Consider the following 72,089-nt stretch of genomic DNA (forward strand, 5'->3'; position numbering starts at 1 on the left):
ACATTCCAAGTAATTACTGATAGATATGTGTTTATTGTCACTGTATTTTTTTGTGTGTGGTTGTTTCTGACGATTTTCTCTGATTTTTTGTCTTTCATGGTTTGCTGATTTTCTTTAATGATATATTTAGATTTCTTCTCTTCATTGCATATTTATTAGTGGTTTTTGATATATGGTTACCATTAGGTTTGTATATAAACTCTTTTGCATATAGCAGTCAATATGTTAAGTTAATGGTTGTTTAAGTGAACCCATTCTTTACTCCTCCCACGTTTTAGGTATATGTTGTCATGTTTTACATCCTTTTGTGAGTTCCTTTACAGATGTTTTAGAGAAATATTCATTTTAACTGCTTTTGTGTTTCCTACCTTTATACTGTCATTTTTGGTCTCTCCTTTCCGCTCAGAAGAGTCCCCTTTAATATTTCTTGCAGGGCTGGTTTAGTCATCATGAACTCCTTTAGTCTTTGTTGTCTGGGAAACTATCTGTCCTTCTATTCTGAATGATAGCCTTGCTTGATTAAATATTTTTGGCTGCAGATTTTTCCCATTCAGCACTTTAAATAGTTCATGCCACTCCCTTTTTGCTTGTTAAGTTTCTGCTGAAAAAGCCCTTGATAGACTTATGGAGTTTTCCTTGTAAGTTACTGTCTTATTTTGTGTTGCTACTTTAAAAGGTTTTTCTTTGTCACTATATTTTACTAACTTAATTACAATATGTCTTTGTGTGGATCTGCTTTTGTTGATTTTTTTGGGGGGGGGTCCTCTGTGTCTCCTAGATCTAGGTGTTTCCTTTGCCAGATGAGGTAAGTTTTCAGCTATTATTTCTTCAAATAATTTTTTCCTCCTTTTCTCTCTTTCTTCTGGGACTCCTATAACATGAGTCTTATTACATTTGATGGAATCACGGAGTTCCCTAAGTCTACTGTCATTCTGCATAACTCTTTTTTCTCTTTTGTTCAGCTTGATTACTTTCCATTACTCTGTCTTCTGGCTTATTAATTTATTCATCTTCTTCCAGCCTGCTGCTCATTCTATCAAGCAGATTTGTCATTTTGTTTCTTAAGCCCTTTATCTGTGCTATATTATTCCTTATCTGTGTTAACGGTCTAACTGATGCCTTCCACTCTTGAGTCCAGTATCTTTATGAACATTACTTTAAATTCTCTATCAGACATGTTACTTACATCTTTCGCTTGGATTTCTGCCCATTGCCTGTCCTGTTCTTTCACTTGGGACAAGTAACTCTGTCTTCTCATTTTTTCCTAAGTCTCTGTGCCCATTCGTGTGTGTCAGGAAAGTCAACTGCATCTCCTGTTCTTGAGGGCGATGGCCTCAGGAGGAGGTCCAGTAATGCCGTGCCAGGTGGTGTCCTGTTCCCAGGGCCTGGCGCTTCTGGGAGTATCTCCAGTGTGTGCTGTGTGCGCTCAGCTGTTGTGCTCTGGCTGCTTTGCCCTTCAGGCCACTCATCTGCAGTGTCTGCCTTTGCCTGTTGTGGGAGCTGTTTGGCTCCTGGCCTGAATATGGCGTGTTTTAACTAGGTGTGCTCTGGTCTGTTTGTGAAATGAGACCAGTCACCACCACCGTCAGAAGCGAGGCTCCACAGAACTCCCATATAGGTAGACACAGTGTGAGCAGGAGTTTGGGCAAGTCTTTTGGTGGAGGGGGCTGGCTGTGCTGGGACTGAAGTAAGCGCAGCTGGGAAGGGTGGTTGCCCGATAGCATTTGGTGGTAAGGCTTGGGGTAAGTAATTTAGGTAGGGAGAGTGGATGCTGCGCTGGTTCCCACGGGAGGTCCTGTGGTTAGGCTGAGCGGTGGCAGAGAGAAATGGCAGTTCCTTTGTTACCAGAAAGGTCTCCACAGATTTTGTCTCTCTGGGATGTGCTCCAAGATGAGCAAATAACCTCCCCACAATGTGCCCCAGGTGCTCTTCAGATCACTGTTTCCAAGTTGACGTTCATGGGTTGTTTGACTACATTCTCTCCAAGAGCAGCACAGTGCCCTCGTGGCTCTGTATCAGCCAAGCCCGCTGACCTTTAAAACTCCAGGCTTTAAGTCCTGCTGGTTTCAAGAACTTACAAAATTTGGCCCTTCTCACTTTTGAAGCCAGTTGCTGTGGGGATTCATTTTCCTGTGTGCTCTCCTGTGTGTTAGTCTGTCTCTAGCCTTTCTCCTCAACCACAGCTCCCTCCCCACCGCATTGGCCACAGTCCATTTCTCTCCCAAACTGCATCTCCCCCCTTCCCACCTTCTTCAATGTGGCTTCTATTCCTTTGGTTGTAGAGTTTGTTCTGCTAGTGTTCAGGTCAATTTCTGGGGTATTTAGGATGATTTGATAGTTATTTTATTCATGGGATGAGGCGAGCCTAGGGTCGTCCTACTCCATGCCATTGTCCAACCTCTGGGGTCTAATCTATATTTTGATTAAACACCTTGTTTCATGAATGTACTGTAATGACTTTTCAAAAAGACAGTAATATGTGAACATGCTTTGAAAGTTATCAATCTTTTTAAAAAATGGTAAAATGTTCTTTTTTTTAATACTTAGTAAAATGTTCAGGGTATCAGCGTTACATAGGGTACCAAAACATTACAGAAAAGTGTTTATCTTAATGACATTTATTCAACAAAGATTTGTATGTCTACTGTGCGCCGAATGCAGGAAAGAGGGACGAGTAAAACACCACTGCACACATCCTACACCACAGGACACAGACCATGGACTGCAGCTGCATCCGAGAAATACACTCAGTACCTATGGAGCCTAGAGGAAGGGCGCACGGAGTGAGGGTGGCAGATGAGTGAGCTGCTGAATGCTTCTTGGAGGCGTTATCACCTAATCACCTAAAATGAGTCGGCCAAAGGAAGGCATTGCTGGCTGAGGAGTCAGCATGAGCAAAGGCAGAGAAAACAGAACACAGTGTATTGTGAGCATGTGTGCATGAGTGTGTGTAAGGTAGAGCAAGTCAGTTAATCCTGGCACAGAAAATGAAAAGTAAAACAAGAGGCTGTCTGTGTCTCGTGGGCCAGATCAAGGAGGGTTTTGTGGTTAGGCTGGATTCTGAGCATTATTTTGGAGGCTAGAGGGAGCTTCAAATGTTTTAAGCAGGGGACTGAAACTACTGGATTTTGTTAAAACTACCCTGGTAGTACAATGGGAGGGGAGGGGCTGGGATAGGAAAACTAGTTAAATTTTTTTGGCATTGTTTCAGAAGAGATTTGCAAGTCTGAAATGGGAGTCTGAGGGAAGACAGGTCATAACATTTAGTAGGCAAATTAACAGGACTGTGAGTTTGATCACATGTGTGGGGTGGGAAATCTCAGTTGGGTGGCTGGCTGAACCCCCAAATGAGGTAGATCTTCAAGAATATGCTAAGTTTGGACCTGCTGTATTTGAGTAGCTAGTACCCGGGTGACAAGGCATCACAGATAGAAAAATTCAGAGATCTGAGCTGGAGATATCAATGCATAGCTTTAGTAGATAGGTGACAGCTGAGACCAAGAGAATGGCTAAGATCAACCAGGATGAATGTGGAGATAAATGGGACAGGACAACATTTAAAAGGCTTAAGTGTGTGAAGAAAAGCCCAAGAGAGAGAAGGGGCCCCCATCATATTACAACATGGACAACAAAGGAGTAGTTTTAATTATTAGCAGTTGCAAATAGAGGCAAGATCCTCTGGTAAGAAAAGAACTAAACACACTCAGGTGGCAATCGAGAGGTCACTATGTATGAGGGATGAGGACCAGATGGGATAAACACGGAGTGAGGCGGTAATGCGCACAGCTTGAGAACTCTGGATATGAATGGGAGAAGGGAGAGTAGAGCTAGTGTTATCAAGGGACTTAGTGTTTTTTTAAAAGGATGAGAGAAATAGGAACATGTTTGTTTCTGAGGAGAGAGTAACTGAAAGTCAGAACCTGAAAATAAAGAGTTATTCCCCCCCCCGCCCCCAGCTCAGAAATCTGGTAGAAATCTTCAGGCTACTCAGGAAGACCTCATCAGAATTAAACTTGTAGCCAATTAATTCATCAGGATTGCTCATAAGCACAAGAGCTAACCCATCTTAAGTTAAAAACTATGTCTTCCCGAAGTCAAAGAAGTAACAGCTCAGTGACCAATTACAGAATAAAACAAAAAAATAAAGTTGGTGAGGATAACTTTTTAAATTGAATTTTGTTGTCAACAAAGAATGGTGCTTCATTTCTCCGGGATGAATATAAATCAGTGTAAACCAAATTGTGTTTTTCTGCAGAGACAATGCTATAAACCAGTAGAAAAGTCAGCTGGCAGCTTCTGCTCAACAAGAGAGTAGCCCAGGCCCTGTAGCATGGTCAAAGCCCCCTGTCACCTGTGAAGACTCGTTAAGTCACCAAGAGTCTTTTCTGTCAAGGCAAAGGCTCAGTTACACCTGTGGTAGTCTACAGGCAAATCTCCTGATTATCAAGGACCCACTTCTATGTTCACTAGATTTTGGTGAAGTTGGTAATTTGATTCTAAAATTCCTTTTGAGAACATATTTCTCTTTGCTAGAATAACCTGAACAAATATTTTCGTAAGTTTTAACAGAACAAAGAGCTGTCAACCAAATTAAAGATGGAGTTGTCTCGGGGAACAGGTAACAATTAGAGAAACTTAAAACAGTCATTTGAAACGAGGTGGGAAGAACCAGACTACATGAGAGGTGACTGGTTTTATTTGGCTGCAGAATGCTTTGGCTGCTCTTTTTAAAAAACTAAACAAAATGTAAATCGTAAAACGTTCAAAACAAAACAATTTCAAAAATGCATTTAAAGGCTTGAACACTTGGGCCTGTGTCAGTGGAAGGCGTGTTTGTAGCACGCTAATGAAATCAAGAAATTTTTTATCGAGATTATTCCTTCCCTTCATTCATTACGTCAACAAATATTGACTGAGTACCTGGTAAAGAACATCAAACCTTTGGCAATACACAAAGTGCTTTTTATCGGTTTGTACTTGTCCGGGTGTGCGTGGACACTGGCTGAGCTCCTCCTCTTGCGGGCTGGCCTGGGTCGGGGTCTCACTGCCCGATCCCTTTAGGCGCACACCGCTCACTGCTGCAGCCTCCTCCTGACCTCCCGGCTCCTTCCCTTCATTCACTGAACATGCTGGTGGTGCCCGATACAACTTCTGCCATCTTTCTGGATGATTTTAGTGTCCACTGTCCAACCCAACTGCCCTGTCAGGTTTCCTGATCTTGTTTTGTGTCTCATGATCTTCTGCATTTAGCCACTTCCAAGGTCACAGCTTGCAAAGTACGACACCGTGAACTTGCTCCTCTCTGATCATTAATCCAAGCATCCCGGTCTGTGACTAGTGTTTCCTGTCCTTTCAAACCTGCCTGTTCCAGCAACTCCCAGCAGATCAGAGCTGCTATCGGCCTGTCCATCCCGCCTTCCCAGGGCTCTGTGGCTCCTCCTCATGTCCTTACCTACCCGGTTTAGATATGGAGGACCATTATTGCAGCAACTATTCTATCAGCACCCCTTTATCAGACTCATCTGCCACGCACCACGTACCTCCCCGTCCTCTGTGTAGGGTGCTCCTATGGAGGGAACAGAAGGATCACAATAGGCCAACTCTCAAGTTCTCAGTCACCAGACAGTCGGGTCCTCCACAATGTCCTACAGTCCTACTATGCCTCAGGTCACTTTACTCTCCACAGAAACTATTTTACTATTTTAAAACCTCCTTTTTCAAAAGCCCAATTCCCCTTGGTCTCTGACTTCACAGAGAACACCACGGTCTGCGTGTGCACCTACCCCGTTCCCATCTGAAAGCCTGCCAGTCTCTCCACCAGTGCTTTGGACCCCATCGTCTTCCACCCTCTTTGGACCCCAACACCATCACAGATTCCTTCTGCTCTGTTATCTTCAACTTCTCCCTCTTTCCCGAGTCCTTTTCAGATATAAAGCAGTAGCTAAAAAGGGAAAGGAAGACACATTGTTGCCTCACTTCTTGCCTCCTTTTCACATCCAGAATTTAGAGTTTTGTAAGGCAGCTGCCTGCTGCCATGTACTGCCGCTCCAGCTGTGGAGGGAGTGTTTGTAAGCTGCTAGTTATTTCCAGGTTCAACCCAGCTGATGCTCTTACTCCCTCCTCACTCTACTTGGTCTCTCAGCAGCATTCGACGCCGCGCAGAAACACTGCCTTCTTTCAGCCTTCCTTTACTCCTCCGGCTTTCATCTCTTTAGCTACTACTTGTCCGTCTTCTTTGCCGTAGCTTCTGCCACTTAACTTTTTTGGAGCTCCTCTGGGTTTGCCCTCAGTCCTCTTTTCCTGTTCTATCCTCCAGCAGAGATTGGCACATTTTTTCTTTAAAGGGCCGTAAATTTAGGCTTTGTAGGCCTTAAGGTCTCTGTTGCAACCTCTCCGCTCTGCCCCTGCAGCATGGAAGCAGCCGCAGGCACTAATCAGACTCATGCACGTGGCTTGTTCCGATCAAACTGCATTTACAAAAACATAGTCTGTCTCCCTAGAGAAGTACCCTTTCCTGTGTCTCTCATGACCAGCTATACATCAAATTCATACCTGGAGACCCTCCAGTCCCCAAGTCTGTATATCGAACTACCTAAATCAACCACATTTAAATGTCTCTGTGGCATCTCAGATCTTTACCTAGGAATTGTGCCCTTTCCCCCAAATCTGGTCTCCCTCTAGTGTCCTTAGTAAGTGGCAGTGCCATTCAGATGGCTGCACAAGGCAGAAAACAGAGGAGTCGTCCCTGATGCCTCTAATTCTTTGAATTGGAGGAATTCCTAAAAGAGGGTAAATCTAGAAATGGCCAGTATTTGAAGCACACAGTCAAATTTAACATTTCACTAATAGAAGCTAAACTTTATTTCCATGTTTATTACATGTTTATCTTTGATGTTGTATACATATTAGACTTAAACATACAAGTTGGGAGAAAAGCTGGACATTCTCCACTGAATGGGTTAAAAAGGAATGTAAAACAACTATAAAATACTTGTTTAAGTGTTGAATTCTGAATTATGGCAAACAGAACAATAATTACCTTGCCATTTTTCTCTTTCTAGTTTTCCAAGATGAATTTCATTATTTTCGTAACATTTATTTCAAGAAAGGAAATTAGGGATAATCATTAAAACCATCTGACTTGAAGTACAGAGTACAAATAAAGAGTCTTCAACACAACAACTATTTAAAATACAAATACTTCAGGATATTGTGAATCGAGAGGGATTAATTGACGTCAACTGCAAATCTAATGACTTAAGCAAACCCATACATGCCATTTGCTTTTGTCTGGAAGAGTCAGGCTGATTTAAAGGTGACACAGAGCAGAATTCTCTTTGATAACTATGTCAACCATTTGCTACTCAGAATGGGATGGCCAAATAGTAAGTGCTTAGTCACAGAAATTCAGATTAATCAGTTCCAAGTGGCTAACGGAATCAATCATCCCACCCTCTCTAATCTATGGCCGTGTACTAACGTACAGGTTTTGGCATTCACTGCTAAGTTTTAAAATAACACTGCTCTAGCTGCTCTGAAACTGCTGAGATTCACAGTACACAATACTCTGTGTAGTAGAATTCCAATGTTTAAACAAAATCAAACTTATAGGTGGTTATCAAAGTTATTTGGTAATAAATACGGTTTTTTAATTCTCTATAAGCCCCTTAGCACATTTTGTGAAGACAGCTGTGTTTTTAATAGTACTAATTTTTACTTAGATACATTTAAAAGAATCAGCTTATTTTCCACCAGGAACTACAGGATGAAAACTCTTCAACAAGTGTTTAGAATCACCTGCAAAAACCATGTTCTTTAAGAGACGTTATTCTACGGATAAATACCTTTCTCATGTAACTGTTTAGGACTGATGATTTATGGCTTTTCAATTTTTAAAATTTCACATTTAATGTCATGTTGTTAAAGCTTTCAGAATCGGTCTTCCAAGATCAAATTCTTAAATAAGAACAGAAATGACAAAAGACAAGCTCCTTATCTCTTAAACTTCAAGGCACACACTCCTTTTCTTAGACCCCAAGGGTCGACAAACTTTTTCTGCAAAGGGCCAGGTAATAAACTTTTCAGGCTTTCTCGGTCATATGGTCACTATGTAACTACTCCATTTCTGCATTGTCCTGAGAACACAGTCATAGACATAGACAAGTCATTTACAAAAAGGAGAGAGCAGTCTGAACTTGGCCTGTGGGCCATAGTCGGCCAACTCCTGCCTTAGAACAGATGTAAATAGAATCATGAAACAAATTGACTCAGAACCTAATCACTCTAGAACATTTTGATGTTGAACACTTTGAATATAGCCAACTTACGACTCTTAGTTAAGATTCTTCTATTCAAACTCATATCATCATGCTTTAATTTATCCTCATTTATGAACTTGCTTGAGCATTATTTACTGAGGGATTCAGTTTAAAATTAATAAATGATGTCCGTACAATTTAATATCCAATTTAATTTTTGAAAAACTTAATGAAAAATATAACAGAATCAAAACATTTAAAATAAGTACACTCACTACCCATTCCAGTAATTCATTTAAGTCATATCAACTATAGAATAGGAAAAATAAATTCAGAAGTGTAATTACTTTAAAATACACTACTTCCACTTTTGTTAATATTTTACATTTATGTATATATTCTATAGTGGAAGCAGAAATTCTCTCTAAAAACATCTCCTTAAAATCTTGAGGTGCATGTTAGAGCCACAGGCAATATCTGACATATAAAATTGCAGTACAGGCCTTCAGATTTGGCATTTCACTGGTACAATACAATGACCAACGTATAATCACTGTACAGTGCCTAGACATTCCAGTAAGAACCATTATTTTCTTTAATGTAGAATGATTAATACATATTCTACAAGGGGCAGTGAGGTTAGTAATTCTATAGGGTATGTCCCGACATAATTTTCAAATTGTACAATAACACAAACAACTCTGTTAAGGCCATGTTTTATTTGCTGATTAATGGACAAAAGGCAATGTAATTTATTTTCAAGTATTTTCTTGAAAGTCTGTGCTCATAAAAATCATGAAAAGTTGGAAAGACTGTTAAATCACTGAAACTTTAAATATATCTTACACAATCTTGTTTGTACAAAAATACAAGTTAAATATAAACATAAAGCAATCAATGATAATTTTATGCAAATCTGTTTTATGTGATCTTCAGTTATATATAAAAGTTTCTGGGTTCTGTTATTTGTGAAAAGATCGATACCAGATTGAATTACTATCTGTTGGCAAAGGGCCCTAAAAAGCTTACTTTAGCATTAATCCTTTACATGGTTAAGTGCATTTCCTAATTTGAGATCACCTAAACACTGGAAAAAAAAAAATGAAAGGGCAGTATGTCCATAAACCAACAAATAATTTGGCTGTAATGTATCATAAAACACAAGGAACCCCCACACATCTGTACAATAAACATTACATACTCACACGCAGGTGTGCAGGTGCGTGCATGCACGTACACACACACACACACACACACGCAGTCATAAAGCCTAATGAGGTGCTACTTCCAGTTCGATATTCAGCTCTGCGTTTTTTCGTATTTCATCAAATGAATAGCTTTTTGTCACCTTCCCATTCTTGAAGACCGTATGGAGAAGATCCTGCACAAACATAACAATACTAAGATGTAACGGTCATATTAGACTATCAAGCACAGTACTTCAGAATGCTTTGATGAATCAGACTGACTAGTCAAATAGACGTCCGATGGTGTTCAGATTATGAAATGACTTGGTGGAGCAGGCAGAGCGCATGGCAGTATCCAAAAAGGCTATGTAAAAATATTTAGCTTTCAAAGCAGCAATGATCTAAATATTCTTAAAATTTTTCCTTGAAGGGAAAACAACCCCACTAGCTGATCCATCTCTGTCTTCAGGTAGAAGATGCTTGTTGCTCAGCTGCCCGGAAGAGTCATGGCTGACAGTGAGCAAGGGAAGCCTGCCAGACCTTCCCTTGTTCCTAGACAACAGGTTCAACACTGATTAAACTTACCAAACCCTGGAATTTAATAAATTTCCTAGTCACTGAGTTTTGGACTAAAAAACAAGAAACCAAACCAGAAACAAAAGTAAGTGTTGATTTCTTGATGAATGCACAGTGACCGATTTAAAAACTGTGTATACTGCAGAAGTGACTGATACATGTAATCCATTTGATCTAAGCAGGGCTAACAACGGCCGAGATTAAACCTACATCCCCTTTTGAGTCTGGTAAATAAGGAACTATCCGCCTGCCTTCAGTTTCTCTTTAAAATACCCACAGACATAATCTGTCATGCCTCAGTTTTCCATCAAGATTGAGGTGCATGACCTTTTCTTTCATAAAGTTAAGTACTATGAAAGAATGGTGATTCCTACTCTTAAATCAAAATGCCACTTAGGATTATAACTGATTACTGCCTCAAACGTTCTAGAGTATCATCTATATACTCTTAAAATCAGTGCCTTTTTAAAGTCAAGTTAGGACTGCATCTTAAGTGACTCTAGTCCATCTGGAATTCAGCAAACTCTTGGGAGCTATAAGAGTGAAGTGAAGGTTACCAAAGCCCTACACAGCAGGCTAGACCTAAAAGTTTAGGGACTAATACTTTTCATTAAAGACAAGAATATCAGATATGGTATTAAGAATCATAGTGATGTGTAAACTTTTTTTTTTTTTTGGTACTACTTCTGAGAACATGAACGCTCATGAGTAGTTGCCCTCTACAAGTGAATGTTTGTTTTCAATCCAGTGGCTTACAATTTTGTAACTTCTGAGTTCACAAATATAAGTGTACTTCTGCATGTTAAGGACCATTAGATCACATGGCCCACTTCAGCACAATATTAATTTTTATAGTTTGGTTGATTTGAATCAGAAAACTTGGTTCAGTCTAGGTTTCACCAATTATTATAATGCCATCAGAATCCAGTCCTGAGCTTTTCATATCGTAAGATAACTAAGATAACATAATTTGCTTTTTTTTTTTAATAAGCCCAGATTTGCTCTGAGAATCACAAGACTAAAGAAAACCATCTCGACTGGATTCTGTTAGGTTTAAAAAAATGCAATTATCTTTAACATCTCAGAATTTGGACAGCCCTTCCTTTATTAAAATTACCGAAGTTTTACTATAGCATAAATAGCTTCCTTTAAGTATTCTTGGCTATTCCTCTTCAGAAATTATTTGCTGCTAAATTGGCAGTAAGAGTAAGATCAAATACACAAAACCTTGTTGAAGATATCAATCACTACCCTGTGGGTCACTACCTGGAAGAACTTTTATCTTTTTTTTTTTTAAAGTTTTTCACCCATTATATGCACAAACTCACTTATGATCTAGCCCCTTCATCTAATTTTGGTAGGCTAGGTCAGCATTTGTACACTTTTTACAACAAAAGTACTTTGTCCTTCAAGAAAAAATTTGTTCTGAAAATTTAAAAATACAACATAAGAGTCCCCTTTAATTTGGAAAGCTAACCTACTGTTAAAAAAAAAAGATCAGCATAGATAACATACATGACCGTATTCCTCAAGGTCTCCTTTTCCTTCCTCAAGTGTAACAAAATTCCCTGCTGGTGTCCTATGTAAAGATAATCGACCCTTTTTGGATCTTTTGTTGGGATCAGCAACTGGGTCCTTGAAGACATTAATCTGGAAGAAAGAGAAATAAGGAGACTACTCAATTGCCATTAAAGAAGAAAGCTTATACATAATTCGTACATAAACTTCAGGTACTTTTTGGTATAACGAAACAAATCTACATCCAGCTTTTAGAAGTATACCTCCAGCCAGTGTTGGAGGACACAGTGTTCTGTTACGTACGTACGAACAAAATCCAAGTCTTGAATATCCTTCCTTACCACTGTAGATACCTACTACTCTAGCTGTAGGAAGTCGCTGAAGTTAACATGTGACCCTTCAGGGATCTTTCATATTTTGAATTACCCTTAAGTGACTCAGGTACAGCACATGCATGCTGCTGGGGGGAAAATAACTATGTCAACTGTACATAATCTGTGGCAAGGGAACTAGGATATTTACTAAGGTAAAGGCTTCCATTCCATTACTTGATAACCTTTCCTTTTGTTACTTTATTCTTTGTTACTGTGAAAAGCAAAGAGGATCTAGAGAACCTGAAGAGAACAGAAGGTTTGTTTAAAGATCAGAAAGGTAGGAGGCCAACATAACAGAAGCAAGTAGTGAATCAACCCCAGAACTTTCCAAAGACGGGCAGAATGAGGTAAAGCAGGGAACCAGCCCAGGTGTCCTGAGGAGATCTTAGTCTCCCCCACTCCCACCTTTGGATTTATAGATTCTCAAGAGTCTATGAAGGGCCAGGGTGACTGCAGTTCAGATGCCTGAAACAGGCACGTTGGGTTCTCATGTTTTAAGGCTAGTCGAACAGGATTCTGGTATCACAACTCCAGCTTCATGCTCCACGTTCCTAAACCACTTGACAGTGCTTACACACTCACTTATCTTTAATCTGTGATGGCTAGGTGAGCTGACATTCCCACTTGAAATGGGTCAGCTTTTGGACTCAAAAGTGTAATACTGAAGCTGTAAGAAATGACTGGACTGCCTCATCTCTCAGATCTTATTTTTCCTCCTCTCTCCAAGTCATGTCTCTTTTCTTTCCTTGTTTAGAGTCAAGGTCAGTGGTACATGACAACATATTATGAGTTTAGGACCATATCCTTTGGTAGAATGCAGGTATTCAATGCAATAGACACAGAAAGAAGTTACTAACGGGTGTAGAAGTCGGAGGACATACCCCAAGGCCGTTGGTTACAACGTAACTACACTTGAAGGAACAATTCAGGAGATCTCTCGTTAACTTCTGTAGCAAAGCTCCACCAGAACCAAAGGCAATGTTTTCAATACTCCATTTTTTTTGCTTCATGCCTTCTACAATCTAGAGGATTAAAAAACAAAAACTAAGTGATCTGAAAGAGGAAGGTTATTTTCCCTGAGCCATACTGATGAATAAAAACATCCTAGAGCCATTTTGTAACACCATACATGGTGAGGTAAGAGTAAGGCCTACAGAGTTACACTCCAAATTTTCTCTTTTAAAAGAAAAGGTGTAAGTGTGAAAGGAGGGGATTTCATTCCAAGCGCCTGCATGTGTGGTGTTTCCACCGTGACTGTGGTTAGGGTTGGGGGAATGAAAGATATGAGGGAATGAGAAACAGCTGGTGAGAAAGCATTTCAAGTTTCGTGTCTATCACAAAAGGGGATTCTGCCTCTTTTCCTAAGTAAGTAGACTGATTCCGGTATACAGAAACCTAGGGCAGGGTTATATCATCAACTCCATGAGACGTTACAGGGAAGACTGACCATGAAGAGCCAAGTTCAAGAGTGAGGCTGACAGGGAAGTCTGTTGTTTGTGAAGTTAAGTTTTTCATCATTTTCAAAATTAAGGCGTCTAGTGTATGTAGAAAGCAAAACTGCTACAATTCCTTTTCCTGCTTCTGAAAACTTATTTCAACCCCCTCCAAGATGAAGAAAGCAGGTATTCCCCTCTAGGTCACACAACACACAAGTGCATCTGCATTAACAGACTACTCATCTCTGACCAAGGCTGCACCAAGGCCAAAGAGTATCTGTCTCGATATTTAACTTCTTGTTCGTAAAGTTAAAAACAAAAAACCAAACCTCAAGTTTAAAGCTGATTCTCAAAATTTATTTAAAAAAAAAAAGAAAACTGAAGAGTTTCAGTTTTTACAGGGAAGTTCACAAACCCGACTGAACAAGCTAGCTGACTGCTGGGTGTGAGCCATGGGAAGGACCCTGCGCTGATGGGCTCTCTGGAAATGGCACAGGCCCCTCCCTGCCCATGATTTTTCATGTAAAAAGGGGAGAAATGTGTGTGAGGGCACCTGCTAAACTGGCTAAAGTGTAGGTATGGGGAGCAGCTCTTAACCGATACCAAGGTAAGAAACCTTTAATTTAGCGGAGCTAAGGAGACAAGAGCAATTAAAAATGCCCGCTGAGATCTCTGTACTCAGGTCTTCCTTCTCACTGCAGACTTCTGTCTTCCTTCCTTTTCACAAGAAAGCCCCTAACATCCCCACACCAAATGTCTTAGAGTTGTTTGGGGAGTTTCCACTTTCATTTAGGTAAGGCAGTTTGGGAGAGCTGGTGAGAAAAACCCTCACTTCTGTAACTGCAAGAGATCTGTTCCAGAAACCTTGCTCTGGAACTCTGAATGCACATCACCACAGAACTACACTTTGTTATACGCCATAGCTCTTTCTTTTAAATGGATCTTTGGGACACAAACTAGTTCCAATTTGGGTACTGACCTTACTCTCACCACACCAAATTCTTGCAAACAAAAAAATCCTTTGGTAGACTTGTGGGTGCTAGCGGAGATGGATGGACAGTAAAACACCAGTGCTTAACAACAGCGGACAGTGTACAGCATGGCATCAGTGACAGCCTTCATTTTTATGGAGTATTTTAGGTATTAAAGTTATAGCACTTTAAAAGCTTATTTGAGCAAAAAGGCAAAAATGTTAAGATAACAGAGGCTACATCTACCAATAGTGATGACAGTCAATGCTTAATTTAGAAGAGGTGACAAACCATTCTGTACTTTCCAAGAAAGCACATAGTAATGCCACTGGAATTTCATAGTCTATTCCAATAAAACACACCTTTTCAAGCTGTGTCTAGACTTTTCATTTTATATACAAGGAAGTGTTCCTTAACTGGCATTTTCCTGTTTCATAGTGACACTTCATTAGTCACAGCATCAAGGATGCCCAATGAGGACAGAGAGTAGTAAGTGTGGTCTGGCTGCTACATCTAGACTTGTATTTTCTCTTCCTTATAATTTTCTTAATATTTTCTCTAGGTTATTTTATTCTAGGAATATAGTGTATAACACATAGAATAGAAAAATATGTGTTCACTGACTTGTTATTGGTAAGGTTTCTGGTCAATAGGCTATTTGGAGTTAAGTTTTGGGGGAGTCAGGAGTTATATATGGATTTCAGACTGTGCTGGGTGGAGGGGGTATCGGCACCCCAACCCCTGCATTATTCAAGGATCAACTGTGTTTATAAATAAGCACTTAACAGAAAAGACAGGATCATAAACATTTATGAAAAGAATCAGAGCTGTACTTAAATTATTAATGTGCTATTTATCAAACTGGTAAGGAACTTGATTGCTTTATTGGAACTTTAATATAAAATACATACCTCTTGTAAGGTATTAATATCTACTCCGTCCCCTTGAATAATTCGAAGATAAGGTGGCAGCAACTTGTAGCCCTTTGAGTTCTCAGTAACAGGGAACTTCTTACCCAAAATATCCAAAACCTGTAGGGGAAAATACACACCCAACATAAAATAACTAAAACTGAAAAAAAAAAAAAAAAAGTATAGAAGCTTTCCACAGTTAAAAAAAAATGACTGCTTTCTAGACAATCTTGAGAATATAAAAATGGATCAAATTACTTAAAAAGTTTTACAACACTATATACAAGCCTTCTAAAATTTAGTCTCAATTCCTTTTGATTATATTAGAAACAGGCATGCTATTTTTCTGTCATGTCAATGTATACCATAGAGTTGCTCAAAATACAAGTTTTCTACTTCCCATCTTTCAAATTGTACAGATTCAAGAAAAAAAATCTTTAGGAAATTAAAACAGTAAATATAAGTGAACAGAGTGGCCCAGTCAAAGCATGCTGGGCCTGTGACCCAGAGGTCAATGAATCAAAAACAGTAAATACCATATTTTTAATAGGTATATAATACATCATTTGACAAACCTATAATTATGATTGGATTTATTCTGCCTATGCCCAACAGTTTGTTTGGCTCATTTACTTTTTAGATTTATTTGAGAGAGCGCAAGCATGAGCAGGAGGGGCAGAGGGAGAGAGAGAATCTGAAGTAGACGCCGCACTGCGCGAGGATGCAGGACTCCATCCCGCGACCCTGAGATCATGACCTGAGCCGAAATCAAGAACTGGAGGCTTAACCAAATGTGCCACCCAGGTGCCCAGTTTAGCTTCTTTCATCTGACAGAACCCAAGTATGAATCCAACCGAATTACAAACCTCAAGGAAATTATCATCTACAAAGCTGAAAATGAAGCGTATACAACCCAAGTTTCTCTGAAGTTCTCATTTAAAGGTGATACCCATTTTTTAAAAGACAAACTGCATATTATGCAAATCATCCCACTCATTCATTGCCTACTAAGTTTTAGAACAGCTGAAATTCCTAAACACTGATCTAAAATTTCTCAGAAAGCTTGGTCAGAGATACAAAGACCTACCAGACACATATTTACCCCCAATCACTCCTTTTTCCTAAATAAAGATTTTACCAATGAGAAAATTCCATATTGATGACTTGGTTTATTCTTAACTAGGTCAGTACATTTTTATTAGGTAACAGGGAAAACATGAAACCTGTTAAGTTTGCTAAAACCAAATCTGTTAGTATTTCAGACTAAGACCTTCAAAATGGCCTGTTACTGAACGGGATAGGAAAAGACTTCCTTGGTTCTATATCCACCTTTCTCAAGGGGTAAGTAATTTATCATCTAATCACTTAGCTGGGAGAGTGTGGTAAGAAAGCCAGAAAGATCTATGTTGGACACTTGGCATATTTTACATGTTGTGTGACCTTTAGCAAGTTATTTTAACCTAAGCCTGTTGCTTTGTCTATAAAAAAGAGTACTATTTATCATAAGGTCTTCATAGAGATTAAATGACACAGCTTAAGTAAAGCACCTAACACAGTATTTTTCTAGTGGTAGGCATCAAATAACCTCTTACTAATGATTTTCAGAGAAGGCAAACTAAGTCGACTTACTGAACGCTAAAAAAAAAACCCAACAAAAACAAAAAAAGAAAAGAAAAAAAATGCAGCAACGCTACATTGAGGGTCAACAGTATCTCCAAAGAATCACTACCTGAAAAGTATTTTCGAGTTTTTATTCCATGTCACCTTGCATGTATTTCTTCTGCACTAAAAACTTCAAAGGTATAGCAATGATTTGTAGGTAAAGAAAAACCACAAACTTGATGACCAAATCACAGGATTAATTTAATTTTCAAGCAGAAAATATCTGTTCGATGTTATTATCTATTTGATGATACAAAAATAACCCCAGAACTGTGGGTATCCTTGGACAAATTTATTACTCTCCCTGGGCTGCAATTCTAAAATAGATAGTTCTGAAATGGCATGTGCACAAATGAAATTAAAACAGTCCTGATATAGCTCATCTACAGGCATTTTAATAATCAAGTTATGTGTTAAAATTTACCTTTAATACAGTGTCCAGAGGATTTCCAGAATCAGGTCTGATTATTAGTGGTGCCTCTGTACTTCTTGACAGTATTAAGTGTCTTAGGTCTTCACCCCATATTTTTTCACATGCGTTGTAAATGTCATAGCTATCACTGACCACAGATACAGGCACTGATGAAAACTGTGTTACTATATGTTCAAAAGCATCTTTTTCACGGTCTTTCCCCCAAGCTGTTATGGTACTAGGAAACAAAATGAAAACAGAGATTTACTTAGGCAGACACATTATCTATTCCTGAATCACATCTCATGTACTATATTTACACCATCAATCCCACAAAGAAGGTGAGTGAGCTTAATGAATACACATCATAAGGTTCACTGACTATTTGGGGCACACCACCCCTTGGCTGATGTTTAAGACTATAAGAAATCTTATTCCTGTCCCATAGTTATTTTAACTCTTAAAGTCATAGTCACCCAACTTTTTTTGTATTCCTAAACCTACTCATTTAAAATCAGTTCACTAGGGGGGCATGGCCGGCTCAGTCAGTAGAGCATGTGACTCTTGATCTCAGGGTTATGAGTTCAAGCCCCATGTTGGGTGTAGCGTTTACTTAAAAAAATCAAATCAGATCAGTTAACTACAAAAAGCCCCTGCTGAATGCATGCTGTACATTATGCCAAGATGTCAGAAAGAATGGACACATATTCCTATTATTTTGCTAGACAATGCAAGCATTTGGCTCCCTTCTGTGAATTTTCAAAACCATACACCAATAATAGCAGGGACAATATGTCTTTTTCAACTTTAAAAATCTTAAAGGCAATTACTTAGGCAATTATTTGTACTGTACCATATATACGTATAGTCAGCTAACCCTTTACTGGTTATATCTTCAAATTGCCAGTAACAGGCAGCCATTTATTTCATCTATAGAGTATCCACTACTAATTAATACATACCCAGGGAATGTAAGAATTTTACTACTTAGCTTGGGCAAAACATAATTAAGATGGGAAATAAAATGTGAGAGTTTCTATTAGGCAAAAACTGCTGATTCTTCTTATTGACTAGAATAATATGTAACAAGTACTTCTTGGTTAATAAATGTAAGTCAAACAATTTAATAATGAATCTGAAAACTGTTAGCAGCTCCTCATGCCAAGAATTTTTCCTTCTCCCTAATTTCCTAGTTTTCATCTCTACCCCGTCCATTTTTCTAAGTAAAATAAGGGGAAGACAACCCATTCATTTATTGTATAACCCCATGCGGGTACAAGTTTATCTCAAAACTGTTTGAAGAGTCATACTAATCTATGATTGAAACTGTCATTTCATCACGGGTTTTGTTTTTCCCTCTAAAGGACTGGAGTAAACTATTTTCCCATGCTGTCGATGAAATGCTGGTGCTAACAGAGCATGTACACTTCAGGGTTAGAAAGACTTAGCGACCCAGAGACTATTTTGTCTGAAATGGAGAGACAGCACGTCTATTCACATAAAACTCATTTTAGAGGGAACACTCTTCCTGACCAGGACAGAGGCTGCCAGGAGCTACGAAGCCAACTCCCTACTTCATGCCAGCATCTGCAGACTAAAGGGAAAATTAAGACATGGATAAAGACAAGTCCCTTCTTCACATCAAGAACTACTGTCTTTTTAAGGATGGAGAGAATTGAGCTCAAAGAATACCAACACTAGAGAGCTTTGCAATAGGAGAATGAACTCATAGAGGTAAAGCTGGTCACCTACACAGTGATGTTTTCGCAGTGTTGTTATCAATACAGTTACCTAACTCTGCTCTTTGTATCACCCACCACACTTCACTGTTCGTTTTTAGTCTTTTATCTTACTTGCTTTCTCTTTGGCACCTGAACTTTCTTGAAGCTTTCCTTCCCATGACCTCAGTGACCTCTCCCCCATTTTTATTTTTTTCCTATTTCTATGGTTCCTCTTCAGTCTCCCTCAGAGGCTGTGTTCTCCTTCAATCTAACCATAGGCTCTGATCCCGTGCATGCTTTCCTCCATCTATCTCCGTGTGAAAAACAAACACTCAAAGCTTAAAAAAAAAAAAAAAAAAAAAAATCCCTTTGTGGTAAGGGTTTCCAAAATCTATATCTTAGTCCATATGTAGACATTTCCTCCATAATCCAATTATAACACCTTTTCTTCTGATAATAGTATTTGGTATATGGAGCTCATAAATATTTGTTCAGTGAATTCTAATGCTATTATTCCAGTTTCTAGCATCAAATCAAAATGATATCTATCTTTCCAAAGTTGAGGGAAAGGTTATGTAATACCATATTTATTTATTTTCCTCCTTAATGTTCCATTGATTTATTTTTGTTTTACTTATATAGTTTAACAAGGCAGTTTTACATAAGCTCAAAAAAGTAAGCATTTTCTTAACCACATGATGTACAATTTTAAATTGGGTTCCACATTAAATAGTATAATACCTCTTAAATTTTTTGGTCAACCAAACTTTCCCCACATCTTTGGGTTCAGTGGGGTTTTTAAAAATGTGTTATTACTGGCTATAAGAAAGCATGGCTTTGCTTTGGTCACTCTCAGAGTAAGTAAATCAGGAATGTGAAAACCATTATATGACCAGGGCAAAATTAGAATCTGAGTATGTGAACTGACAGTGTATTGGGAAGAAAACAGAAAAGTCCTATTAAAACAAATGATAACAGCATATATTTAAGTCCAGATTTGTACATTCCTTAAAATATTTGTAGCAACAACGGCAATGCTCTTTTAGAGTTCTCTTATTGTGAAATTATTTTACACGCTAGCTCATTTATCCTCACTGACCTTCTGATGTTGGAGACCTGGGGTTTTAGCTCTTCCTTTTGTTTGGCTGGCTGGATGAACTGAGGAAGGGAGAGAGAAATGACTTGCCCAAGCCACCCAGACTGTCAGCTGTAGGGTTCACTGGGTCACTCAGATTTCCCAGCTTTCAGTCCAAAGCTCCTTTCACTATACCATGCTATTGTTTAAGAGACTTTTCTATTTAAGACCACCTGAAATATTCTTATAAAGAGTCAAATACACAAAAGTAGTAAATATTATGAGACTTTAAAATGGATTTCACCCTGTTTTAACATGAAAACCCTAAGGAAGACATATCTATCTTTATTCTCAGATTTATAGTATCACACTCGTGATGTTACTGCTGTGGAAACCAAACCATCAGTGAAGAGTCTAATATATGCATACTACTTACATTTTTGTTTTTTTGGTGTTTTTTTTTTTTATTTATTTGAGAGAGCATGAACAGGGGGAGGAGCAGAGGGAGAGGGACAAGCAGACTGAATGCGGAACCAGACGCAGGCCTTGATCCCAAGACCCTGAGATCATAACCTGAGCCAAAACGAAAAGCCAGCTGCTCAATGCACTGGGCTATCCAGGCACCCGCAGTATACTAAAAACTCAAGTTTTTAGAAGATGTACATACATCTAGGTCCAAAATAAAAATACTGTAATCCTAGAACCTTCATCTGTTCATGACTTCCCTGTGTTCTCACTTTTGTGAGTCTTGACTGTGAGAGTATTTAACAAGGCCCTACTGATACAGCAATGCCCGTGAATGTTTGCAGAATCCACCTTCTACCAGCCCCAATCCAATCATCAAGTTCTAGCACTTTCATCTCCCAAGCCATTGCTCAGGTTTAGCCACTTCTTTCCGATCACTGAGCCACTGGGTTCTGCACCTTGTCATCTCTCCAAACTATTGCAACTGCTTCCTATTCAGCCTCCTAACTTCTTGTTTCTGTCAATTCATAGGCTATCCTGCTATCTAAACAATCTTCCTAAAATATTTCTCTGATGACAAAACTCCTTATGCTCAAAACTTCAATGCTCACTTCCCATTTGAAGAAGTAATGAGATTAACCTAGCATCATGTGCAGTTAACATTCAATGTCAAATGAATTTGAGGGCTTTTACTAACCTGTCTTCTGAGTCTACCCTATGTTCCCAACAAAATCCCTTTTATGTTTCAGCCTCTAAACACATTCACTCGACTCTTTCAGGACAATGCTTGACTTGTAGTAGGCATGCAATAAAGATTTACTCAGAGAATGCTCAATCTCCCATGTCTGCCATTAAATTCTGCCATTCCTTCAAGAAGTGAAGATTTCACACAACCATCTCTACAAAAGCTTTCTTTCTTTCTTTCTTTTTTTTTTTGAAGATTTATTTGACAGTGAGAGAGGGAACACAAGCAGGGGGGAGTTGCAGAGGGAGAAGCAGGCTCCTCGCTGAGCAGGGAGCCCGATTTGGGGCTCGATCCCAGAACAGTGGGATTATGACCTGAGCCGAAGGCAGACACTTAATGGATGAGCCACCCAGGCGCCCCTACAAAAGCTTTCTTGATCCTGCCAGTGAGATAACACCTCCCTTTCCTTCCCTTGCACCACTAGAGCACTTAAACCCCTTTAAAAGTACTACATCAACAGAGGCAGAATGTTGCTAGTGTAGTATTTTTATACTGAAGATATGGTCAATTTCTTGTATCTTTCTATCCCTTATAGCACCCAGTAGATTGCCTTGGATAAAAGCTCAGCTTTATTCTAAAACTCACTGCTGGTTTTAGCACCCTGTGAAATCCAAATATCAACAGAACTTAATAAACTTTCCCAAACTGATTACAGTAAATAATTTTTGTTATTAAGAACCAGAAATCAGGTTTGGCATACACTGTAAAAACTCCACTTTCAATACAGTTACTCTGGGAGCAGAGCGGCCGCACTCTGGATCATAACTGCCTTCTAGTTTAACTTGAGCTGGCTTAGCCATAACCGATAAGGAGGCATAAAGAGAATCTCAACTCTCTCCCTTTCATCAAAGGGCCTTGCTCGTCTCCAATCGAGGGTACTGCATCCAGGTGGCTACTTGCAGGGCACGTAGAAAGCAGGAACCGGGAAAAAGTGACCAAGTTTTACAGGGAGTGTTCCTAGATTTACAAATAAAACATGTGGCAATAGAGCAGCTGAAAAAGTTCTTGAAACTTACATGCAATGTAAGTCAAAAGAAAAGCTCTTTAATAGTTTTTATTAGGATGGCTCAAAGTTCTCTACCTCTCTGATACTAATCTTTAATACCTAGTATAAATACTGAATTTGTATTGCTTACATTTGTGAAGATTTACTATAGTTCCTGGCTTATAAGCAAAACATCACTGGATCATCAATACAAAAGTGAAAAACGTCATTTTAGAAAACAAATGTTTAGGAGGACAAAAACAGACTTGTACCTGTGTTCTGCTGCTGGAACAGAATAGCCTGGAACAGGATCTTTCGTTCCATAGTATTTTTTAACAAAAGCAATTCCCGCTACTGTATCTGTTCCTTTGAAGTTAACCAAATGAGCAGATGCTCCTATGCCAGCAGTCTGGAAAAGAGACCACAAACCAAAGTCCAACAGAAGAAAAAGACCTATACTTTGAGGTATAGAGTGGATCTCTCAAAGGAGTTGCTGTCTTCATCTATTCTTGGAGAGATATTTAACTATTATCAGAGGTAACAGTTCCTATGACAAAGATTCAGTTTTTCCTAAATATTTAAGGAGTCAACTGTTACCTTCTGCAAGAGACTTACTGAATAGTGACCCACCCTCATTTCCCACCAGCCTCTTTTCCGTTACTCTGCCTTGTGCTTTTCTGTGTTATCTGACACCTGCTATATTTATTATAATATATAACATTATCTTACTGTCTGTCCATCCATTCCAATATATTAAGGATAGGGACATTCATTGAAAGCTTCATTCCACATACTGTAAACAGAGGCTCTAACACATAGGAGCTACTAAATGTGCATCTATTGACTGAATGTTGGAATTTCAAAATGTAGCCTATTCAGAACCAAGATCAGTATCAGTAACTTCCCCCAAATTTATAATGGTAATCTTAACCAACAAACCACATTCTATTAAATGAAGTTCATTTCAGTTTCTTACCTCTTGGGAAGAAACTCCTCTGTAGCCAAAATCATGTAACTTGTATTCCAGACCATTTAAGTTACCAGATGTCTCCAGCAAATATTTGGCCAATATTTTCTTCTGCTCTCTAGAATTTGTGGCCACTGTGATTGGATACCAGGACTGAACAAGAATAGTCTGTAGTGATAAAATTAATCATAAGTATTAGAATATAAAATATCGAGTTCTTTCTGAGGAACACCCCTGCTTTCTCTGGAGGTATGTCCCAGACCTCCATACTACCTGAAATGCCAGCTAGACATCTGAACTGTATAGCAAGACGCCCATCATGTGTGTTCCAGATACAGTGCATTTCTTAGCTCTCAAATTAGCAACAAAGGATAAACACGGCAGGACCTCAATAGTAGAGAACATCAGATTACCTAGTTTCTATCCCAAAGTGCCAATGAAGCAAATAATATTTAGAGAAACTTTCTGTGATAAAGGACCTTTTTTTAAATTTTCAATCTGTCATGGACAAATAGTTTTATAAAATACACTCGCACTTAGGTGTTGAGGGAATTACCATGAAAGTTTCTAAAAAATTTGGTTATCCTCAATTTCTTTATTTAATGTGGACCTGCATCAAATAGTTTATGGGCCAACATGGGAATACACTTTGAATAGTATGGGTCTAAAGAATTAAGCATTTACTCTTCTACATAGTCTTGGATCTAATTTTTCCTTAGATCGATTACATGACTACTGGTAAGTTATTTAGTTCAGAGATGCTTTCGCTTGGCACTAGAGAATTCTATTCACTGAGTTATGCTTTATGTCCTTGGCTTTTATCAAGTCATTTTAAGAAAGCTACATGAAACATTTCTGCATACGCTGTAAAACTGTGAGGTCACTATTTTATAATTCTTTCTAACAGCAAAAAGGTTTGGTTTTGCTTTTTGGTTGGAAGAGATGGTTACGTTTAGCCCAATGTGTTCATTCCTCAGTGCTCTGTATGTCTGAGACATCTTTGCAGAACCCTTGAGCTCTTCTAAACACGTTTTGAAATCTGATTTAAGAACTAAGTCTTCTTCTAGCACCAATATTGATGTTGATAAAGCTATTCAATAATTTTAGTGGGTTTTAAAATTCAGTGTATGGTGAATAGCAAAGGATATTAGCAATAACTTTGAACACACTGGGAAAGGTCATTGTAAGGAATACTATTTAGTACTATTTAAAATGTTTTAAATCAAGGATTGCCTGGAGACCATCTTTAAGTTTGTAAGTAACAAGTTTGCTGGATTTGGTAACAGACTTCATTTATAAGGTGGTAAACTTGGGGATGGATAAGATTAGGATAAACCTCCTCCTACCCTTGCAACAGAAACCCAGGAAGGATGCAAAGTTACTATGTAGAAGTCTCTTCTGGAGACTTGGTATTTAAACAGTTTTTTATAAAACACAGGATCTATCAGAAACTATAACAGGGATTGTGTCAGACCATAAACTAGTGTGGCTTAGATAAAAATAGCTAATAAGGACTGAAATTATTTAAGATCATATATATTAATAGAGTAGAAAGTAAATTTGACAGAAGTTCTGTTTTAGGTTCTAAACAATTAAAACAAGGAACTATGTAATTTGTCTTCCCCTTCAAAAACGAACAGTCTCATGTTGGATTTTACATTTAATCATTTTTAAATTAAAAATGGTATTTATTTGCTAACAAACTACGGCTCTACGATGTCTATATGTAACATTTTAAACTTTATAGTTTTTTAGTGAAATACACCAATATAACGATTATTACAACAGGGTTTTTGTTGTTGTTTTTAAAGGTTAGTGTTTTTTTCACTTTCTGAAGAAGATAAAAACATACATGAAGCAAGGTGAGCTGGGAATTAGTCCTCTATGTCCATAAGTATCTGCTTTATGGAAGTTCAATTAGACACAAGGAACAAGAACTTACAGACTAAATGAGAAAATAAATTTAAAAAGTGAAAAAAGTTACCTAAAGATGATGATTTTCAAAATAAGATGTATCTGTTTGGGATCTTTTGGCATTGAAGGTAAAAGGATAGATGGATAACTCTTTCTCTTGTGTTTTTATAATACCATCCTCTTAAAATCTATTATTTCCCAATATAAATACTATAACAACTGTACAAAAACTAATCGTAAGTTTTGAGCTCACAGTTTAATTCAAAGTTTTAAGACAGCAGTAAAATATTTAAAGTCTTCGTTTTGGGTAATTGGATATTTTTTTCTGGGCCTATTAGCCTACTATAAGTTGATGTCCCATAAAGAGTCTAATTAAGAGCTTTAAATTGTGCCAACTTAGAAAATGTATTTCAAACATATTCTTGGACCTCTTACTTCTTCTAAATTTTCCAGTCCTTATAAATAACCCCAAATGTATTATTTTACAATATAACAAGTTAGTTTAACCAATAAACTACTAAGATAAAGAGTTCTAAGCACTGGGTAAACGCCTCTCACATAGTAAGGTGGTATTTCTATAGTCACTTTCTAAGGTATTTCCTCTAGTAGAGAAAATCTAAATTAAGCCGTTGAGAAGCTAAGTAGATTATTAATGTCAAAACTAGGAGCATGTGAAAACAGGACTCCTTCGGTACAGATGAAAGGAAAACAAAGAGCCCTGCAGTATAAACTCAAGAGTTTCTAGTGTATCCATCCTCCTTTTTAGGCTTAGAAATTAAACAAAATGATCAGCAAGTCTTGAGTGTGTTTAGATGAGAAATATCAGGTGGTAAAGCGTAGGCTCTAAACTGATTAGATAATGAAGAAAGCTGTTATTAAAGATCTGAACAAAATTCCTTTAGAACAGACTATCCACAAAATAAATCTTAAGTTACTAAAAATAAACCTGTGTTCCTTTTCTCAGTTTTCTCTATGATAATATACATTTAGGATTGCAACAAACAAGATGGAAGCCAACTGAGATTTAACAGTAATAGTTCTTAATAATTTCACTTAGATAAAGTCTCAGAACATGAAATTTCACTGGAAGGAACCTTAAAATTATTTAATCCAACTGTCACTTTATAAATGAGAAAACTGAGGTCTGGAAAGGTTTAGTAAACTGTAGATTACACAACTTTATTAGTAGCAATTTTAAAATCAGAATCCCAGTTGAATGGTTTTTACATCTTCAGCTGATGTTAAATAATAATTAAAATAAAACAATTCACCTCAATCCAATTTGTAAGCCAGTAACACTCTGGATCTGTGTTTTCCACTGTGAAGAGAACATTTCCTCGGGGAATGACATAGCCCTCAGGAACAGCTTTTATTTCTATTGGAAGATGCCCATCATATTTCTGGTAACAGACAATAATGAATTTATTCATTCAACAGATGATATGCAGTTACTTGTTTTAATAAGGTTCTTTATATTTTACAGAAGCTAAACTTACTGTCATAGAAACTGCAGTTGTCCATGTTACTATATTGCTAGTAACAGAGTCAGAAAATCCTTATTCTCTTTAAAGAAGATTAGCTAAAATGATTTACAGTTTAGGCACTGATATTAATTTTTAAATATTATCAGAGTACTTCTGCTAAGAACATTTCTCACTAGAAGATAATCTCAAACTGATCCAAAGGAAAAAAAATTTTTTTTCCCATTCTTTCAAAAAGAGTTTATTCTGATATGTTCCAAAAATATTCCAAGAACACTATCTTTCTTCTAAGTAGTCATTTTCATAAAAGAAAAGCTAAAGGCTAAAAGACCAAATAAGGGATTGCTATTAGCAAGACAAACAAAATAACAACAAACAGAAAAGAAAAGAGAGGATGCCCGGGTGGCTCAGTGAGCTAAGTGTCTGCCTTCCGGCTCAGGTCATGATCCCAGGAACCTGGGATAGAGGCCCGCATCGGACTCCCTGCTCAGTGGGGAGCCTGCTTCCCTCTCCTCCCTGCTTGTGATCTCTCTCGCTATCTCTGTCTCTTCCTCTCAAATAAATAAGTAAAATCTTAAAAAAAAAAAAAAAAAGAAAAGAGAGAATTTTAAATAGGTTTTCTCTTTATTCTGATAGTAGACCGAAACCACTTTAGGAAAAGATCATTAGGTGTACTTTCTAAAGCTTTGGCAATCAATATCCAAGTGCAACAGTTCTTTCCAAAATTAGCCTGAAATATACTTGCTATGGAGTATGTTATTGGATATTTAATTATACCTCCCTTTTTTAAAACATAAAAGCTGTGGCTAAATTTTGGCTAGGAAGGCAAATTATTTCAGAAAGTCTAATAGTTTTTATGTGATTTGGGACAGATAACTAGATAACAGAAAAATCTGTTTAATGAGAAGCATTGGAAGGCTTCAGGATATAGCAGAAAGAATACGGCCTTAGAAATCCTAGCACGGACTCAAAAATACTGACTTGGACTTTGGGAAAGTCATTTAACATCTCTAGGTCTCAGACTCTATTCTTAAAACAGAATTAGGTAAGACTAGATTAGATTCCTAAAATTCTCTGAACGTAAAATCAAAAGATTTATCACCCTGGCTACTGGGAATTATATTAATAAGCTTAACATCTATTACTGTTCTCTTCCCAACAAACGAAATGGGGTGAGTGCAGGAGTTAGCCAACAGATTTTACTGACCTTACTTAAGATACAGGGAAGTACAGCACATAGTGCTTATGTGACTCTTCAAAGACCCATAAGTAAAAAATAGTAAAAGTCAGTATTACAATATAGGCCTGAAAGTTAAAGTACTTCTAATTATTTTGTATTTGATAGTCTACAATGGAAAAGACATTTGTTTTTAAGACATAAATTAACACTTTACATGGCAAGATGCCAAAAGATCCCATTCCCAATCTATCATCGTAGTAGAGACCTCCACCAGAGGACATTCAACTCTTATAACTCAGTTGCCAGGTCTTTGGATGCTCAAAAGGTTAAGTAATCGATCCAAACATGCTAGGTATGACTATTACAGGACAACAAAGAATAAAAATCGACTTTATGGATCAACATGGAACCATTCCAATGATTCAGTCAGGGAAATTTCCCAAATTATTGTGTAGTGATTGACACACTACATCTATTCCCTTAAATAATCTATAGCTAAGAGAAAAGACCTAAATTTTAAAACTGTCAAATAACCATGCCCTTTATTAATTGCAGTGCATTTTCAAAGATTAAATCACCTTTCTGAAAAATGCTAGTGATTTAAATTGTAATTCATTAATACTATAAACAACTATTTAGACCTGCTATAGAAAAAAATTTAAATGTCACCCTTAACTTTTCACAAGAATATCTAAAATAGCCATTATATTTGGGTCACAGATGGAAAAAAAGTTGTAATTATAGTCTTCTATTCAAATTCCTTTGTAAGAAATTTTGAACTAAAAGCAAAACATAAAAACCATTTTTTTACCTCAAGAATGTAGTTCCATCCCTTTTCATTAAAGACATCATCCTGGAAATGCTCTCTATACACCTCTTTGGCTTCCTGGATCTTCTCTTTGGTCACTACTTTCCCTGAAAAGACAAGTTTCTCCTGTTTACATTTCTTTTTTTTTTTTTTTTTTTTTTTAAAGATTTTATTTATTTATTTGACAGAGATAGAGACAGTCAGCGAGAGAGGGAACACAAGCAGGGGGAGTGGGAGAGGAAGAAGCAGGCTCATAGCAGGGGAGCCTGATGTGGGGCTCGATCCCATAACGCCGGGATCACGCCCTGAGCCGAAGGCAGACGCTCAACCGCTGTGCCACCCAGGTGCCCCCTCCTGTTTACATTTCTAAAGGCATTCCATAAATTGCTAAATTGCTGTAGGATTAATCCCTCTAGCTATTTCACCATTCTGTGGATAAAAAACCAAGAACTGAGAGGTTAAATGATCACCCAGAGTCAACAGCACAGCCAGGAAAGGAATTTGCTCTTCTGCTCATTCACCCTAAGCATATATAATAAGCTCTTATTTGAAAAGCAGATGTGCAGAAGAAATTATTACACATGTAGTATTTTTTTAATCACAGTAATGTTAAATTCTAAGATATTTTTTCTATAATTATTAATATATATATACTCTTCAAATTTGATACAAATAACCTTCCAGGTTAACCTTTTTACTTTATTCAAAAGGGTGTCTTCAGGGCTGATAATTGATAATCCAGTAATTTTCACAAGGACTAAGTTTTGGCTCCTCAAATACACTTTTAGTTCTCTTTAGCTGTAAAATGAGGATAATAGTAGAGCACCTACTTACAGGATGACTGTGAGGACTAAGTGAGTTAAAATATATGAAGCATTTAGCATAATGCTGGCCTATAATAGGCAATTAATAGATTTTAGCTATAATTAATAAAGTTTTTAAGCTGTAGAACTGAAGTATGACATCAATCTTTAGTAACTTTTTCTATGTAAGGTCACTTAGTAAACTCGTTTAAAATATCTCGGTAAGTCTTACTGCAAAGTACTTTGGATACTCAAGTAGGTTTTTAATGGTGTAACATATCTGAACTATCTGATCTTAAATGCCGAGATTATGGGAAAAGGTTATTATCTGTGTAAAATTCAACTTAATCTGTATTCATTTCTGAGACTATTTTTATTTGAAAAGGCTTCAGAGATGAAATTTTCCAAAATGTATAAAACCTCTGTGAACTGTTTTTGCCCAAGAAATACCATCATAAAACAAACTAGACATGGACTTTCAAATACAAAAGCACAGAAATTATTTTGGGGGTTTTTCCATTTTAACACTTGAGACTAAGGCCACAGTGTCAGGCAGTTCTGAAAAATAGGCTTTTAAGATAAAACAGACTATGACAAAAATATTCTGTTACCATAATTCAAAATGAATTCCCAGATGAATAATGAATCCTTTACTGTGAATGACTTAAACCTATTAACATACCAAATTAGCCTCAGAAAATTGACTTTTCTAAACTTATTCCCGAATTTTTTAGTTTCAGAAAATCTTTCTCATACTTGGAACAATAAGCACATACACCAAATTATAAGATTTAATGCATTCAAATTAACAGATTTTTTTATAATTCTAAAACAACCCCTAAAATAGTCAAAGTAGTTAAGTAAATATCAAAATTAAACTTGAGTTATTTCAAATCATAGAATATAATATAGATAAAAAATTATGAAGCATTACATAAAAGCAGCATTTTAAACATACTAGGAAAAATAATACCTTTTAAGTACTTATTAAGAATGTACTGCAACCCGTAAAATACTGTTTCCTCGTATTTCACTTTCTTTATTTTGGAGTTTTCTGTCTTCTTTTCACGGCATTCAAAGTAGGAATAAACTTTGCTTGTATTGGGTGGGTACTGTTTATAGTGAGTAACCTAAAGAAAAGAGAAATACTTGAGTTAGAGAACATAAGAAAAGAATATAAATCATGACAGAAAGGCTTGAAATTATCGAAAACCAGAGAAATTACACTTATTTCCTCTGATCAGCTTCTTTTCCTAGCTGTAAAGAATACAAAAATAAGCATCATACTTATTAGGATACTTTTTTATAGTTCAGTATCTTAATTTCAAAACCACAGGAGACTATTAAATTAACTGAACTTAACGAAGTATGAGGCCTCTAAGGGGACAGATGGGCACTTCAAAGTTCGAACGAAGAGAGGTATCTCATTTGGTCTTGAGGAATGGTCTTCCTTCAGGGAAAGGGAGATGTAGCTGCCTGGGGGGGCATACCCATGTTATAAAAAATGAATTGGAAGCAGAATTTGGTAGTGTTACTATCCAAATGTACCATGTTTGGTAAGTCAATAGTCAATGACTTCCCATGGCTCTACTTCATCTGTATAGTGAGGCAGTGAGAATGACTACTTCCAGCCTTCATTGTAACACTATGAAAACCTGGATGAAAGCAGCAGCAGCAGCAAAAAAAAAAAAAAAAAATCCTGTTTTATAATATTACTTTTTCTCAAATTTCCTCTGAATTGGGAAATAAATGTCCAGGGCATCATCAAATCCTTAGGAGTTGAAATACATGAAGAAGTATTATTTCTTTTCCATGAATTTGGGTTAGAGTCACTGTTGAAAGTTAGTATGTCTTTGTTTTAAGAAAAAAGTGAGTTCATTATAATTTGTATTTTCTTATATTTTAAAGTGGTTAAAACATTTTACCAATAGAAAATAACTGGAAGAATAATATGTATGTGCTCTGTTGAAACAGTAGGAATGAAAATGCCTTAAAGCTTAAGGGAGAGGGCGGTCAAGCGGGTAATGAAATGATCGTTGCAGAACAAGTTCCATGGATGACCACTGTGAACATAAACCATTCTTCCTGTTTAGCTCTGATCCTCAGTTTAGGGAAACTAATGCTTTTCTTGTTTGGATGCACAATCTTAAAGTAAAACTTGGCTTTAATCTAAAAAATCTTTGTAGCTTAGCACAGAAATTCTAAAATAAAAATACTCTATATAGAGAGCAAAAAAAAAAAAAATCACAAATGTTTGATAAATGTTTCTTCTCCAAAAGAAGCAAATTGCAACTCTATGAAAACAGCACCCTTATGCTGTTTGAAGGCAACCTGAGAGAAGAATCTTAAACGTAGAGGTAGACACCAGGGTTTGGTTTGGGTTTTTATTCTTGTTTTTTTTAGGTTAGAACCTAGAGACTGATACTACTACTGGAAGCTGAAGTAGTAGCCCCATGAAATAGCTAAAACAAAACCCAGGGCAGTTCAGTCTATGAACCAATTCATCAAAATGCAAAGACAACATATATATATGAATAATACCCTAGGAATAAATCACTACTATTTCAACTACTCAGGAAACGAATTAGAAAAAGGTAATACCACCTAAAAACATACCCAAGATGTACGTAAGAATGAAAATGTCCAGTTCACAATATAAGTAACTCCAACTCCTTTAGTGGGAATAAGCAGTGAGGTAGAAGAAAAGTCAACTAGGATGAAGTAAAAATCAAGTAAAGGTCTGGATCACATTAGGCAAGTTTACAGAAGTCAGATTCATAGCTGTGACTCTGTTTGTTTGACCTTTTTGCAGTTCAGATACTTAAGGGTGCATCTTTATAAATTAACTTTTTCTATATCAGATTTAAAAGTATGAGAAGGCAAATAAATAATTTTCGTCTTCCGAGTAGACCAAACAGTCAAAAGCTGAATGGAAATGTTCCTAAACTATTTAACTCCACACTGGTCTAAAAGTATACTAAAACTTTTCGATCATACAAATACAGTTCCAGTTCTGGACAATGACTGAATATGTTTATAATTTTAAAGCTTTACTTCTGTCGTGTTCTTTAATTATATATTACAACCTTTGCATAAGTATTCAGAATGCCTCCTCTGAAAACAAATGTCATTAAAAACACAAAATTGTCTAGGCTGCTTAATTAGAAATGAAGTGTGACTTCTAAAATCTTCTTAGGAGAACTTTCGAGAACTAGTCTAGAATTTAGCTGAAGATGCTAATTCTCAGGCAATTAACCACCTACCAAGGAACACCCAATATATTTAAAGAATCAAATAGTATGTTCAGATCTATTTATATTGGCTTATACCATTGTTTTAACGGGAAATTTTTTTCCAAACAGAGCTTCTTAAGAAGTAAATACTATTCTAAGAATATAACCAATAGAAAATTTATAATGGTTCCAGTTTTGCTAGGTTTACTACCCTTTTCATTTTACTTTCTGGTAAACCGCTCTCTCTGAACCACTTGGAACCTTCACTAGAAAATGAGGTGATACAGCAGAAAATTAAATTAATAAACTGTTATTTATTTTGTAAATAGTTTATTCATAAATATATACTGTGTATCCACTATGTATCAGGCACTGTTTCAGGTACTGAGGATGGGGAAGTAAATGGGCTAAGGTGGTTTTTATTCTCAAAGGGCTAATGAGGACTGGGAGGTCAGAGAAAAACATATAAATCAAAATAACTTCAGATCTAGATGTAGGTTTTAAAAATTAAAAGAAAATGAAGGGCTACAGGGGGCCTGACACACTGCTGTAAAGAGAGGGCCAGGAAGGCTTCTCTGAGATGGTGACAGGACCTTAAACTACAAGGAGATAGGAAATACACTGATTTAAGGGACAGAACACAACACCAGTGTGGTTGGCGCATGAGAGAGTGGGGAGGAGGAGTCCCAAGTACATGGTAAGGTTACAGAGAGATGCAGGGACAAGATCGTGTAAGGCTTGTATGTTACTGCAAGGAGCTTGAATATTAAATCAAGTGTGAATATGATCTTCATATTTTATGAGGATCAGCTTGACAGGTCGAGAATGGATTACAGGGTGACCAAAGAGGAAGCAGGACCATCAGGTGAGAGGCTAAAGACTAGCTTAGATGATGGAAGTGGCTCATTTGGAGGTAAAGGAGAATTAGGCTAATAGATTATAATTGGGGGATGGGAGGGGGGAGGAATTAATGTTTCCTACATTTTTTGCTTGAGCAACTGGGTGAATAACGGTGCCATTTCCTGAGATGACGAAGGCTGTGGAAGGAATGGATTGGGAAATCAAGAGCTCAGTTTTAAATGTATCAAGTAATACTAACAAAGTTCCATAGTATTCAAAATTAAACTGAACTACAAAAAGGGAGTTATTAAACATGTTGGTTTTATTAGCACTACTTTGCCTTCTATCAATAGAGAAAATGGTTCTACAATAAATTTAACATTATCTGTAAGATGAAAATAGCTAACTTCTCATAATATCCTCAGCAAACCTTATCTCTAAAAATGTTTCCTAAACTAGCATGATTTTCCTACACCTGACAGAGCACACTACCAGTATGTGAATACGTGTGTGGTAAAGAACACAGGCACACAGGAGAAATTAGCTCTTTTAATAGAAGTTAATTTCACAGTCTTGTGATTGATTTACTTCATGAAAAGCTAAAAATTATAATCAATCCCTAGGCTACATATCCTTGTCCCAAGTATGACATTTCAATAGAAATATGAGGAGTGCTTGGGTGGCTCAGTCAGTTAAGCATCCGACTCTTGGTTTCAGCTCAGGTCATAATCTCAGGGTCATAGGACTGGGCCCTGCACAGGGCTTGGCGCTGAGCATGGAGCCTGCTTAAGAGTCTCTCTCTTTCCCTGTCCCTCTCCTCCTCCCCCCACCTAAAAATAATTTAAAAATGAAAAGAAATAGAAGTATTTAAGTTGCACAGAATCTTTCTGTGAGAACAGACTTTTTCCTGAGCCTCTTCAGATTTCCCATGAAGCTGATCTGATGTTTTTTCAAGAGCTTTTCTTTCTTTTCTTTTTTTTAAAGATTTTATTTATTTATTCGACAGAGATAGAGACAGCCAGGGAGAGGGAACACAAGCAGGGGGAGTGGGAGAGGAAGAAGCAGGCTCATAGCGTTGGAACCTGATGTGGGGCTCGATCCCGTAACACCGGGATCACGCCCTGAGCCGAAGGCAGACGCTTAACCACTGTGCCACCCAGGCGCCCCAAGAGCTTTTCTTTTACAATGGGATCACAAGACCAAAGGCAACCACTACTAACATACTTTATCAGTTATAATTTTAACAGATAGGAAATAATCATAAGCCAACATTTTAACAATACCATGTGTATATAAGAGCACATGGGAAAATATATATAATGTCACAAATAACTTATATTATCTATATAATTTATAAGGGCACTCAAAAGAGGATCCACTCAGCCTTACAATGGCTAAGACTTTCTGCCTCGTGAATGCTAATGTACTAAAAATAGCAAAAAAGTTAACTGATTCTTACTTCTTAAAGATTTTTCAAGCCTTGGAAATACTTCTACTGCTGAAGAAAATAAATAGTTTTTTGCTATTTGGCTTTTGAAGCAACTTCAGAACTTTAAAATAACTTCAAAAGTATGGCTTAAAGATTTTTGGTTTGTATTTTGGGGAAGAGAGGAAATTGTTAAATCAACTATAATCATACTGCCCCTTCCCCTAAACCTCCTGGCACAGAGTTCCTGATAATTTGTACCTTTTTTTTTTTTGGCACACCTTTGAAAAAGATGTAGTCAGCTAACAAGAGGACACCAGCTTCTGGTATCTTTGTCTTGCAAAATATTATATAACTACTACTGATCTGAGTTAATCTTCTTATGAAGCACATTCATGATTTACATATAGAATTTTATTTCTGTTGCCTGAGCTTTTCCTATAATTTATAATATAAAACTCACTGGAAAATTGCATCATGCGAATGCACAGGTTATCTCGGACATACACACAAACTGTAACAGTACTCCACTCCTCACAAGGCTCAGGCTGCCCTGAGAGTCGCTGTGACATAACTTAAGTGTTTGTTCAGAAGCAACGAAAAAGCAGCAACCATGAAAAACAGGAACAGCTCAGACACTGGGTAGCTAAAGTTCCAGCCAGGACTAACTTGCCAGTAAGATCTGTCCCCAGCTCTCTTTCCAAAAAGCCCAAACCTTTAAAGTTTGTTAATCTGCCATTAATGAGGCGGCAAAATCTTTTTTAAAAAAGCTACCTTGGGTGACTAATCACCATACATAAATTATACAACCTTCTGTAACTTCTCTAAAACCAACTTTCACCCATGCTGGATTTTAAGAGACATCTTTTGTCTTTTACAGTACTTAGGAGATCTCCAATATTTATTAAATGAATTAATGAAAATGGGCTGAGTTCCAGATAACCAGTTTACAAATGAACTTTTGAGAAGCAACACACTGGATAGCACAATTCATAACAAGGGGTGATGTGTAAATTGCTTAGAGATTACTATCGTACACTATATATATTTTTCAACTCAATTGATAACATCTTCCATTTTGATCTGCTAATTGGTAAAATGTTCAAAAATAATAAATCTAACATTATCTACATAGAAGCAAGGGAAAGGAACAAGGAACAGAAATGCACCTCTTAATGAGCCAGTTATTTGTAAACTTATCAATGGCTACCCCAGGGGTAGGTGGGAAAAAACCCTCAAAACAAAAATCTGATCTCCTTTACAAAAAGTTCCAAATGCTTTTTAAGTACTGCAATGGCTAAAGCAGCCCAATGCACCTTTCCCTAGCCGGCATAGCACAACATAAATACAACCCACTACTTTATGCCATTTTGAAAATGATTAAACAAGAACCCAGGATGAAAATGGAAGAAACAACCACATTTACCTGTTTCTCAGTTCCTTATTGTGTATAATATAGTATAGATTACAGAAATGAATATATATTTTCAAAGCTCCTCCTCTGGTCCAAATTGTCTTGAACCCTCCAGAGAGGATACAAGTAAAAACAAAATAACCATGTTGGCATGTGCCTGGACACTACTCTACTACTTGCAAAAAACCTTTTTGTAGTCCTCAGACAACCAACTATTCTTTCTTTGGTTTTAGAAAGAAGAAATCCACAATATTCTCTCTCCCATCAACACGTCTAAAACCACTAGGTTCCCTACCTACTTTAACTGGCCAGTAGTTTGTAAGTATTGATAAGAATATGTAATAGTTTCATGTAATTGCCAAATAAAAATTTCATTACTTCTAACCTCAGGATTATCATTTCTATCTCTTCTTCATCTAAGAAGATAAAAAGGTAAAAATGGAATACTGGTTATAAGGACCACAAAATATGTAAGACAAATGAAACTTAAAAATGTCAGTGTGGAATACACCATCTATTTTAGTATACTGGTATAAAACACATCAACCTGACTGAATCCTCTTGAGGGATTTTTGGGGAGGAAAAATGAAAAATCTTTTTTTTTTTTAATTTTTAGTAAGATTTTATTTGAGAGAGAACATACAAGCAGGGAGGGGGAGAGAGGGAGAAGCAGGGAGCCTAACATGAAGCTTGATCCCAGGACCCTGAGATCACAACCTGAGCCGAAGGCAGATGCTTAACTAACTGAGGCACCCAGGTGCCCCAAGATAAAAATCTTCTTAAAAGGTTTTATTTATATTAGACAAACTTGGAAGATGGTGGCAGAGTAGGACGACACAGGCTTGCCTCATCCCACAACTTAGATACTAATCATCCTAAATACCCTGGAAATCCACCTGAAGACTGTCAGAACAAATTCCACAACTAAAAGTCAAGAAGATGCCACATTGAAGGAGGCAGGAAGTACAGAGACCAGGTTTGGAATGAAAAGATCACGGCCACTGCAGTGGAAGAAAGAAGGGCTAGAGACAGACTAGCACACAGGGGAGCACACTGGAATAAAAATCCCCATAGCATCTTGCTTGGAAAGCAAGAGGAGCCAAATTTCGTGAGTTCTTGCAGGTAGCAAGAGTTTTAAAGACCCGAGTTTTAAAGGTCAGCAGGCTTGGCTAGGTTAGAGCCCAGAGGGCATTGCATTGCATTGCTCTTGGATAGAAGGCAAGTCAAACAGCCCATGAACATAGTGTGGAAACAGTGATCTGAAGAGAGCGTGGGGCACACAGTGGGGAGGTTACCTGCTCATCTTGGAGCATGTCTCAGAGGGGCAGTGTCCACGGAAAGACCCCTCTGGGAACAAAGGAACTGACAGGAGCCATTTCCCTCTCCCTGCCCCTCAGCATAAGCATAGGACCACCTATGGGAACCAGTGCAGCATCCACATTCCCTACCTAACCTAATTACACCCCCTCCCCCCAAGCACGCTTGGATGGAACTGCCTCTCCTGCTCACATTTGTCTCAGTGCTAGCACTGTGGGCCCCCTCACGCAGACCAGCCCAAATGCCTGCTCACACAGTGCCTTCAGAGACGGAGATTTGCAGGGCCTCGGTTCCAGTGGCAGTGGCAACAGGCCTCATTCCACAAGCAGAACCAAGCACACCTAGTTAAAACATGCTACATTCAGGGCGGGGGACAAAACACTGCCCAAAACAAGTAAAGACAGCCTCTGCAGATAACTGGCCTAAAGGATAAAGCAGCCAGGACACAACAGCTGAGCACATGTGGCACACACTGGAGACACTCTCAGAAGTGCCAGATCCTGGGGAACAGGGGACACTACAAGGCACGGCACTACAGAACCTCTGTTTCATTACCTTCAAGAACAGGACATGCAGCTGATTTTCCCAATACACAGAAGCAGGCACAGAGACTAAGACAAAATGGGAAGACAGACGAACTTGTCCCAAATGAAAGAACAGGACAAGGCCTGGGGAGAGATCTAAGTGAAACAAATATATGTAACATGCTAGAAAGAGAATTTAAAGTAATGATCATAAAAATACTGGACTTGAGGAAAGAGTAGAAGGCATCGGTGAGATCATTAACACAGAGTTAAGGAATAACATAGGAGAGATAAAGGGCTCGATAAACAAAATAAGAAGCATGCTTAATGAAATGAACAAGCTGGAAGAAGCAGAGAAACAAATTAATGACCTAGGAGACAGAAAGAGAGAAAAAAATAATTACCCAAAACAGGGACATAAGGAACTCAGTAACTCCATCAAACGTATTAACATTCATATTCTAGGAGTTCCAGAAGAAAAAAAGAGTGAAAAAGGGGAAGAAAATTTATTTGAAGAAATTATAATAGCTGAAAACTTACCTCAAACTGGGGAAGGAAACAGACATCCAGGTCCAGGAGACACGGACCACCCCCCCCCGTCCCCCCCCAAAATCAACAAAAGCAGATCCACAGCAAGACATACAGTAATTAAATTGTCAAAATATAGTGATAAAACATTTTAAAAGCAGCACGACAAAAGAATATAGTCACGTACAAGGGAGACCCTATAAGTCTATTAGCAGATCATTGAGCAGCAACTTTCTAAGCCAGAAGAGCACAATATATTCAAAGTGCCTGAATGGAAAAAATCTGCAGGCAAGAATACTCTATTCAGCAAGGCTATCATTCAGAATGGAAGTAGAGATAGTTTCCCAAAGACTAAGGGAGCTCATGATCACTAAACCAGCCCTGCAAGAAATATTAAAGGGGAATCTCTGAGCGGAACACAGAGACCAAATGTGACAGTATAAAGGTACAAAATACAAAAGCAGTAAACAGTTCTGGAAAAAAATCAGTCGAGGAACTCACAAAATAAAAGGATGGACAATATGACAACATATACTTAAAATGTGGGAAGAGGAGTAAAGAATGGGTTCAAACTTAAACGACCATCAACTTAATATGAACTGCTAAACGCCAAAGAGATTACATACAAACCTAATGGTAAGCACAAACATAAAACCACTAATAAATAGGCAAAGAATAAAGACAAATAAATCCAAATATATCACTAAAGAAAACCAGCAAACCATAAAAGACAAGAACAGATCAGAGAATATTGTCAGAAACAACCACTCCCCAAAAATAAATAAATAAAATGGCAATAAATACATATCTACCAATAATTACTTTGAATGTAAATGGACTAAACACTCCAATCAAAAGGCAGGAGGTGACAGAAGGGATAAAAACACCAGATCCATCTACATCCTGCCTATAAGAGACTCCTTTTAGACCTAAAGACACCTGCAGATTGAAAGTGAGGGGATGGAGACACATCTATCATGCAAATGGAGGTCAAAAGAAAGCCAGAGTATACTTTTATTGGGCAAATTAGACTTTATTTTTATTTATTTATTATTTATTTATTTATTTTAAAGATTTTATTTATTTATTTGACAGAGAGAGAAACAGCCAGCGAGAGAGGGAACACAAGCAGGAGGAGTGGGAGAGGAAGAAGCAGGCTCCCAGTGGAGCAGGGAGCCTGATGCGGGACTCGATCCCAGGTCCCTGGGATCACGCCCTGGGCGGAACGCAGAGGCTTAACGACTGAGGCACCCAGGCGCCCCTGGGCAAATTAGACTGTAAAACAACAGACAAAGAAGGACACTATATAATAATATAAGGGACAATCCAACAAGAAGATATAACAATTGTAAATATTTATGCACCCAACATAGGAACACCAAATACATAAAAGTTAATAATAAACACAAAGGAACTAATGGAAAATAATACAATAATAATAGGGGACTTTAAGAGCCCATGTACATCAATGTACTGATCATCTAAACAGAAAATCAACAAGGAAACAATGGCTTTGAATGAACAGATGGATGTAACAGATGAATTCATAGCATTCTATCCTAAGACAGCAGAATACATATTCTTTTCAGGTGCACACAGAACATTCTCCAGAACAGATTACATATTAGGCCACAAAACAAGCCTCAACAAATTCAAGAAGATCCAAGTCACACCACGCCATCTTTTCTGACCACAACACTATGAAGCTAGAAGTCAACCACCAGAAAAAATCTGGCAAGATGACAAATACATGGAATTTAAATAACAAGCTACTCAACAATGATGGGTCAACCAGGAAATCAAAAAATAAAAAGTACATGGAAACCAATGAAAAAACAATGGTCCAAAACTTCTGGGATGCAACAAAAACAATTCTGAGAGGCAAGTTTATAGAAATACAAGACTATCTCAAAAAGAAAAATCTCAAACATCCTAATCTTACACCTAAAGGAGCTTGGAAAAAAAAAAAAACCTACAAACAACACCTAAAAACAGCAGAAAGAAGTAAATAATAGAGATTACAGCAGAAATAAGTGATATAGAAACTTAAAAAAACCAATGGAATGGAGCAATGAAACCAGGAGCTGGTTCTCTGAAAAACTCAACAAAATTGATAAACCTCTATCAAGACTCATCAAGAAAAAAAGAGAAAGGATGCAAATAAATAAAATCACAAATAAGAGAGAAGAAATAACAACTGACACCACAGAAATACAAGCAATTATAAGAGAATACCATGAAAAACTATATGCCAACAAACTGGACAACCTAGAAGAAATGGCTAAATATACGGAAACATCTGAAGTACAAAACTGAAACAGGACGAAATAGAAAATTAGAAAAGAGTGATTATTAGGCAAAGAAATTGAGTCAGTAATAAAAAAACTCCTAACAAACAAGAGCCCAGGATCAGATGGGTTTACAGGCAAATTCCACCAAATATTTAAAGAAGAGTTAATATTATTCTTCTCAAACTATTCCAAAAAATAGAAAAGGAAGGAAAACTTCCAAATTCATTCTATGAGGCATTACCCTGCGACCAAAACCAGATAAACACACCACTAAAAAAGAGAACTACAGGCCAATATCTCTACTGAACATAGACAGAAATCTTCAATAAAATACTAGCAAACCAAATCCAACAATACATTAAAAAAATTATTCACCACGATCAAGTGGGATTTATTCCTGGGTTGCGAGGGTAGTTGAATATTTGCAAATGAATCAACGTGTGATACATCAATAAGAGAAAGAATAAGAACCATAGGATCATTTCAGTAGATGCAGAAAAAGCATTTTAACAAAGTACAACTCATGATAAAAAGCATCAACAAAGCAGGTTTAGAGGGAACATACCTCAACATAATAAAGGCCATATCTGAAAACCTACAGTGAACATCATCCTCAATGGGGAAAAACTGAGAGCTTTTCCCAAACCTAAGGTCTGGAACAAGACAAGGATATCCATCCACTCTCACTACTTTCATTCAGCATTATTACTGAAAGTTCACAGCACAGTAGTCAGACAAGAAAAAGGAATAAAACACATCCAAACTGGTAAAGAAGTCAAATATTCACTATTTGCAGATGACACCATTTATAGAAAACCCAAAAGACTCCACCAAATAGCTACTATAACTGATAAAAGAATTCAGTGAAGTCTCAGGATACAAAATATATGGAAATCCTGCATTTCTATGCATTAATACTGAAGCAGCAGCAGCAGGAGAAATTAAGAAAACAATCCCATTTACATTTGCACCCAAAATAATAAGACACCTAAGAATAAATCTAACCAAAGAGGTGAAAGACCTATACTCTGAAAACTATAAAACACTGATGAAAGAAACTGAAGATGACACAAAGAAATGGAAAGACATTCCATGTTCATGGATTGGAAGAACAAATATTGTTGAAGTGTCTATACTCCCAATGCAATTCACACATTTAATGCAATCTCAATCAAAATCCCAACAGCATTTTTAAGAGAAACAGAGCAATGCTAAAATTTCTGTGGAACTACAAAAGACCCTGAATAGCCAAAGCAATCTTGAAACAGGAAAGCAAAGCTGGAGATATCACAATTCTGGAGTTCAAGATATATTACAAAGCTGTAGTAATCAAAACAGTATTGTACTAGCACAAAAGTAGATACACAGATGAGTGGAACAGAATAGAAAGCCCAGAAATATACCCGTAACTACATGGTCAATTAATCTTTGATAAAGCAGGAAAAAACATCCAATGGGAAAAGACAGTCTCTTCAACAAATGGTGCTGGGAAAACTGGATCGCTACATGCAAAGAGTGAAACTGGACCACTTTCTTATACCACACACAAAATACATTCAAAATGGATTAAAGACCTAAACGTGAGACCTGAAACCATAAAAATCCTAGAAAAGAACACGAGCAGTAACTTCTCGACATCAGCCGATGCAACTTCTTTCTGGGTATGGTTCCTGAGGCAAGGGGGAAAAAAAGCAAAAATAAACTATTGGGACTACATCTAAACAAAAAGCTGCTGCTTCTCTCTTTTTTTTTTTTTTTAAAGATTTTATTTATTCATTTGACAGAGACAGCCAGCGAGAGAGGGAACACAAGTAGGGGGAGTGGGAGAGGAAGAAGCAGGCTCCTAGCAGAGGAGCCTGATGTGGGGCTCGATCCCAGAACACTGGGATCACGCCCTGAGCGGAAGGCAGATGCTTAACTACTGCACCACCCAGGCGCCCCTAAACAAAAAGCTTCTGCACAGCAAACAATCAACAAAACTAGAAGGCAGCTTACTGAAAGGGAGGATGTCATTAGCAAATGACATGTCCTATGAAAGAGTTAGTATCCAAAATATATAAAGAACTTATACAACTCAACACCCACAAAACACATCATCCAATTTGAATAATGGGCAGAAGACATGAACAGACAGTTCTCCAACGAAGAGATACAGATGGCCGAAAGACACATGAAAAGATCCTCAACATCACTTACCATCAGGGAAATGCAAACCAAAAACTATAATGAGCTATCACCTCACACCTGTCAAAATGGCTAAAATCAACAACCCAAGAAACAACAGGTGTTGGCGATGTGGAGAAAAAGGAACCCTCTTGCACTGCTGGTGGGAATGCAAACTGGTGCAGTCAATCTGGAAAACAGTATGGAGATTCCTCAAAAAGTTAAACATATAACTACCCTACAATCCAGTAATTTTTACTACTGGATACTTGCCCCAAAATACAAAAACACTAATTCGAAGGGATACATGCACCCCTATGTTTATAGCAGCATTATTTACAATAGCCAAGATATGGAAGCAGCCCAAGTACCCTTGACTGATGAATAAAGAGGGGTGGTATATATATAAAATGGATTACTGAGCCATAAAAAAGAATGAAATCTTGCCATTTGCAAGGACATGGATGGAGCTCGAAAGTATCATGCTAAGCAAAATATATCAGTTAAAGAAAGACAAATACTGTATGATTTCACTCATATGTGGAATTTAAGAAACAAAACAAAAACGAGCAAAGGGGAAAAAGAGAGAGAGACAAACCAAAAAACGGACTCTTGATTATGGAGAACAAACATAGTTACCAGAGGGGAGGTGGGTGATGGGATGGGTTAAACAGGCAATGGGGATTAAGGAGTACACCTGTCCTGATGAGCACTGGGTGATGATATGAAGTACTGAATCACTATATTGTACACCTGAAACAAATACTACACTTTATGTTACCTAACTAGAATTAAAACAAAAACTCAAAACCACATATAAGAAAATAAAAAGGTTTCACAGGAGAAAAATAAAACATATTGGTCTGATTTGAAAATGGGCAGGAATAAACTTTATTAAACAGATGCAAATTCTAATAGTGCATTCAGTATGCCCTGTTAGATGAGAAAACTTTAAGGTAATTCACTCTTCTAATTAAAAGCATCCCAGAAAACTGATGTTAAGGCAATTTTACACTCCTTATGTATAAATGCTAGAGTAACTACAAACTAAAGGAATTTGTACTTCTTTTGTTTTTAAAAGTTAGACCAATCAACCTGTTTACATTTCCCATTTCCAATCAAATAATTAATTGCCACATTAAGAAAACTTCTGGAAATCATTTTAAAGATTTAGTTAGGAAAAAAAATTAGTAAAAGAAATTTAAGAAAAAACTATGAATGAGACCATTCTAAAATCACTACTGAAGATAAAACACTAGGAGCTAAGTAAGACAAGAGAAAGTTTTAAGGCCAAGTAAACCATACTTGATAATACTTTGATCTCCTTGCAATGGTGTAGATTTCTACTTTAAAATTCCACTTAAAGACCAGTTGTTAATGAAACTTAGCTCTAATTTAAATAAGTACCTGTCTAAATTATCTTAAGTAGAATCTTAAAGCGAGAGAGATGAACAGAACCTAAGTAAAATGGGATTCTCCAAAATACTTTCTCCAAATATTTAAGGAAAGAAACAAAAAGCAAAAATTCACAACCAAAACCACAAATATGAAAGCATTATGCTTTCCTTCATATTCCAAACTACCATGTTGTCAAGTAAATACTAAAATTTATTTTGTTCAAGTGGGGTGTCTGGCTTGACATTTCATCTTTCAAGTGCGTTGGCCAAAACAGCTTAGCAAAGTATAGTTCAGTTCACTTCATGTAATTTGGAAACTAGGGGAAATAACATTCGCCAGATTTTCCTCTAATCACCCCGTCCTTTACTAATTTGTGTGAGTTTCAAACAAAACTAATGGGGCAGCAAGACATTCACGTGTCCAATAGGCATATGAACATACATGTGTCATTTCTCTGTGAGCTCTCCAGGGTTAAAACTACAATTCATTCAACTCGTGTTTTCACTTTCCTTTTCACAGAAATCCTGTAGTAGCCCTAATGGAATAAGGGCAGCGTATCGGCCTTTACGACAAGGGATAAGGAGTATGGGTGATCACTAGGAGCCATGGAGTTTGAAAGGGAGCCCAGGGGAGTGGGTCGAGGGAATCCAGCACTTCTACCGAGGGCAGATAAGTGTCCTCCACACCCCGGCCACAGGCAGAAGAACGTGGCTGGCTGCTGCGGCACCCCTACTAAGTCCTCGCCCACCTCTTCCTTGGGAAGGGACGTACCTGCCCAGCAAGGGGGCGCACTCGATTCAGCTTGGCGAGAATACCCACTTCCAAACCCCATTCCCTTTCTCCATGGCGGAGCCCCAGGGGCCGTTACCTAACTGACCCGCCCCTCTGGCGACCTTTCTCCCAGGCCGGCCCAGCCCGACCCGGCCCAAGGCCAAAAGGCCGCGCTCCTGGGGAAGGCGTGCGCTCGGCCGGGGACGCCTAAGCTTCCCTGGCCCCGACCCCGTCGCGGCCTCGGACGGGCCCCGCGCCCGCCGCGGGCCAGGCTGCGGCCGTCAGGCCACCTCAGCCCTCGCCGCGCCCCCACGCCTAAAGCCCCGCCTCCTGCCGTCCATCCCTCCATCCCTCCATCCCTCCTCCATCCACCTCCTCCCCACTGCGGCTCCAGCTTCACCTGCCTCAGCCCGCCGTCTCCGCCGCCACCCGCCCGCTCCTTCCCTCGGGATCGTGCCGCGCCACGACCCCAGAGCGGTGCCCCCCGCCCCACAGCTCCGCGCTCGTCCCGGACGCGCCTTCTCCTCCTCCTTCACCTGCCCCCGCCCCGAACCTCTACCTTGTAGGAGTCGGTGGCCAGGAGGATGTTGAACTCGGCGTCTGCCGCAGCATTCATCTCGGGCGGGAGTGTGCGGGCCACGCGCCGCGAGCTGCCCGGCGCGGCGGCGAGGAAGGAGAAAAATGGGCTTCACCGCGCTCCGTTGCTTAAGTCACCGCTCGGTCGGAGGGGCGGGGGAGAGGAGGGGGAAACGGAGTGGGGAGGAGGGGCCACAGGAGGGCGGGCCCGGGAGCCGTGACGCGACGGGGGTGGTGGCGCCGGTAGCTCTCGAGCTCTCAGCCCAGGGACTCCGACCGACTCCTCACCTCGGCTCCCCGCCCCCGCCCCCATCACCCCGGAGGGGACGCGAGGGGCGGGGCGCCGCGGCGCGTGCGCAGCGCGCGGGGGGCGGGGCTGGGCGGAGAGGACGTGAGGCACGCGCTCTTTCTCCGGGACGCCCGCTTCGGGAAACCGGAGGCTTCCGGGCAATCCCGGCGTGGGACCCTCGTCCCTGCCTTGATTTCATTTCCCGGCACGGCGGAGCGGAGAGGGGCGGGGAGGGGGGATTCCCAGCCTCGTCCCTCCTGCGATTAAGCAATTCGCTCGCCCGGCTGACACCTTCCTGTCCTGACTCATTTTCTGAGTCCTGAAGTCACGCCACCCGGCTGGGGGCAGAGAAGCCTCTCTGCCGGTCTCCCCATCCCTCTCGCGCGGTTCCTCACCTTTGTCTCCGGCTGGGATTGAGGAGCGAACCTTTAGCCTGCATCCCTCTTGTCCCTCCTGGTCCTCCTAAGCCTCTCTTTAAAATTCGAAGAGCTGCGGTGAGGAAGGTCGGAGGGGCCCTTTTGCTCTGCCGCATGGACCCCGCTTTCCTCTGCCTCTGTGGCTGAGCTCTTTGATCCGTTGAATGATGTTCTGACTTTCCCAGAGAAAACAGCCTGCACGTGAAGGCGGGGGTTGAATTCAGTCTTCACAGATAATGAAAGTACGAGGCCTAATTGAATCTAATACTGCCGAGAAGTAAACGGCAACGGGCCAAGTTTTGACACGGTGCAAAACTGTTTTCGTCATTGTTTTAATCGTTAAATCTTGGGAAATGGTTTGGTAACCTCCAAAGAAGAAGGGAAACGACGTCAGATGACTTCACCTAAGTGCAGACCGTCCACTTATGCAATTCTCATACGTGATTTCATTTTTGCGTAAAACTAAGATTTCCTTTGTCCACATGGTCAGTAGCTGCTGCTGCTTCCCTTTTTTTTTTTTTTTTTAATTCCAAGATTTAGGTTTTACAAGATACAAGTAGCTGGGGAAAAAAAGCGGTTCAATGAAAAGTGGTGCAGGAACTTTACAGACTATTTTTAAAGTTAGTGAAAATCTCATTTTATCTGGGGGGTGGGGTGGGATGGGAAGGGGTACGCTGTGAATTGAGAGATTCATTATAACAAAACGGAGACCTCTTCAATTAAAAGCAACCTAGGTCCAGACTGTGGTCTTGGAATAAGTACAGACTCTTGACAGTTGCCTCCACTTATACATGCAAAGATCACGGAAGTGGTGAGATACCAAGGTGGTAATAATACACTCACCAAGGTAGTAAATAATAATACAGAATAATAGAATAATTTTAAGCAAAAAGGTTGAAAACAAAAGAGGCTTTTTTTTTTTTTTGGTTGATCCTGTGTTTACTGGGCAAAATTATTTTTTAAAACAAGTAGGTAAATGATTTATTTTTTTTTATTTTGGCATATTTTATTAAGTCAAGCAGTGTGATTCAAAGGAAGGTGATCCTTTATGCCTCTCTTGATTTGGTGCTTTTTTCTTGATTTAGAATTTCTATAACCTACCTTACTTAAAAGACAAATTCTTTTGGCTTATCTTCCTGGAATCCGTGTATGTATAACTGACCATTGTTCTGTGCTGCCTTGTGCAGGAAAAAAAAATGGGTTCTGATTACAAAATGGGCTTTGTTTATGGTAGCATTTTCTTTAAAGCAAAATAAAATTTGATCTTGCAGTCTTTGAGTTGAATTTGCATTTTTAAGGTGAAAACGTTTAATATCAATACAAGCAAAAATGTTAATATTGCATTGACATTGTTTGTTAAATGTAAGAAAGTCACAAGCCCTGCACGCATATTAGTGACTTAAACCCTCACAGCTATCTCCATAGGAAAAGAAGTTATGTTAGCAATTTAAAAAAAAAGTCACCATTTGCCTAAGAATCAGGCACACTCTATGTAACTACCTACATGCTTAACACTGGACCAATTTTGAATTAATTGGACTTCAGAACTATGAAATGATCACCAAATACAAAGTTAAGATTTCATCTTTAAATGGCCTCCCTCAAAAGTTTAACAGCTAGCATTTAGTATGGTTAGTAGCATGTAAAAGTTTCTGAGAAACTTTCTCATGGGTACCCACACATGACAAATAACGTCATTACAAAGACTCAATTGGGTCCCCTCACTTTATTCAAAGCCCTGGAGTAAACTACCATTCCTACCAAATGGTGAGTCAAGCAAGGTAAATCGGGCATCCAGCTTCTGATTTATATCCCTCAGAGTGCTAGGAAAGCTTGCCACTCATATATTTGATCAGGCAAAGTGGGGGTTACTGCACCACTCCTGTTTCCACACACTCTTCCAGACAGACTTTGGTACACGTTTGTATTTCAGAGTTGCCTGAGATATTCCAATCTGACCTGGTATCACTTCAGTAAGAAACACAGTTTAAAAAAAAATTTAAAAAATTTTTTAACCTAGAGAAGTAGGTGTGGGATTCACCCATCTGCAACTCCTGACAATGGTCCTATCCATCCCCCTTTATACTTCATCTAGTTCTACCAAGCAGCAACAACTGTCACGAAGACAAATGTAAAGAAGAACTTTTTCATTAAACTTACGCCTTTTTTTAATTCAAACTTCCATGGTGCTTTGGGGACCTCTCAGAATTGTAATTTCCCAAGGAAAAGGACTCATCTACAGAAAGATGTGGGTCTTCATGGATCTGACTGCAAGTGCTGCCCACCCTTGACGCACTCTTGATGACTCAGTCTGCTGGGTCCTCTTCCGTCACACAGAAACACACAGAAAATTGCTGAGTCTTCTGAAAATACAGAAGTGATAGCGTAAGAGTAATCCACAAACAGGAAGGATTAGCACATGGACTTGTTCACAGAATTGCACTGCAAATGTCCTTGTGGTTTGACTGCTACACCCACCATATACCTGGACAATGCTGGGTTCATCACCCATCTGATGTGAAGCCCTCTTCAACTCTTACATCCTTCAGGAAGTCTCCCCAGCCTCTGTATGCTGCCTCAGTTTTCCCATCTTTCTTAGTTGTGTTGTTTCCCATTGTATCCAAACATAAATGTTTCTAATTCCAACCATATAAAGTGGGAAGTAATGGTAGAGAGCAAAAAGAAAAAGGTTTGAGTTTTTAAAAGTAAGACAGATGTGCACAAGTTTAGATGCTATGTGTGAGGATTTGGGTGTCATAATTACTTAAGCATTTTCCCAACAGTCACCTTAAGACTCGATGGCCAAAATCAATGACTGAGAGAATGAGACCACTAGAACTATAAAAACTGTCAACATTTTTTTAATGCAGTGTTTTCTTGAGTGTGGTTTGCTTATCACTGGTGGTATATGAGATGCGTGTCAGTGGTACGCAGATAAACGCTTCTCATTTCAGTAATGATGTATTTATTTCTAATGGAGTTTAGAAAAATATAATTAGCATATAAGACTCGATTTTTCTTGGGCATTAATACTGAGGATGAAGCCAAAGTAGGTGCACAGACTGGTGAAACTTACTATTTTCCTTGCCTTTCCTAACTTATGACTGAGGATTTTCATATCCTCGCTATAAGACCGGTTTTCTTGAAGAAAGCTAAGCATGAAAGGCTACATACTGTATGATTTCATTTGTATAAAATTTTAGAAAGGCAAAACTATAGTGAAAGCAGATCCATGACTGTTAAGGGAGGCAGACTGACTGTAAAGGGGCAAACTTTGAGGAAACTTTTTGGGTTGATGGAAATTATAAATGGGTTAGTGATTCTACAATTGTATACATCTGTCAAAATAAATTGCATTCTATACTTAAAATTGGTGAATTTTATCATATATAAATTGTATCTCAATAAAACTGAATTTTATAAGAGACTGGTTTTCTTGAAACCATTTTAAATATTTTCCTGTTCCATTTTCTTATGTTTCCATTTACAGGTTTTATTGCTTCCATCTTACTTTACATGATTTAGGGATGCGCTCCATTTTACCCTCCTCAGAGAAAGGATAGTGTTGAAGCTGGTGAACACGTAGAATGCTCAAAGGGAGTTTTCCTGCTGTTGAGCAGGAAGCAGGAACAATAATTAATCCCAATGTGATTCGATTCAACACGAATGTATACACACGCCCAAAGCAGCATTGCAGGACTTCAAGAAGAAATGTCCTATTTATCCTCAGTTCTTTTCCAAAGCAGCTATGAAATCACTGGGATCTGGTGTGAAGGGAGACAAAAAAATATTGGTAGTTACTTCGTTATCCCCAGCAAACTCAGCATGGGCTTGTGAGCTCAACAGCAAGTTGCCTGTGGACATGACCCCGAGCTGCAGGGACTACTGCAGAACAAGGCCCGAAGAAAGACCTACCAGCGCCACCCACGCCCAGGCCCTGGAGTATATCTGTACCAAGAAAGGCTCTACCTGTGAAACCTTCGATCGCAGACTTGCATTCTGGGCCAGTACACCTGCCTTTCTAGTTCACTCACTGTCCTCCTAAACTTAGCTCTCAGGACCCAGCACCTGCCCGGATGACTTTCCTTTTCTCTTTATGGAGACCAAGTCTAGACCCCATTCCTTCCTATTATCCACATCATCCCTGGCTCTTATCACCTCCCAGCTGGTCCCAAATCCTAACCTTTTCTGCTCCGAGAGCATCCAGGCAACTGAGTGTTCATGGGAAACCACACAGCCATGAATTTGCATCCACAGAGGGACGTGTAGGGCTGCTGTTCCATGCCGTTCCCTCCATTCAGCTTTCTTTCCCATTTTCCTCAGAGGCTATCTGAAATGTTTACCTCTCTCCTCAAACCTATTACCTCGAAAGAACTCCCTCCCTCTCAGATGGGGGGTCCCCTGTGTCAGTGAAGCAAAGCAAGGCCATCAGCAGGAACTCCCTAAATGGCCTCTGATACGACAGCACGTCTGTCTTCTTCGGAGAGCCGAGTGTAGCAGCAGGCACACAGGAGGGGCTCAGCAAACAGTTAATGAATGAAGGAGTAACTTCTATCAGCTTGTACTGTTTGCTCCAAATCAGCCCTTTTTCTGTGTCCCTCTTGTGCTGAGCTCAGGCGTGACGATGGGAGTTGCTTTAGCCATGAAACGTGCACCGAGCGAATGCGCATCACTCCCGGCAGAAGCTTCAAGAGCTCGGGCACGGTTCGTCATTCTCTCTTCCTTCTGCCCCTAAGTCTGCAGTTTTCCGCACAGGGCCTGATCCATGTGCCTAAATCCTGAAATGCAGACGACCCAGAACCAAGTCAGAGCCAGCTGGCGCTGGACACGTCGTGTGAGCGAGAAATAACCCTTTCCCGCCGTGAGCCGTGGAGATTTCGGAGGTTGCTACCACAAGCACCCCGGGTTTACCCTGATGGATACAGGCCTCCACTCGCTGTGTTTTCTTTTCTTCTCCAGGCTCGGGGAAAGAGGAGGCCCTCCTTCCGCCTCAGGTGAATCTCTTTCCTCGGTATTCTGGGTCCACCCCTCCCTGCCCACCCCCACTCAGTCTCCGCCGGTCCTGCTCAACTAGACATCACCCCTTTCTCTTCTGAACCTTTAAACACCCCCTTCCTGTTGACTTCTTCTTGGCACATGCGCATGTTTGGATTTCTCTCCTCTTAAAGAACAGAACTGAAAGAGCCAAACTTCCTTTTCCAGTTATCACCATATCTCTCTCCTTTTCCAGAAAAAGAGGTCTCTGCCTCCCATCTCTGCTTTCTTTCCTCATCTTACCCACCTCAGTCTGTGTGGCACTGACCCTTTGGCCAGACAAGCTGGAGACCCAGTGGTTATATTTCACAGATACTGGCTAGTAACCCCAGTAAAAAGAAAAAAACAAAAACCTTTCTTTTCTTCCTTTAACCATCATCCCTCTTGTGTTTCCCTCTGACACCAGGGTGACAGCATTTTCTCCAAAGGAAGTCTGAACCTATCATTCCACACTTCCTTTTGGCACGGAACTTGACTATAGGTCCCAGAAGAAACCATCTGCTATCTACCCCAAAATTTACCTGGGCCTGGACTAGGGGCCTCTTTCTTTCCCAGGGGTGAATTTTCTGTTCACCTACAGCTTCTGTTAATTAGAAGATAGGGAACATTTTGAAATGAATAAATAAAATCTAAAAAAAAAAAAAAAAGCAGGAGCAGCAGCTAGGGAACATTTTGGATCCCATCTGTATCCAGGGGTGTTAATCATACTTACCTGGGGCCAACTTCAGTCCCAAAGAGCTTTTCCCTATTTTTCAGAGGAGGCCGAGGGGCTCCTTGTGCATAGTGGAATCCCTGTGGCCTTCTCTGAAATCCAGAATTCTGAGTTGGGCACATGGACTGGACTTCCCACAGACACTTCATGCTATAAGCTGCATATAAGGATATTAATCTGCTCTTCAAATTCATCCGAACTCAGTAAGAATGAACATGGGCACCACCCCGAAAACTGAGCAGTGCGTCTGTATACACTATTCAATTAAAATAATCCAATTTAATTAAAGCTCATGGTGCTTGCCAAGGCTTTTTAAGTGTTCTGTTCTGCTGAACCACACCTACGATACCACAGACGCTCACACAATAAACTGTTCTAGATCTTCTTTTCTTTCTCCAGGTCCCACCAACCTTGTGGGATAATCAAGAACTCATGAAACAAACGTGGTTTAGGACTTGAAGTCTTCTCTTCTCTTCTCTTCCAAATGGTCCCAGATCCTCCCTTCTCAAGGTTTCCGAGAGACTCACTTCAGTGCACTGATTGCTCTTGGATTTTGGGGTCACCGTCTCTGCTCTTTGGTATGGCTGGTGGTGGACTCTTCTAGCCTCCTTGTCGCCCTTCTTCAGCCACATGTCCTGCCCTCATGCTCATTTGGTGGCTTTGTACTTCTGTGAATTGTGGTGCTGGGTAAGGCTCTTGGACCACCAGTGATTATACCTCAGAATAGACCCTTAAAAAGAATTCTGGCTTTTGCTGTTTTCTCATCTCAGATACTTAGGACAACTTTTCAAGGGCTTACTTACCTAGAGGATATTTAAACGGTACCATCCTTTCTTAAGAAGAAGGTCTCCTTCACTTTTCTCAGAGAGAATGTTTTTGGTTCCAGGTAACAAAACTATTAAAAGTGGCTTAAGGAATAGGGGTTTAATTTCATCCACAACAGGGAGTCTTAAGGTAGGTTTTTCTAGGGCGGGCTCAGTAACTCAGGAATATCAAGATTCCTGGCTCTTCTCCATTTTCTCCCCTGTTACTCTCAAAATATTGAAGATGTGTCTTTGTACACAAGTCACAGGATGACTGCCATGGCTCTAACTATTACAACCTCACACAAGAACACACAGAAGCAAGAAGAGAAAGTGGGGTTTTGTTTTGAACGCATCTCTCTCTTTATTAGATGCAAAAACCTATCCCAAGAGGCCCTCACAGACTTCCCTTGGGCCCTACTGGCCAGAGCTGGATGTATGCCCATGCCCTAGCTGTAAGGGAGGATGAAAAAGTGAGAATGCTGGCACATTCAGTCTGTACAATGGGAGGAAAGCCCCACCTGCAAGAAAGAAGGGGGTTAGGAATGTCTGTTGTGGTGAGGCACCTGGGTGGCTCAGATGGTTGAGCATCCGCCTTCCACTCAGGTCATGATCTCACGGTCCTGGGATCGAGCCCCACGTCAGGCTCCCTGTTCAGAAAGGAGCCTGCTTCTCCCTCTCCCTCTGCCTCTCCCCTCTGCTCATGTGCTCTCCCTCTCTTTCAAATAAATAAATAAAATATATATTTTTAAGATTTTATTTATTTATTTGACAGACACAGAGAGAGCCAGCGAGAGAGAGAACACAAGCAAGGGGAGTGGGAGAGGAAGAAGCAGGCTCCCAGCGGAGCAGGGAGCCCAATGCGGGGCTCGATCCCAGGACTCTGGGATCACGCCCTGAGCCGAAGGCAGATGTTTAACAACTGAGCCACTCAGGCGCCCCAATAAATAAAATCTTTTTCTAACAAAAAAAAAAAAAGAAAGAAAGAAAGAAAGAAAAGGATTGTCTGTTGCATGGGTAACAACAGTAATCACCATATCACTAGCAGCTAGGAGCCCAGATGCCTCAGAGGTCTTCTGTCTCAGGGTGAATTAATTGCTAACCCCCTTCTTTCTTGCAGGTGGAGCTTTCCTAGTGGCCTTCCTGGTACTCTAGAATCAACCTGAGTAGAATGTGTAGAATGAATCCTATCTCTGTCACTTATCCTCCCATGCTGCCCTGCCCCCTGCCTCTGGTTTTGCTACAGTAAAGCAACAGAAGGCCATGTTTACTCCTTATGCAGGCTCAGAAAAATGTGTGTGGGCTAGCAAAAATGTTTATACTTTTTTCTAGTGTGAACATTACAATCTCTGAGGAGTAAGCACAAAATAATGACTTACTCTCATAGACATTTATTCAACTAGTTTCATTATAATCTTACATCATGTGCCCACTGTATCATTACACTAAATCTACCACAGTATTGGCTCTCATATTGTCAACAGTAGTTTTTAGGTATCACCTAGATACTTGTTCATGTATTAATGCTTAGACTTAAAAATTAATGTGAGCTTCTGCTCAATAAATTGTTATCACTAGCATCCCAAAGCATTTATGAAAGCACTGAATTCCATGTAGTATTATTCTAGCTGGTATATAAACAAAAAAATGCAACACATTTTACAGAAAGGTTTTTGGTTTTTTTAAGATTTTATTTATTTGACAGAGGGAGAGTGAGAGAGCACAAGCAGGGGGAGCAGCAGAGGGAGAGAGGGAGAGAGGGAGAAGCAGACTCCCCACTGAGCAGGGAGCCTGATGTGCGGCTCGCTCCCAAGACCCTGGGATCAGGACCTAAACCGAAGGCAGACGCTTAACCGACTGAGCCACCCAGGTGCCCCTATGCAGAGGTTTCATACTGAACATAGGAAAGTAACCGATCGAGTTAAAAATTCATCATTTTCACTGACAAAGAGGGAGGCCAAGCTCAGGTTGGGCTCAAAGGGATGGCTGCCTCTCAGGCCTTTACTGAACGCCCTCGTTTCATAAGCAGCTACTATGCCCAAGACCTTGTTGGACCTACAGGGATTTATGTGATAGAAACTGCCTTCTAGAGGCGAACACTCTTACGGGGAAACCCCAGAATCAGTTTTGCCTCCTTCCCGTCCCCTCAGAAATGGCGCACTTGAACCTTGCTCTGTGGACACCCCACCTCCAACCATGGCTCACTTGCTCCTCCTAGAGCCTGATGCGCAGACTACGGCCTCCTTCTGCGCCACGGGGCCCTGTCTGAAAGGGCCACCATGGAAGGCCGAGGAACATGGGCTAGGCTTTGCCTCTTTGAAAGCATGTCCCTTGTGAGAGCACATTATTCCATCTGGAGTCTGTATTTGGATGCAGCTACACTCGGCTGGACCAGAAACCAAAACCAAACCAAAGCAAACCAAACCAAGACAAAACCCAATAAACAGCGCCCTAAATAAGATGTAAGTTTACTTCTTTCTCTGAGCATAAGCAATGCAGAAATGACATAATGCTTTGGGCATTCATGCTCTTTCTCTGACCTCCTGCTCTGCTATCTTCGGTGAAACGCTTTGATCCTGGGGTCTAAATCGGTCGCTTCACCTCTGGTCTTCCACTTGGCATCGACACAGCTGCTGGATGCAGAAGAGACTATAAGGGATAGGAGAGGAAGTGTGGAGACCAGCTAAGTGGTCACTGCAGTCCACATGAGAGATGGTAGTGGCTTGGATTAAGATGGCAGCCGTGGAAAGAGAAAAAAAAAAGTGGGCGGATCTGAGATCTTTGGAAATAGAGCTAACAGGACTTGCTGAGACATAAGACGTGTGTGGGGCAGCAGGAGGAGATTCATGAGAACTGGATGGAGAAGAATAGAATCAATGATTATTCTTAGGTTTTGGCTTTAACTACAGGGTAGTTTCATTAAGTGAGTTGTGGACAACTTCAGAGAGATTTAGGGGATCAAATTAAAAGTTCAATTTGGGCTTTAAGCTTGAGATTTCTATTAGGTAATTATAGGATTACCTGCTTGCTTACTGAGTTTTTGACTACATGGATTTCTCCTTTCTATGTCCTGATGGCTAAATGGATACCTGGTCCTAAAGGCTTCCATGATTATGAATAAATTTGTGCGCCTATCCATTCCTCAGTTGTTTTTTCTGGACCTTCCTGGCCATTTGTTTTCAGACTAGTCGTTGTTGTTCTCACTGTTCCAAGCTCCATTCTGCCTGGTACTGGTTTTCTGTCCCCAGAGTGAGCTCTGACCCTGTTGTTTCTGTAGTCACAGAATACCCTGGGACTATGCAAATCAAGTCTACACAGATGAAGCTGCTAGGGATAGACAAGTCATTTTTTCAACTGAAACAAGATCTTGGAAATTTTTGTCTTGTGTAATTTTCTTCTCCTTTTGTCCATTCAGTGGGTGTAAACAAAGAAATAAAAAATATTTTTAGAAAATGGCCAAATACTAAATAAATATTAGTAACTTGGATATTTATTATTGATATTTTCTTATTAGAGAGTAAATATCTATTGCAAATGAAGAGAGAAACACCAGAAAAGCCATTATGTTCTTCATATAAAAAATATCTGAAGGGTCTCTACATGGTCCTAGAGCTGGTCCAGAAAGAGTTCTATCAATTACTTGTTCAAAACTGATTAAACTATAGAGACCATGAAACACCAACTAAGCTTACAAGCAACTTCAAGGTTGGTCACTTCAAGGGAAAATTTAATAAACCGCAATGTGAAACAAACCTGACTTGACAATGGGATTCTGTTATCTGTATAGCAGTTTCCCCTGAAAACAAGTTTACATATTAGTAATTTGGTTGGCAGATACAGAATAAGACACAGAGTGTTAGATGCTCTCAAAAGATATCTTCACTAAGCCATTTAAGTCTGGAAAATTAGCTTTCTTTATTCTGGCAATAATATGGTCAGATTAGGGCTGTTGGTCTTCTAGAACCAAAGCGCCTCCTGGGTAGTATCAGAAAACAGTGCAAACCCCACAGGTACCATTTCAGTGTGCCAGGCAAGCTACAATGCAGTTGGAGAGGGGGAACAGTTTCGTTTTACATCAGTGACATATGAACCGTGTCTTCCTGACACAGGAATTAACCATTTTCCAAATGAGACAACACATTTGTAAACCATTTTTCAGCTTTTAGTGTTATGATTACATTGCTTTCTGTTTTCACTTTCAGGTGATTTTTTTCCTTATGCTATCCCCATATTCTAGATATTCTTGTGTAGTCCTTCACGTGCCAACAGTTTTTAAGTTTTAAGAGTGACTTTAAAGCTCTGTGCCAGATTACATTTACTGAAAATTCACAAGTTTCTTCACAATGGAATGATACAAACTAATTACTGATGTATATGAATCTGATGAAATGTGACGACTTACTTAATTTGGGAAGGCATAAATAGGCAAAAGTGTTCCATGGGTCCCAAATTCTAATTGGTATATGGATATGTGTTGAAAATAAAATAGGAAGTAAATTTATACAGATTATATCTTTCCAATTATTTTTACACATTTAGAAGTTTGTATTATTTTTGATCACATGATAAATGCTGGGGTGACAAAGATATAAAAGTAGTGAACTAGAAAATTATGCAATAAATTTGATCAATATAACTTATTGATCATCTATGCATTATTTAATTTTTTTAATTAAACAACTATTACAGTAGGCAACAGTGGCTTTGAACAACACATTAGACCAGATGGACTTAATGTATATATAGAACATTCCATCCCAAAACAGCAGAATCTACATTCTTTACAAGTACACATGGAACATTCTCCATTATAGGTGACATATTAAGCCACAAAACAAGTCTCAATAAATTTAAAAAGACTGAAATTTTATCAAGCATCTTTTCCGATCACAAGGATATAAAACTAGAAATCAATTACAAGAGAAAAACTAAAAAACCTCATAAACACAGAGAGGCTAAATGACAAATGGGTCAATGAAGAAATAAAAAAAGAAATAAAATATACTTGAAGACAAATGAAAATGAAAACACAAACGTTCCAAAATCTTTGGGACGCAGCAGAAACAATTTTAAGAGAAAAGTTTATAGTGACACAGGCCTTCCTTAAGAAACAAGAAAAATCTCAAATAAACAATCTACTTTATACTGAAAGAAAACAGAAAAAAAAAAAAAAAGAATAAACATGCCCAAAGTGAGTAGAAGGAAAGAAATGCTAAAGATCAGAGTGGGGATAAATGAAATAGAGACTCAAAAAAAAAAAAAAAAAATCAATGAAACTAAGATGGTTCTTTGGAAAGGTAAACAAAATTGACAGACCTTTAGTCAGATTCATCAAGGAAAAAAAAAAGAGAGAAAGAACCTAAATAAAATCAGAAAAAGAGAGAAGGTGCAATTTCCACCATATAAATACAAAGGATTAAGAGACTACTATTAAAAATCATATGCCAACATATTGGACAACCTGGAAGAAATGGATAAAGTCTTAGAAACATACAATCTTCCAAGACTGAATCAGGAAAAGAGAAAATCTGAACAGACGGGTAACTAACAATGAAATCGAATTGGTAATCAAAATACTACCGACAAACAGAAGAAGCCTAATATCAGATGGCTTCACAGGGAAACCGTACCAAACATTTAAAGAAGAGTTAATACTTATCCTTCTCGAACTATTCCAAAAAACTGGAGAGGAACGGCTGCTTTCAAATGTAATCTATGAGGCCATCATCAACCCTGTTGCAAAAACAGACAGACAGTACGAGGCCAATATCCTTGACAAACATAGATGCAAAAGTACTCGATATTCAAAATATTGGAAAACCAAATTCAACAATACATTAGAAGGATCATGCACTAACGACAAGTGGGATTTATTCCAGGGATCCAGGGATGGGTCAATATCTCAAATCAATCAATGCGATACACCAAAAGCACAACATGAATGATAAAAATCGTATCAACAGGGGCCCCTGGGTGGCACAGCGGTTAAGCGTCTGCCTTCGGCTCAGGGCGCGATCCCGGCGCTATGGGATCGAGCCCCACATCAGGCTCCTCCACTATGAGCCTGCTTCTTCCTCTCCCACTCCCCCTGCTTGTGTTCCCTCTCTCGCTGGCTGTCTCTATCCTGTCGAATAAATAAATAAAATCTTTAAAAAAAAATGAAAAATCGTATCAACATCTCATTGATGCAGAAAAAGCACGTGACAAAATTCAACATCCATTCATGATAAAAACTTCAATAAACTTGGTATAGAGGGAACACACCTCACCGTATCAGGCCATATATGACAAACTCACAGACAGCATATTCAATTGTGAAAAGCTGAAATTTTTTCTGCTGCGATGAGGAACAAGACAAGGATGTCCACCTCTCACCACTTTTATTCAACACAGTACTAGAAGTCAGAGTCAGGAAATCAGGCAAGAAAAAAGAAAGAAAAGGCACCCAAACTGCTAAGGAAGAAGTACATCTGTCACTCCTTGCAGATGACATGATGTTACACATAGACAATCCTAAGAAGTCCAACAACAACAACAAAAACTATTAGAAGTAATAAAAGAATTCAGTGAAGTTGTAGGATACAAAGTCAATATACAGATCCATTGCATTTCTATATACTAATAACAAACTAGCAGAAAGGAAAATAAAGAAAACAATCCCATTTACAGATTGTACCAAAAAGAATAAAATACCTAGGAATAAACTTAACCAAAGAGGTGAAAGACCTGTCCTCTGAAAACTAAAACACTGATGAAAGAAACCAAAGAGGACATACATGAAGGAAAAAATACCCCATGCTCATGAACTGGAAGAATTAATATTGCTAAACTGTTCATACTACCCAAAACAAATACATATTCAATGTAATCCCTATCAAAATACCAACAGAATTTTTCACAGAACTAAAACAAGCCTAAAATGTGTACGGAGCCACAAAAGACATGAGTAACCAAGGTAATCTTGAGAAAGAACAAAGCTGGAGGCGTCACGATCCCAGATTTCAAGCTATACTGTCAGGCTGTTGTAATCAAAACAGTACAGTATTGGCACAAAAACAGAGACATAGATTAATGGAACAAAAGAGAGAGCCCAAAACTAAACCTGTACTTATATGGCCAATTAATCTGTGACAATCGTGGCAAGAATATGCAATGGGAAAAAGGCAGTCTCTTCAATCAATGGTGTTGGGGAAACTGGGCAGCTACATGTAGAAGAATGAAACTGGGACACATTCTTACACCATGCACAAAAATAAACTCAAAAAGACCTACATGTGAGACCTGAAACCATTAAACTCCCAGAAGAAAACATAGGTAGTCATGTCTTGGACATCAGCCTTAGTAGTATTTTTCTGGATTTGCCTCCTAAGGCAAAGGAAACAAAACCAAAAATCAACTACTGGGTACACACCAAAATAAAAAGTTTGTGCACAGTGAAGGAAACTAAAAACAAAATAAAACGGCAGCCCACTGAATGGGAGGAGATATTTGCAAATGATGTATCTAATAAGGGGTTAGTATCCAAAATATATAAAGAAGTCCTGCAACTGAACACTAAAAAACAAACAATCTGATTAAAAAATGGGAAGAGGACCTGAAAATACATTTTCCCAAAGAAGACATTTAGGTGGCCAACAGATACATAAAATGATACTCAACATCACTAACCATGAGGGAAATGCAAATCAAAACCACAATGAGTATTGCCTTAACCTGTTGGAATGACTAGTATCAAAAAGACAAGAAATCAGTGTTGGCCAGGATGTGGAGAAAAAGAGCTCTTGTGCACTGTTGGGAGAAATGTAAAATGGTGTAGCCACTATGGAAAATAGCATGGAGTTCTTCAAAAAAGTTAAAAACAGAAATACCATATGATCCAGTAATTCCAATACTGAATATTTGCCCAAATAAAGGAAAAACACTAATGCAAAAAAAGACATATGCATCCCTATCTTTATCGCAGCATTATTTACAATAGCCACAATGTGAAAGCAACTCAAGTGTCCTTTGACAGATGAATGGATAAAGAAGTAGTGTACACGTAAACACACACACACACGCACACACACACGCACATGCCGGGATATTACTCAGCAGTAAAAAAGAATGAGATCTTTCCACTTGCGGCATCACGTAATAACACGTATTGGGTATTATGCTAAGTGAAATAAGTCAGACAGAGAAAGACAAAAACTTCATGATTTTATGTGTGGAATTTAATTATTGTGTGTGGAATTTAAAAAACAAAGAAACAAAAAAACAAAAAGACCCATAAATACAGAGAATAAACTGAAACAAGGGGTTGGTGGGATGGGCAAAATGGGTGAAATGGGAAATACAGGCTTGCAGTCATGGAATGAATAAGTCATGAGCATAGGGAATATAGCAAATGGTATTTTAATGGTGTTATATTGCCACAGGTGGTAGCCACACATGCAATGAGCATAGGATGTTTTTAGAGAGTTGTTGAGTCACTACGTTGTACACCTGTAACTAATGTAACATTGTGTGTCAGCCATACTTCAGTAAAAAACACAAATATAGATAAATAGATAGATAGATAGATAGATAGATGTAACATTGTGTGTCAGCCATACTTCAGTAAAAAACACAAATATAGATAGATAGATAGATAGATAGATAGACAGACAGACAGACAGATAAAGTCACAGAGATGAAAATTACAGCAGACAGAGTATAGTCAATAATGCTGTAATAATATCGCCTGGTGCCAGATGGTAACTACACTTATGGTGGTGAGCATTCTGCAAGTATATAATTTTCAAATTACTATGTTGAACACCTGAAACTAATATAATATTATGTGTCAACTAACTATTCTTTAATTAAAAATAATAAATTACATACAAAATGGACCAAACCTTGGGCTCTGTCTTACACCCTAGGAGTGGAGCAGGTATCCATTTTTCTTTCCTCTTCTTGCTCTGCCCTCTTTGAAGTAAGAGATAGTGTCACTACCCATCTTCACCTCTGCTGAATTTTGTTCTCTTCCCTGTCCTTCACTGTTCAGTTGCATTGGCCTGTGCTGGGCCTGAGAACTTCCCACCCTCCCTACCAGGTATATTAAACCCATAATATTTATAGAATTCAGGACTATATAGGGTGAAGAGTGTAAGTTGATTTTTTTTGAGTATTGCTGATACACAATGTTACATTGGTTTCAGGTGTGCCACTTAGTGATCTGACACATTTCCACATCATGCTATATTTACCACCAGGGGAGCTACCATCTGTTCTGTTACATTGTAAATTGATTTTTATGTTCTGGTTTGCTATGCATTTGTTTCTAAAACATGAATAGGCATTGACTTTTCTAAAATACTTTTTGGTATCTGGTGAAGTGGCTTTATCTTTTAATCTTTCAGAGCAATAAGTTATACAGAATAATTTCCTAATATTGAACTGACTCTGTTTACCTGGAGTAAACCTTACTTATGTATTATTCTTTAATATATTGCTACATTCCATTTGTTAATATTATACCTAGGACTTTCACAATTGTGTTCAGGAATGATATTAGCCTAGAGTTGTCTTTTTTAATACTATATCCTTGTGTGGTTTTAATATTAGAGTTATACCAATCCCAAAGAATGAGCTGAGAACTTTGCATCTTTTCCTGTGTTCTCGAAAAGTTTATACAATGTAACAGTTCCTTTTTGGAATTCTTCTGTGAACAGACTTGGCCCAGTACATTTCTTTCTTTTGTTTGTTTCTTTTAAGTAACTTTGTAATTGTAAACTTCAAACATACACAAAAATAGAGAGCATGGCATTATACAACTTGATGCACACACCACCCAGCTCCGACAACTGTCAGCTCGGGGTCAATCTTATTAAATCTAACACTTTCAATATTATTTTGAAGAAAATCCTAGATACTACACCATTTTATGTATAAATATTTCAATAAGGATCTCTAAGAGATGAATACTCTCTATTAAAATATATCCACAATACCAATATCAAACAAAACATAACGACTCCTTAGTATAAAATCAGTGCTCACATATCCAATCGTCTCATAAATCAAACTCTCAGTCCATTTTTTTCAGTTTTCTTAAAGAATCAATTATTGGGAGCTTTATCTTTCCAGATTAAATCTATCAGCACTGCAGAGGACATCGCAGAGTTCTTTTGGTCATAAAAGGTTCATAAATATGTCACTGGAGATTTTATTTATATTGATTTCTTTCCTCCTCTGAGTCCTTTTATATTTATTACATGAGACATAGAATTAATATCTTTCTTTACCTCTTATTGCCTGCCTTGCACAAAAAAAACACCATTACTGACTTGTTTATTCTGCATCGACTTTGTATCAACTGCTGTGCCTGGTGCTTGGACTATCCTGCTGGTGGGAACACTGAAGCTGCTTCTGCTCTCATGGAGTTTACAGTCAGTCTGGGAAGCCAGAGGGATCAAACACTGAAATACTAGCCATGGAAAGTGGCGTGAAAGAAAGATACAAGAGGCTGAAATTATGTCTAAAAGACGGTCCTGACCTGGGTGGTAGTTCTGGGAATGCTCTGCTGAAAGAGTATTGTTTGAGTTAAAATCTGCAAGAACAGAAGGAACTAACTTGGTAAACATGAGAAGAAGAAAAGTGTATTTGGGAGAGAGAAAACACTATGCAATGCCTTGAGGCAGGATTGAGCATGGCATATACTGGGAACTGGAAGAAGGCCAGAATGAACAGAGGTCTGACAGTCACTCCCATGCGGGAAGAGTATTGAGAAATGAGGCTGGAAAGGGGACAGGGGTCACATTATGTATAACGCAAATTTTTTCCTAATCTTTAGAATAATTGGAATCCACTGATAGGCTTTTAAGGTAGGAAATGACATGCTCACATTTAGATTAAATTAAAGAGAAATCAATTTGCCAACAAAGTAGACAATTGGATGGAAGATCTGAGGTGACCAGGTAAGAGGCTGTTACAATGGTCCAGGGGAGAGTTGGGGCTGGACTGGGCAAGAGACGAGATAAAACGAAACTGACTGAGATAATCAGAAGGTAACATGAACAACTCTTTGTGGTCATTTGGATATTGACGATGAGTAAGTGTTGGGTGGCAAGGACAAGCCCCAAGCTTCTGGCTTGCTCAGCTGAATGGATTTTGGTGCCATTTACTGAAATATAAGACACCACAGATGAACTAAGTTGGGGGATAGTTCATGCGCTCAATTTGGAACTAACTGGACTTTTTGGACCTGGGTGTCTGTTTCCTTCCCCAGGTTAGGGGACTTTGCAGACATTATTTCCTCAAATAAGCTCCTATCTCTCTCTCTTTTCCTCTGGGACCTCTGTGATGCAATATTGGTCTACCTGATGTTGCCCAGTAAGTCCCTTAAGCTATCTTCACCATTTTTCATTCTTTTTTCTTTTTGCTGCTCTGGGTGATTTCCTCTGCCCTGTCTTCAAGTTCACTGATGCTTTCTTCTGCCTCATTTAGTCTTCCGTAGAAACCCTCCACTGTTATTTTTCAGTTCAATTACTGTATTAGTCAGCTCTGAGATTGCCCTTTGGTACTTTTTAAAAAAATATATTCCCTCTCTTTAAGTGCTGGCTGTGTTCATCCATTCTTCTCCCAAGTTCACTGAGCATATTTATGACCACTACCATAAACTCTTTACCAGGTAAATTACTTATCTCCATTTTATTAGGTTCGCCCCCCCCCACCCCGAGCTTTTATCTTTTTCCTTTGGAACGTATTCCTCTGTTTTCATTTCCTTGACTTTCTGTGTGGGTTTCTTTCTTTTTTTATTTAAATTCAACTAGCCAACATACAGTACATAATTAGTGTCAGATGGAGTGTTCAATAATTTATCACTTGCATATAACACCCAGTGCTCATCACATCACGTGCCCTAATTAATGCCAATCACCCAGTTACCCCATCCCCTCGCCAACCTCTCCTTCAACCCTCAGTTTGTTTCCCACAGTTTAGAGTATCTCATGGTTTGTCTCCCTCTGGTTTCTTCCCATTCAGTTTTCCCTACCTTCCCTTATGGTCCTCTGTGCTGTTTCTTATATTCCACATGAGTGAAACCATATGATAATCGTCTTTCTCTAATTGACTTATTTCACTTAGCATAATCCCCTCCAGTTCCATCCATGTCGATGCAAATGTTGGGTATTCATCCTTTCTGATGGCTGAGTAATATTCCATTGTATATTATGAACCACATCTTCTTTATCCATTCGTCTGTTGAAGGGCATCTCGCCTCCTTCCACAGTTTGGCTATTGTGGACATTGCTGCTATGAACATTGGGGTGCAGGTGCCCCTTTGTTTCACTACATCTGTATCTTTGGGGGTAAATACCTAGTAGTGCAATTGCTGGTCGTAGGGTAGCTCTATTTTCAACTTTTTGAGGAACATCCATACAGTTTTCCAGAGTGGCTGCACCAGCTTGCATTCCCACCAACAGTGTAACAGGGCTCCCCTTTCTCTGCATCCTCGCCAACATTTGTTGTTTCCTGACTTGTAAATTTTAGCCATTCTGACTGGTGTAAGGTGGTATCTCATTGTGGTTTTGATTTGTATTTCTCTAATGACAAGTGATATGGAGCATTTTTTCATGTCTGTTAGCCATTTGTATGTTTTCTTTGGAGAAATCTCTGTTCATGTCTTCTGCCCATTTCTTGACTGGACTCTTTGTTTTTTGGGTGTTGAGTTTGATAAGCTCTTCATAGATCTTGGATACTAACCCTTTATCTCGTATGTCATTTGCAAATATCTTCTCCCATTCCACAGTTTGCCTTTCAGTTTTGTTGACTGGTTTCTCTGCTGTGGAAAAGCTTTTTATCTTGATGAAGTCCCACTAGTTCATTTTTGCTTTTGTTTCCCTTGCCTTTGGAGGCATGTCTAGCATGAAGTTGCTGCAGCCAAGGTTGAAGAGGTTTCTGCCTGTGTTCTCCTCTAGGGTTTTGATGGATTCCTGTCTCACATTTAGGACTTTCATCCATTTTGAGTTTATCTTTGTGTACTGTGTAAGAAAATGGTCCAGTTTCATTCTTCTACATGTGGCTGTCCAGTTTTCCCAGCACCATTTATTGAAAAGACTGTCTTTTTTCCATTGGCCATTCTTTCCTGCTCTGTCAAATATTAGTTGACCATAGAGTTGAGGGTCCATTTCTGGGTTCTCTATTCTATTCCACTGATCTATGTGTCTGTTTTTGTGCCAGTACCATAATGTCTTGGTTACAGCTCTGTAATATACCTTGAAGTCTGGCATTGTGATGCTATCAGCTTTGGTTTTCTTCTTCAACATTCCTCTGGCTATTTGGAGTATTTTCTGGGTCCATACAAATTTTAGGATTATTTGTTCCAGCTCTGTGAAAAATGTTGATGGTATTTTGATAGGGATTGCATTGAATGTGTAGATTGCTCTGGGTAGCATAGACATTTTAACATTCATTCTTCCAATCCATGAGCATGGAATGTTTTTCCATCTCTTCATTTCTTCTTCAATGTCTTTCATAAGTATTCGGTAGTTTCTAGAGTACAGATCCTTTACGCCTTTGGTTAAGTTTACTCCTGGGTATCTCATGGGTTTTGGTGCACTTGTAAATGGGACTGCTGCCTTAATTTCTCTTTCTTCTGTCTCATTGTTAGTGTATAGAAAAGCAAATGATTTCTGTGCATTGATTTTGTATTCTGCCACATTACTGAATTGCTGTATGAGTTCTAGTAATTTGGGGGTGGAGTCTTTTGCGTTTTCCACATAAAATATCACGTCATCTGCAAAGAGTGAGAGTTTGACTTCTTCCTTGACAATTTGAATACCTTTTATTTCTTTTTGTTGTCTGATTACCAATGCTAGGACTTCTAGTACTATGTTGGACAGCAGTGGTGAGAGTGGGCATCCCTGTTGTGTTCCTGATCTTAGGGAAAAAGCTCTCAGCTTTTCCCCACTGAGAATGGTATTCGCTGTGGGCTTTTTGTAGATGATTTTTTTGAGATTGAGATATGTTCCCTCTATCCCTACACTGTGAAGTTTTAATCAGGAAATGACACTGTATTTTGTTAAATGCTTTTTCTGCATCAATTGAGAGGATCATATAGCTCTCATCCTTTCTTTTATTAATGTGATGTGTCACACTGATTGATTTGTGAACATTGAACCACGCTTGCAATCCAGGAATAAATCCCACTTGGTTGTGACAAATTATCCTTTTAATGTACTGTTGGATCCTTTTGGCTAGTATCTTAGGGAGTATTTTGACATCCATTCACAGGGATGTTGGTCTATAATTCTCCTTTTTGGTGGGGTCTTTGGTTTTGGGATCAAGGTAATGCTAGCCTCATAGAATGAGTTTGGAAGTTTTCCCTCCATTTCTATTTTGAAACAACTTCAGAAGAATAGGTATTATTTCTTCTTTAAATGTTTGGTAGAATTCCCCTGGGAAGCCCTGGCCCTGGACTCTTGTTTTTTTGGGAGGTTTTTGATTACTGCTTCAATTTCTTTGCTGGCTATGGGTCTGTTCAGATTTTCTATTCCTTCCTGCTTCAGTTTTGGTAGTTTATACGTCTCTAGGAATGCATCCATTTTTTCCAAATTGCCTAATTTGTTGGGCATATAGTTGCTCACATTACGTTCTTAAAACTGCATTTCCTTGGTGCTGGTCGTGATTTCTCCCTTTCATTCATGATTTTATTAATTTGAGTCCTTTCTCTTTCCTTTTTGATAGGTTTGGATAGGAGTTTATCGGTCTTATTAATTATTTCAAAGAATCAGCTTCTAGATTCGTTGATCTGTTCTACTGTTCTTCTGGTTTCTATTTCGTTGACTTCTGCTCTCATCTTTATTATTTCTCTTCTCCTGCTTGGCTTAGGCTTTATTTGCTGTTCTTTCTCCAGCTACCTGAGGTATAAGGTTAGCTTGTGTATTAGACATTTTTCTAATTTTTTTTGAGAGCCTTGTATTGCAATGTACTTTCCTCTTAGGATCGCCTTGCTGTATCCCAAAGGTTTTGAACAGTTGTGTTTTCATGTTTCCATGAACTTTTTAAAAATTCTTTTTAAAATTCTTTTCCTGCTTGACCCGTTCATTCTTTAGGAGGATACTCTTTAACCTCTAATTGTTTGAGTTCCTTCCAAATTTCCTCTTGTGTTTGACTCCAAGTTTCAAAGCACCGTGGTCTGAAAATATGCAGGGAAAAATCCTAATCTTTTGTTATCAGTTGAGACCTGATTTGTGACCCAGTATGTAATCTAGTCTGGAGAAAGTTCCATGTGCACTCAAGAATATGCATTCTGTTGCTTTAGGATGGAATGCTCTGAATATATCTGTGAAGACCACCCGGTCCAATGTGTCATTCAAAGCCCTTGTTTCCTTGTAGATCTTCTGCTTAGATGATCTGTCCATTGCTGTGAGTGGGGTGTTGAAGTCCCTACTATTATTGTATTATGATCTATGTATTTCTTTAATTTGGCTATGAATTGGTTAATATAATTGGCTGCTCCCAAATTAGGAGCATAAATATTCATAATTGTTAGATCTTCTTGTTGGGTAGACCCTTTAAGTATGATAGTGTCTCTCTTCATCTCTTACTACAGTCTTTAGTTTAAACCCAATTTATCTGATATGAGGATTGCTACCCCAGCTGTCCTTTGAGGTCCATTAGCATGATAAATCGTTCTCCACCCCCTCACTTTCAGTCTGGAGCTGTCTTTGGGTCTAAAGTGAGTCTCTTGTAGACAACCTATGGATGGGTCTTGCTTTTTATTCCATCTGCTACTCTGTGTCTTTTGACTGGACCATTTAGACCACTTACATTCAGAGTAACTATTGCAGACATGAATTTAGTGCCATTGTATTACCTGTAAAGTCCCTGTTTCTGTAGATTGTCTCTGTTACTCTTGGGGTCTCTCTTTGCTTACGGGACCCCCCCTTAATATTTCTTGCAGGGCTGGCTTGGTGGTCATATATTCTTTCAGTTTCGGTCTGTCCTGGAAGCTCTTTATCTCTCCTTCCATTCTGAATGACAGCCTTGCTGGATAAAGTATTCTTGGATGCATGTTTTTCTCATTTAGTATCCTGAATATATCATGCCAGCCCTTTCTGGCCTGCCAGGTCTACGTGGACAGGTCTGATGCCAGTCTAATGTTCCTCACCATGTAGATTAGGGACCTCTTGTCAGTGAAGTGTCTGCCTTTGGCTCAAGTCATCATCCCAGGGTCCTGGGATCGAGCCCTACATCGGGCTCCCTGTTGAGCCTGCTTCTCCCTCTGCCTGCTCTGCCTGCCAGTCCTCCTGCTTGTGCTCTCTCTCTCCGACAAATAAATAAATAAAACCTTTAAAAAAAATAAATAGAGCCATCCTCACATCTAATTTCTGCATTTTCAAAATAACCTTCTTTTTATTATAAAATTTATACATAAAGTCTGGCCAGAAACCTGTGTCCTATTCATTCTTTTTTCCAGCTATCACTTAGTGATTTTATAATTTTAAAATGTTTTAGTAAGTTTTACTTTTTTACAAGGTGTCATATGGGTCAAAATGTAAAAATATAAATGAGCATATAGTGAAAAGTTTCCCTCTAACCGTTGTACCCTGCCCATTCAGCTTTCCTGCAGGCAATCGGCATTACTGCTTTCTTGTCTATCCTTTCTTGATTTTTTGTGAGAGCTTGAGTGATTAAATCTCAATTCATTTCCATTTTACTCGGAATGGGGCCGTTACTAACATTGTTTTGTGTGTGTTGGGCAGGGAAGGATAAGAACTTAGCCTAGTCTTTCAAGATTTTCTGCTTTGATCTCCTATCTTCAGAATTGTAAAATTAGCCCCGAGCAGCCAGTGACCCATTACCATTGTGCTCTCTACTCCTCTGTCCCAAAAGAGCATAGCTAGAATGTAATAAAGTCTTCATGAAGCCACAATAAAGCAAATATAACTGTATTAGGGCAGGACCACTCTGAGTTATTTTCTATTGCTCTCTCTGATATGATTAATCTTCAATCACTACGGCAAAATGTTTCCCTGGCAAGATATCAAGAGATAAAAATCTTAGCTTGTCCCTCACTCAATTTAGGGAGCTCTGTCTCTTGTTTCCTTCTCTTCTGAAGAGTGGGGAAAAAAGAATGTTGCCTTTTAAAAAGTTCACTACCAAACAATGATTCAGAGTTCGTAAGCCTGCTTATGAGGAGAACTTTCTATGCTTCATTTCTCTCTACACTTGCCCTCATCAGGGTTGGAGGAAAGACCTTGAGTGGGTTTGAGGGTTTTAGAGAAAAATTTTACCACTGGGTTGTTGACTGAATTCCATTATTTTGTGCCCCCAGAACTCACCCACTTCCTCTTCTGTGTACTGCCTCCTTTTTCTAGGAATCATCCCTTCTTCCTGTTCACTCACATGGTCAATTTGGGAGTGGCAATGTTGGTTCAAACGCAGTTTACGCCTTGGCCAAAATTTATTGGTCTAGAGATGGACACCAGATCCAATCTGGGCCAACACAGTTGCTTTACAGGATATTTAGACTTTCATCTGAGACTCAAGTCATTATTTTTCCAGATGGTTGAACCTGCCAGTAACATGTAAAGTTCAGGATCTTCAGGCTATGTTTGTTGTCATGAGGACGAAAGAAATAGAGGCAGATAGTCTGAAGAGAGGAAGAAAAGGAACAAGCAGAGATAAAATGGAGAGTCACTGACAGCATTCCTGTTTCTGGATCCAGCTGTTGCTGCCCTTGCTTACCATGAGACATCTTAATTTTCTTTTGGCATAAGCTATTTCAGGTTGGTTTTCTGTTCCTTGTAGCCAGAGTCTAACAAATAAAGAGGAATGTGGACACAATTTAGCAAGATGGTGGAGTAGGAGGACGCTGAGCTCCCTTTGTTCCACCCACACACTGAGACAACAACTAGACGTACTGCAACTCTTCCTGAAAATGACCCAAAGACTCAGAACAGATCTTCCATAGCTGGTCATAGAGAGAAGGCCACATCCAAAAGGATACAAGGGGTGGAGATGTGGTGGGGAACCAACCCCCCAGTATGACTAATCACCAACAGGAGGGATATCACAAGCATGGAGGAGTGAGGGGATCAGACCCCAACCTGGGCATCCCTGGTCCTGAAGATCAATATTGGAAAGACAAGTCCCCGTAACGTCTAGCTTTGAAAATCAGCAGGGCTTAACTCCAGTAGCTTTAAAAATTAGTGGGGCTTTATTCAGGGAGCTTTAAAAACTAGCAAGGCTGAACTCTAGGAGAGCCTAAGGGCAAAAAGGAAACTGAGTCTCCACCCTTAAAGAGCCAGCATGCCACGTAGACTACAAGCTGATTTTTTAGCAGAAACTTTGCCAGATATATTCAAAGTACTGAAAGAAGAAAACCTACAACCAAGAATGCTTTCCCTGGCAAGACGTTTATTCAGAATGGAAGCAGAGATAAAGAGTTTTCCAGACAAACAAAAGTTAAAGAAGGTCATTACCATTACGCCAGCCTTACAAGAAATGTTAAAGGGACTTCTTTAAATATAAAGAAAGGGCCACAACTGGAAGTAAGAAAATTATGAAAGAAAAAAAAATCACCAGTAAAAGCAAACAATAATAAAGGTAGATCACTTACTTATAAAGCCAGTATGGAGGTTAAAAGCCAAAACCTCGTGAAGTCAAGGGATGCAGAGAATTAAGACAGGACATCAGATACATAAACCAGGGAGGAGGGAGTAAAAACTAAATAGTGCTTTTATAATGGGTTCAAACTTAAGCAACCATCACCTTCACATGGACTGCCACAAAGATGTCACATATTAGCCCTGTAGTCACCACCAACCAAAAACCTATACTAGATCAACAAAACAAAAGGAGAAAGGAATCCAAGCATAACACTAGAGAAAGTCACTATGTCACAAGGAAAGAGAGCAAGAGAAGAAAGGAAT

At 39.0% G+C, this 72,089-nt stretch overlaps 1 protein-coding gene and 1 long non-coding RNA gene across 2 annotated transcripts; one reads left to right on the forward strand and one right to left on the reverse strand.

Moving 5' to 3' along the window:
• Positions 1–8,450: 8,450 nt before the first annotated feature.
• On the reverse strand, positions 8,451–46,140 carry NAMPT (nicotinamide phosphoribosyltransferase). The gene is made up of 11 exons (XM_040644380.1): positions 45,914–46,140; positions 30,423–30,579; positions 28,650–28,753; positions 26,449–26,577; positions 23,273–23,431; positions 22,569–22,705; positions 17,318–17,543; positions 15,232–15,351; positions 12,795–12,935; positions 11,537–11,671; positions 8,451–9,639 (listed from the first exon to the last, which is right to left on the reverse strand). The coding sequence occupies exons 1-11, from the start codon at positions 45,968–45,970 to the stop codon at positions 9,529–9,531; spliced, it is 1,476 nt and encodes a 491-aa protein (XP_040500314.1). The 5' UTR covers positions 45,971–46,140; the 3' UTR covers positions 8,451–9,528.
• LOC121105864 lies at positions 15,358–22,562 on the forward strand. The gene is made up of 3 exons (XR_005838630.1): positions 15,358–16,173; positions 16,486–16,572; positions 18,670–22,562. It is a non-coding gene; the product is annotated as an uncharacterized LOC121105864 (long non-coding RNA).
• Positions 46,141–72,089: the final 25,949 nt, after the last annotated feature.

This window comes from Ursus maritimus, unplaced genomic scaffold (assembly GCF_017311325.1).
Source record: "Ursus maritimus isolate PB19 unplaced genomic scaffold, ASM1731132v1 scaffold_3, whole genome shotgun sequence".
NCBI classification, from domain to species: domain Eukaryota; kingdom Metazoa; phylum Chordata; class Mammalia; order Carnivora; family Ursidae; genus Ursus; species Ursus maritimus.

Excerpts from the sequence above, each read along its gene's own strand:
- NAMPT (XM_040644380.1), bottom strand. The coding sequence starts at position 45,970 with ATGAATGCTGCGGCAGACGCCGAGTTCAACATCCTCCTGGCCACCGAC. Across the intron at positions 23,432-26,448 it reads GGCTTACAAATTGGATTGAG|ACTATTCTTGTTCAGTCCTG; the intron begins GTGAATTGTTTT and ends TTATCACTACAG. Across the intron at positions 22,706-23,272 it reads GAGGAGTTTCTTCCCAAGAG|ACTGCTGGCATAGGAGCATC; the intron begins GTAAGAAACTGA and ends TCTCTTTTCCAG.